Source organism: Bidens hawaiensis, unplaced genomic scaffold, assembly GCF_021521415.1.
Source record: "Bidens hawaiensis isolate Kalapana, Puna unplaced genomic scaffold, B.hawaiensis_p1.1 tig00046822_1, whole genome shotgun sequence".
In the NCBI taxonomy this organism is placed as follows: domain Eukaryota; kingdom Viridiplantae; phylum Streptophyta; class Magnoliopsida; order Asterales; family Asteraceae; genus Bidens; species Bidens hawaiensis.
In genome coordinates, this window is record NW_027498361.1 from 1 (window position 1) to 67,386 (window position 67,386).

General features: G+C 38.6%; 1 protein-coding gene and 3 pseudogenes across 2 annotated transcripts; all 4 read left to right on the forward strand.

Moving 5' to 3' along the window:
- The first annotated feature begins 79 nt into the window (after nt 1–79).
- On the forward strand, nt 80–1,243 carry LOC143596649 (CASP-like protein 5B2 pseudogene; annotated as a pseudogene). Its single transcript, XR_013146749.1, has 2 exons — nt 80–238; nt 856–1,243. The product of XR_013146749.1 is annotated as a CASP-like protein 5B2 pseudogene (transcript).
- A 356-nt stretch (nt 1,244–1,599) lies between these two features.
- Nucleotides 1,600–4,292, forward strand: LOC143596645 (putative pectinesterase/pectinesterase inhibitor 45; annotated as a pseudogene).
- Nucleotides 4,293–26,028: 21,736 nt separating this feature from the next.
- LOC143596646 (DNA repair protein RAD51 homolog) lies at nt 26,029–39,952 on the forward strand. The gene is made up of 9 exons (XM_077075365.1): nt 26,029–26,136; nt 38,395–38,539; nt 38,627–38,737; nt 38,822–38,913; nt 39,006–39,100; nt 39,172–39,285; nt 39,382–39,511; nt 39,581–39,702; nt 39,779–39,952. The coding sequence occupies exons 1-9, from the start codon at nt 26,035–26,037 to the stop codon at nt 39,900–39,902; spliced, it is 1,035 nt and encodes a 344-aa protein (XP_076931480.1). The 5' UTR covers nt 26,029–26,034; the 3' UTR covers nt 39,903–39,952.
- Nucleotides 39,953–60,939: 20,987 nt separating this feature from the next.
- Nucleotides 60,940–63,541, forward strand: LOC143596643 (beta-caryophyllene synthase-like; annotated as a pseudogene).
- The last annotated feature ends 3,845 nt before the right edge of the window (nt 63,542–67,386 follow it).

The window sequence follows — 67,386 nt, forward strand, 5'->3', positions numbered from 1 at the left end:
GATGGGATTTTAGTAATTAATGAGGGCTTGATTTGGTGGTGTTATTAGTAGCGCATTAAATAGGATGCTGCTAATATTTATGGTAATTTTGTTTATTGGATGCAGCTATTTAATTGCTTCAATGGGGCTTCAAGTGTTGTGGAGCTTTGGGTTAGCTTGTCTTGATGTCTATGCTCTTAGGATCAAGAAAGACCTTCAAAATGCCGTCTTGGTTAGCTTGTTTGTCGTTGGCGATTGGGTATGTTGTCGTCTTCGTTTATAGAAAGTTTTATTATCTGCTTATGTCATCATATTAATATAGACCCAATTTTAAGTACAGAATTGTGTAATACAGTTGTACAAGTGTTTATGTTGTTCACACAGCCGGAATAAAAAGGCCCCTTAGGCCCTAATGAGTTATATATTTTTTTTAGAATGGTGAGTTTCTTATATTTAGGCTACCGCATTCTCCAAATTTGGAGAGCCCCGATGCCCCACTCTGGCCAGACTATGTTGTCTTAACCGATGCCCCTAATGAGTTATATAAACTGATTTTTTTAAACAACGATTAACATTATAACAATAAACGTAGCAAAATCATTAGTTTTTAAGTTTTAATGTCTTATATAGAGGGCCCAATAAGGTTTTTGTTTTTATATCATAAAAATTATATATATATAAATTTAGTGCCCCCCCCCCCCCCCCCCCGGGGAAAAAGCATGCCCAGGCCAGGCCTTGTTGAACATCCTCTTGTATCCACAACAATTGTTCAAATGCATTTATGTTGTGCATAATTTTTCTGTGTTTCATGTTTAGATAGTAAACGAGTTATTAGAAGGTTTGAATTATGATTAACTTGAGGTGGTACAAATGTAGGTGACGGCTACACTGTCGCTTGCTGCTGCGTGCTCTTCGGCTGGGATTGTGGTACTCTATGCAAGAGATTTGCATTTCTGCACCAACCCTAAAATGCATTTACCCTGTAGCAGATTTGAGATCTCAATAGCTATGGCTTTCATCACCTGGTTCTTTATAGCCATATCTTCTCATGTTATGTTTTGGTTATTAGCATCCGCTTGATCAACCATTTTCTGCTCAGTTTTCCACGTGTTTGCCTCGAAAGGTTTGCCTAGGTTTTGTGTGTATCTTTGTTGTTGGAGATTATTCAAAATTTTGATCATGTAGCAGTGATGTTATTGATAATGTATTAATGTGATGTGCCATTGGTTTGTATAACTCACTTGCTTAAAAATGAATCTGAGTGCCCCTGTTTGAAACCAGAATGGCTTAATTGGATAAGGTTTAATACAGATTTGAGCTTTCAAAAATTTCAACAAATTTAATAGATATTTGGCCTTTAATACATATTGAGTTCCAGATTTATCATGTAATAATGCTAATCTTTAATCATTTTAGAAAATATAATGACCGGTTTGGTTCGATTATGTTATATAATGGTTCATTTCGGTTTCTAACTATTTTGTTAGGTTCATTCGGTTTAGGGTTTAGGGTAATACAGTTGGCTATCAAAAATATTAAAACCAAACCATCTGTTTAACACTTTAATTATTTGGATTTGGTTGAATCAACACTTGAATATAACAATGGGTGAGAATAAATGGTCCTCAAAATCCTCCTACCCACAACTCCCCAAAATTCGTTACAAGGTTTTCATATGATCAAACAACCAACCAAAAACCCCATAACCAAATTCTGTCAAATTAACAAGAAAATTATATAAAATTGCTTCGAACTTTTGTTTTTTTCGAACAGATTTTGACATCTTGTGGACTCTGCCTTGGATATAACCCAAGGCAGAGATCAAACGAACAAACGTTGATTTCATATTCACAACGTTGAATCATGGCGTTTCAAGATTTCGACTAGATATCAGAACGTCGAAGGCTTGAAAGAAAACAAAAGTTGAGACAGAATCATCATCGGTGTCGTCATAACCATTTTACTTATTTCAGGAGCCGTTGCGGCCTTTTTAATATTCCTCAACAGTTCCCAACCAGATGACACCACCGATGATGGTGCAGATAGCGTCGCGACCAACCCTGACACGGATAAAACTAACAAAGACAACTCGTCTGGTGCGTCTAATGACAAAGGAAACGACAACCAAAAAGTTTTGCAAACTCAAAAGGCGGTTCAAACGATATGCCAAACAACCGATTACAAAGAAACATGCGAGAGCCGTCTTGAGCAATCATTAAGTTCCAAACTGTCGGGACTACCCAGTCCCGATGATCTCATGCAGGCGGCTATATCCGCAGCCTCGGATGAACTTGACAATGCCATTAAGCAAACATCCACGTTCATGAAAGTCGAGACCGCACCCGAAAAAAACAAAAGCCTACATTTGATGTTTGCAAACAAGTTTTAGAGGGCGCACAAAACGACTTCAATCATTCACGAAATGCAGCCGGATCTACTGATTTAGGCAACTGGTTGAGTGGGTGTGATGAGTTATCAGCAAACGTGCATTGATGCGGTTACAGAAGATGCTACCAAGACTAGCATTGAGAAGGCTTTAAAGATCACCAAAGAACTCACAAGCAACTCTTTAGCCATAGCTTCTTCACTTCAGAAGGTAGTTTCTCCACCTACGGCCACCCATCGCCGCCTTCTAAACAGGCAGGCCCGCCCTGCCTGTATGGATTGTCCAAATGTGACCGGAGGCTACTGAAGACTGACGCTACAAGTCTGGTTCCAAATGTGACCGTTGCTAAAGATGGTAAGGGGGATTTTGAGACGATTACTAAGGCGCTTGAAGCGATGCCGGATAAATATGAAGGGCGGTATGTTATTCACATTAAAAAGGGAGTATATGAAGAGAATGTGGTCATCACAAAAGATATGGTGAACATCACTATGTACGGTGATGGCTCACAGAAAACAATTGTCACCGGAGACAAAAACTTTGCAGATGGAGTTCCTACCTTTCTAACAGCAACATTTGGTAAGGCTGTCATGGTCTTTTACTCTTTTTTGTTAGGGTATGCATGGGTCGTTTTTGGGCTAAAAACCGAACCAACAATAGAAAATTCGTTTGGTTTTGGTTTTTCGGTTTCCTGTTTTCAATGGAATGGGTTCTCTTATATCATTTGGGCTTTTGGACCCAAAAAATGACCTAAAATAATGTAATCGGGTCTGAATTTTATTTTATTTTTTTGTTGTTGTTAATTAACAATTAGCTAATTATTACACAATTTGGATATTAAATTTATACCTACTTAATTTTATAATTTCTTCAAAATACTTCAGCTTATTTTCGGATTTTAGTTGATAGCAAAGGCTGAAACCAAACCGAAAGGCCGGTTTAAAAATAAAGAACATAAAACCACATTGTTAGTTTTTAATTTGGTTATGTTACTTTTAAGAAGCAGAAATGCAACACATAAGAAATTGTATATATTGCGTTAATGATTTAGTGAAAGAGAAAAAATAGTTGGACCGTCGGTTATGTAACCTTCTTATGTCTTACAACTAAAACATTACGTACAAATGCATTATGCGATTCATGTAATTAACATATTAGACTGTCCATTTATAAATCTTTGTACCAGCAATTTTGTCTTTGCTAATTAACGAATACGATATGAATAAATGCAGCGGCTATAGGGGAAGGATTCATGGCTCAATCAATCGGTTTCAGAAACACAGCAGGTCCAGAAAAGCATCAAGCCGTCGCTCTGAGGGTGCAATCAGACCGCTCAGTATTCCTAAACTGTCGTATGGAGGGGTACCAACAAACACTATACGCTCAAACACACCGCCAGTTTTACCGTGGATGCTACATAATGGGCACAGTGGACTTCATATTTGGGGACGCCGCAGCAGTGTTCCAAACGTGCGAAATCATTATCAGAAAACTAATGAAGGATCAACAAAACACAGTGACAGCTCAAGGAAGAGTCGACAAACACGAAACAACAGGAATCGTGTTACAAAAATGTAAGATATCCGCAGATGAATCGTTGGGGAAGAAGTCGAAGATCGAGAGTTACCTTGGGCGGCCAGGGAAGGAGTATTCTAGAACGATCGTGATGGAGTCGGAGATTGATGATGTCATTGAACCGGCGGGTTGGTTGGCGGGAGAAGGGGATTTTGGAATCGAAACGGTTTATTATGCGGAGTATAATAATATTGGTGAGGGGTCTCGGGTGAAGGATAGAGTGAAATGGGGAGGTTATCAGAAAGAGTTCAAGAAGGAAGATGCGATGAAGTACACGGCGGGGCAGTTTATACAAGGCGAAAGCTGGTTGAAAAGCACCGGTGTGCCGGTTTGTCTAGGGTCTTACAGCTAGGTAAGGTAAGGTAAGGTAAGGTAAAGGAGATGATGATGATGGTGTACATGCAATGCAAGTAGATGTTATGAACCATATATCAATGGTAGTTGATAGACATGTTTGTTTTTGTTGGTAGAGTTGCTATTTTGTTTCACTATAAATATGGTTGCATAATATGTAGGTCCAATAGGACGTTTTTAGGCCATGTGATGTTCTTATAAAGGAGAGAGAGGGAGAGGATGAGTTATGTGGATTAAGGAAAGAGAGGGAGATGATGTTTTGGAGACTAAAAGGGTAATTTGGACTTGATGATGTTTTCAAAAGTTGTTATTGTGGGTGTTGGAAGTCATTAATTAATCACTAGCTATCAAACACCTTAAGACCAATATAACGTCACCAGCTATCAAACACGTTTGATTAAGCGGTAGCAAACCGTTGAAAACGGCTTTGTCTTTAATTTCAAATTGCAAGATGAAGGCTAGGTTGTCCAAAAAAATGTGTAATTTATGAGTAGAGTTAGAGAGTTTGTGACTTGTGATTTTAAGAAATGTTAATCACAAACTAGCTAATGATTAAAACACATCTAACACTAAACACGTAAAATAACAAATGATAGGGATGGTTTCAGGAAAGAAATAAGATTACTATGAGAAATGAATATGAACCACTAGTTTTGTTTTATGTTTTAAATGCTTAAAGATAAATAAGAAAAGTATTAATGCATGTTCTCTCTTTAATTAATAAATATAATAGTTATCTATTCAATTAATATAACTAATCAAATTATTATAATTGAAAAATAATAAGAATTCATTTATTTTTATAACTTATTTTTTCTCTTTTGAATTTTTATCCTAAACAAGTACAATTTATTTATATATTAAAATTTCTTTCTATCCAAAATCAATTTCTTCCAACTCAATATATTAATATCCATCAACACGTAGCTACATTGTGATAAATAGTACAAAAAACTATCTTACACGTGTTTGCATTAAATATCAACAAAAAAATACACAACCTACACAAAAACATATAACCTACACTTGTTCTAATAATAAGAAAATATATAACCGACACACAAAATTCAGCATCAATAAACTACACATGCATACGAAAACGTATAACCTACACACGAAAAACATATAACCTACACTCGAAAATTTTATCCTACACAAATACAATTTATTCAAATATTAATTTTTTTTCCATCCAAAATCAATTTCTTCCAACTCAATATATCAATATCAACACGTATGTACACTGTGATGAATAATACAAAAAACTATCTTACATATGTTAGCATTAAATGTCAATAAAAAATATACAACCTAAACAAAAACATATAACATACACTTATTCTAAGAATAAGAAAACATATTACCTACACACGAAAAACATATAACCTACACACGGATAGGATATGTGTATCCATAATTAGAGAGCGATTTATTATGGTTATATTAGTTGTATTAATTGAAGAGAGAGAATACATTTATTGTTGCATTTATATTTTTTTTTATTTATTTTTGTATATTTAAAACCTAAAATAAAACTAGTGGCTTATATTCATTCTCACAGTAATCTCATTTCTCTCCTGAACTTAAACATATATATATATATATATATATATATATATATATGGGATGGATCTTGCGAGAAGTGATATTACAACGAGAAGTGAATCTCATCCATTGATTTTGTTTGATCAATGGTCATTACTCAAATGGCACTCTTGTAATTTATTTTCACCATTTTAATTAACTTTAATACCAAAAAGGTTACGTTAGTAATTTTTATGTAGCATCATTAAAAACAAATGTGTAACTCATAATTACTTAACTAGTCAATTAAATCTTCCCATTAAAGCCATAATTAAATCTCTTTTTTGAAAATCATTTAATATTTTTGGTGTACTATCATTTTGAAGGTTTACAAATGCTTCATCTAATCTTATGGATGATGAATATCTTGTTATTTGCAAGAGTACAGTGACAAAACTGGTAAAAACCTCTTGTATCCTTATGAAGTATAGGTACGTACGTACACACATACATACGTAGGTACGTATGTACCTACGTCCCTACGTGCGTACGCCCCTACATACGCACATACACAAATACATACGTAGGTGTGTACCTACCTACGTCCCTATGTGTAACACCGCGAAAATTTCCGACTTAAGTTTGTGCCAAATTTGTCATTTATCAAAGTTCAGGGACTTAAAATAAAAAATCTGGAAAATTTGATTCTTCGCGTGATGCGAAGAAACTGGTTGATACACTTCGCGCTATGCGAAGCGTTGGCACACAATTCAACGTTCTGGCATGTTCGCGCTACGCGAAGATGATGGATAAGGCAACTTCGCGCGGCGCGAAACCACGTTAAGTAATCGGGGACACGTGTTCAACCACGCGTCAACACGTGGCATCACGAGATACGCCACGTGTAAAATGGCGGCTAGAGGCGGTTCGCGCTACGCGCAGATGCTCAGATTTCACCTATAAATAGGTGGTGTCGGGTTTGAAGCATTTCACATCAAAATTCACCTTCACTTTCACACACTTAGTATTGGGAAGCGTGTCCAATTGTCGTGAAGTTTCGTGGTCCTGTTTTCTTGTGATTTGTGCAAGTAGAGGGGCCCTGACACTCTGTAGATCGGTTAAGCGAGTTAGAAGCAATGTTCTGTCAATCAAACAATCATTCTAACTTAGTATTAGCATTCCCGTATAGTCACTAAGGTAGGATCAAAGTTTAAGTTATTCCCAATTATATTATAATAGCTTAAACTCATTCAAGGCTATGGCCTTTAACCTTGAAATGATTTTCAAAGCATTCACAAACAGTTTTCAATAAACATTACTTCAATAAGATGTAATGATATACAAAACTATATTTTGACGGACATGTAGTAACTGGAAGGGGGATATCGTTAGTAGACTCTTCTTGCCTAAGGTAAGTAATTCGTACAAATCCCAATCAATCACGGGACTCGTTTACTTACTTGGAGAAGTTTGCCAACGTGATAGACTCTATTAGGCCCAAGCATGCTATACCAAACGTCACATAAATAAAAATATGATTTCAAACATTTACAAACCTAATCAAGGTTAAAACCAGACTTAAGGTCTGCAGTCTAATCAAGAAACACCATCAAGGTGATCATTCAAACCTATATGTTTATAGGTTAACAATCATTCATAATCAAGAAGGTTTATAAAGCAATCACACTGACGGTACAGGTGAATACGTTAAACCTTTACAAACAGTCAAAACATAATTATACTCTATAAGATAGAAAGGTTGTTTGTCTTATAGAGTCAGTCAAATGTTTACATGAGATTACGTGATCTCTAAAACGTTGTAATACAAATTAGAGAATAAAGCAACTCAGACCGAATGCACATATGTCTGGATCCAAACATAACTGTTCAGCCTATACAATCAAAGGCTATGTGGCGCGGGCTAATGGTCATATATAGTTCTCCAGAATGGGCTACGTGGCTTGGAGACTTGTGTGTGTGTGGGACAGTGTTACATATACCGGGTATAGCAATATATCTGCTGAGCTTGTCAAGAAAACTATATTTGTATTATGATTGTTATTTTAAATGCTTTTAGAGTCATAACGATTCACCAGCACATAGCTGACGTATTTTATTCCCACTTGCAGGTAATTAAGTTTGGTGATAAATAGCAAGGATTAGAGTCGTCGAAGAAGATAGAAGTTCGCACCGCATGATGGCTCAAATTTTGTTATAAAATCCTTGTAATATTAAAAACAATATTTTGTAAAAAATATGCTTGGGGATTTAATTCCCAAGTAAATTTTTAATATAAATTAATATTATATCAAACCTTTAAGTCTTCCGCTAAAAGTTACCCATAAACTCTGATATATTTACAAAACAGGTACCAACTATTGGTCACACTCCTAGGCTCAGTTTTGGGGCGTGACACTATGTGCGGATATACCTACATGACTACGTGCGTACGCACCTACGTGCGTAGGTACCTATGTGCCTACGTATGTACATGCCTATGTAATTATATAAATACATGCATTCATAAAGTGTATGGCGTACGTATGAGTTTCATATATGTGTGTAGTATGTATTTTTTATGTGTTAATTTTTATTTCAAGTATGTTTTGTTTGATGTATGGGACAAACAAGAACATAATCAATAACCTATATCAAATTGATTTTGATATATGGCGTATTCCCAATTCAACCGATGGAATCAAACTCTCAAATAATACGCATACACATTAACCAAAAATTTAAATAAATAAATAAAAAGCTAAGTTAATATAAATTAATATGTAACTCTTCATGAATTATTACGTGTCATATATAAAACAAACCATTTTTTACTAGTATACCCTTATCTATATATAAAAACAATTAATAAAAGAAAATTTGTGATTGATTCAATTGACTTCTCGCACTTCTCGCAATAAGAAACACTTCTGAAATGAACCAAATACTCCTATATATACATACTAGATTTTATCTCCCGTATTACGGGGGTTGTTTTACATTATTCGTTTTTAATATTTATATATGCATATTTGGATTTTAATTTTATTTATTGTAAAAAAAAGTCAATAATTAATATTGTCACACCCTCAAAATCCACTAACGGAGTTTTACCGTCAGAGGGTGTGAACTAACAGGATCAGAATCATCAGTTATAATCAAACCATAAAAATGTTTAAATGAAAATAAGTGCGGAAGCGTAAAACCATAGAAACAATGTTACGTCACGCAGGACGATTTAAAACCAATGATAACAGTTAAAAGTGAGTTTGCATGGTTAAAAGTTTTTCAAGCAATGCATGTTCCTAAACCGCGCGCCCGCCTCGGCTCACTGAGAATAACATACTAAAAGTGTCAACACAAGGTTGGTGAGTTCACAAGTTATATAAAAATAAATCGTTTAGCGTTTTGCGTTACAGCGTTTTGCGTTACAGCGTTTTGCGTTTTGCGTTACCAGATAGTGTTATGTCAATTATATATCGATAGGTAGCTAGTCTATACAACAAGTATTACTAAGTGTTCGACACCGAAGCTGACTCGTTTATTAAGTGCCTTGTCACCAGGTCCTCCAGACCATGGTACGTGTTAGCCAAAATTACACCCGCTCGACCTCCAGTCGAGTTTAGCGTTGGGTGGGGTTTGTCAAACCCAGTAGTACTACTCAACAGTGACTCACTATTCCAAATATTAACCGGTTCGATGTGTAGGAATTCAATTGTTTCGTTGCCACTTAGCCTTTACAAGTGATATATAATTTACTAACAAAATCTTAAATGCGTTTATCGGAGTGTGTTAACTCCCCCAAGTGAAAAGCGTTTAAAACAGTTTAAAAGGGGTAAGTGAAACTCACTGTTTGCAAAGAATTTCCCAAATTAAATCACCAAGATGCGCGTCACTGAAAAACTCTCTCTAGCGTTCTAAAACAACAAAGAGATTTTTCTAAGTGTCGGAATACTATTGAGTCTCTAGACCCGGCACATAATACCTATGCACATAACATGTTTCGTGTTTCGTTTGTGAATCGTGTGTGACTTTAACAAGTGTATTTGTGACACATTACATGTGTAAGCAATCATATACGTGTCATGTATTCATAAAGTACATTACTAGCAATTATTCCCCGTAAGGGCATTTTGGTCAAATCATGACAATTAACTAGCCATTATTCCCCATAAGGGCAATTTGGTCAAATTATGACAATCAATTAGCAGTTATTCCCCGCAAGGGCATTTTAGTCAAAACACGACAATTATCTTGCAATCATTCCCCTCCAGGGCAATTTGGTCAAAACACGATAATCAATTAGCAAGTATCATATTTCATGCATTTTCACAAAACTCAGCAGCTAGTTTCACCGAGACAGAAATCCTACTTGAAAGATTGTACTATTCCACCGATCATCGTATCTCAATTAATTCACCAAAAATCATCACAGAAGCATATATGTCTTAGGTTTCCAGAACATATTTTATTATATTTTTATTTCACATAGTTTTCTCATAATCATCAAATCATTACAGCAAACTCATAACAGTCAAATTCATGCGCAACAGAATGTTATTTGCAATTCCCGTTAAACGAAAAATCCAATAAATGCAAGACCACTTGGGTTAGGTTCCTAACTCAATAAGTCAACTTCCAGAAGTGGAACCAACCCAATTGGTCTCGTAGTTCATGAGATATAACATTTACAAAATAACCTAACAGCAGGTCTAACAGCTCAGCTTTGCACAATGTTTTTGTAAAATCATAAAAGTTAACTTCTACTTGTCCAAAAATTACAAATTTATACTTTATAGAAACTAGACTCAACCTAGTTTACTGTAGTACCAATAATCTCAACCAATTTTCACGTTTACACTTCGTTACAGTCACTTAAACATCATATACACATTCTGTCCAGAAACTGTTTGCATCCAAACTCAATATATTAACAACCTATGAACTATCATGCATTCATATAACCCTCTAGACTCCATAAACACCATCCATGCACATCAATTACACATTACATACATGATTAGGGTTTTTGTTTGAACTCAAATCAAAGATACAACGATTAACGTGTAACAATATCAATACTAGTTATCAAATCATTATCCAATCAACAACAATCCTATTAACTATACACACTCACAAAATCGGCTGCTAGGGTTTGTTATTAACCCAACAAACATCAAAATCAAGTAGTAAAGATGTATAGGATAATCAATTATACCTTCCTAGCACCTAATTCTTCAATCAAGGACTTGATTTGATGGTGTATTTGTGTGTGTATGTCGACGGCAGCCAAGGGAGCAAAGGGAATGGGGGCTGGTCGGTTTTGAGTGGGGAAAGAAAAGAATAGTTAGGGTTTAGTTAATGATGTATTTATAAACATAACATGTTACATTCAAGTCCCTCCACTTCTAAGTATTACTTTTCTAGCCTAACTAACTTGTTTACATCTTGAGTTAACGTTTATAATCATGTTATCACATAACACATAAGTCTAACACATAATTATCACATAATTACTGTTTTGACGTTTTTCGTTTATTCATCAATCGTTTGCGTCACCTCGTTTGCGTTTCGGTGCAACTCCCGAAAGACTACACATGTAGTAAGTGTTAAGCGTCATTTAAACCCTAGTTTAAATGTAATGAGGTGTGCGTTATAGATTCAATGATCTTAAGTTTGAATTGACGGAGTTGAGTTAACGGAGTTAACCGGAAATTGACGATTGTCACAAATATACTTGAGGTTTGATGATAAAATGGTTTCACAAATAAATGATATGTTATAATCCGGTTTAAAAGCTATCTGGGTTTGTTGATACCCATTATCCGTTTATTTTCTTTATTATAAAATTGTTTCTTAATTATAAATAATATTTTTTAAAATAAAATAGGATATTAATTTTTAGTATATCCCTATTTTATAGGATTTTCAGATCAAATATTTTACGAGATTAATTTTTAATATAATGAGATGTTATAACCCGTTTATGAGCTATCTGGGTTTGGTGAGACATTTACCCGTGAATTCAGGCCAAATGCGTGAGAAATCTTCATTTACAAATAAAGCAATCTGATGACTTGTGAGAATGATTGTTTTACATTTTTTGGTTTTTAATATTTATTTTTTGGATTAATTTCCTTTATTGTAAGAAAGTTAATAATATAGTTAGGGGTTGATGATGAAAGTGTTTTTCATAAATAAATGATATGTTGTAACCTATTTAAAAGCTATCTGGATTTGGTGACCCATGATCAACTTATGTTTTTTACTATAAAATTGTTTATTAATTATAAATAATATCTTTTTTTAAAAAAAATTGGATATTAAATTTTAGTATATCCCTATTTTATAGGATTTTCATATCAAATAATTGGTAAGATTAATTTTTAATTTAATAAGAAGTTATAACCCATTTAAGAGCTATCTGGTTTTGGTAAGACTCATACCCATGAATTTGGGTTAAATCAATGAGAGGTCTCTATTTAAAAATCAAGCTATCTGATGGCTTCCATAAAATGGGGGAGCGACCACATCGCGACTCGTAGGATTTTAGGGTTTTCGTTTATATATATTATAGATATATAACTAAACAAAAGTAGTTTATATGAAAAAACATTTTAAATACCTAGTTGACAAGGTGTAGATTTAAGAGTATATTTGGAGGATGTAAAAATTAGCCTTTAAAAAAATTAAAATATCAAGTAATTTAGTTACCCTTGTAGTAGCATAATCACCTGTGGTCACTAAATGTTCTCAGTCCTTCACAGCCATTGTGAGTAACTCACCTTCGCTGCCTTTAGTCGCCTCATATGGCAACTGTTTACTTTCTATTTTGAGTGATTCTCTACCATCTTTATTTTTATCATACATCTTTTATTGGTCTTGAAATAAGATTTAAATCAAGAAGCACTTTGTTGTAACAAGCCACCTAGATATCGCTAGTGGAATGCTTCTAAGTACCAAAGTGATGAAAACGTGAGAAGTATAAGTGATGTTCATTTTAAAACTAATAATATATTGAAAACTAAAAGAATCAACCAACGTATAATACGGTTACACAACAATTACATTTCTTGAAACAACACTTGAAAGCCCGTGAGTCCATCCGCCATCACTTATTTTCGTTCGTCCTTTAATCACGAACAAAAACATGCAATGGCCTAGCCTATATGATAATAGTCGATGAATTGCCATTTAGTTTTGTGGAATGGAAAGGTTCTAGGTATTTCATAAGTCTATGTCAACCATCTTTAAAAGTTCCTTGTAGAACTACAATTACCAAAGACGCATATCATATGTTTCAAGAAGAAAAAACAAAAGTCTGTGATTTTATTAAAAAGAACATTGGTAGGATTTGTTTGACAACAGACACATGGACTTCTAATCAATAGTTTAGTTTCATGTGTATCATCGCTCGCTTCGTAGACAACGAGTGGAAATTATAGAGAAAAGTCTTGACATTTTGTACCCAAGAGAATCATCTTGGTTTAGATATTGGGAAAAATGTTGAAAACTGATTAAATGAATAGGGAATTGAAAACATTTTAACAGTTTCAGTTCATAATGCTAATGCAAATGATGTTGCAATAGACTTTATTGGAAAGGGTATTCCAAAATTTTGATAAGTGCCCTTTAAATGTTAAATAGACACACAATAGGTGTGTTGCACATATTATAAATCTAGTGGTCCAAGAAGGAATCAAACTGGTTAAGAAGTCGGTTGATAAAGTTAGGTGGGCGGTTAGGTGAATCAAGCAATCACCATTAAAGCTTGACAAATTCGACAAGTTTGCTAAGATTGTTAATGTCGATACAACGAAACACCTAGTTTTAGACGTATAAACTAGATGGAATTCCACTTACCTTATGTTGGAAGTTGCACATGCTTACGAGAAAACAATTGAAAGATATAATATTGAGGAGTCTATCTTTAGAACTGAATTTGATAATACAAGTTATGGGGAACTTAGGATTGAAGATTGGCAAAGTTGTAGAGATTTATGTCATTTTTTGAAAACATTTTGTGATATTACTTTGAGGGTCTCAAGTACACACTATGTAACATCAAACTTGTGCATATGATCATTAGAACCAGTGTCAATGATCCATTTGGAATAATATTTTGAAGAATTGCAAGGCATTATACCTCAGAAAGAATTTTGATTGATGGTTGTAGCACTGTTAGCAGCATAAGTAGTTAAAGGTCCAGATTGAACTTTGTTCTGCTGCAATAAAACCATCAAGTCATGATATTGTTGCTGAGTAATACTTTGCTGGTCAAATTGATTTTGATCATTCTTTCCTTGTTCCTCAGCAAGATTAGCAAACTTCTTTCCTTTAGTGAACTTAAAGTCTTTTGGAAAACCAATCAATTTATAGCATTTGTTCACTGAATGCCCATCTCTTTTTCAATGGGTGCACACCAAAGTCCTTTTGTTTTCCCACGTTCCTCCAATGGCAGGTCCTCCACTGCTTGCATTCATAGATGCAGTGGTGGTGTGAATTTCTTTTTTGCTTCTCATCTTGCATGAGAATCCCATAAGCACGATTGATGGAGGAAGGGGCTGCATAATCAGAATATTGCTTCTAATAATGTCATAACTAGGATTTAGATCAATAAGGAACTGAATCAGCCTTTGATCCTCATCTCTTTTAGCAAAAGCATGAGCAGCCCACAAGTGCATGAAGGAATGGTATTGATTACATTCAGCTCGTCCCAGTTCGACTTCATTTTAGCAAAATAAGTAGCAATATCACTACTACCTTGAGTGACTTGGCAAAGGTTCTTTTGTAATTGATAAATTTTAGCACCATTTGCCTGACTATAACGAGAGTTAAGCTTATTCCAAAGAATTTGAGCAGTTTCAGCATACAAAACACCATCACGAATATCATGATTGAGAGTGTTAAGAATCCATGATATGGCCATATAATTGCAGCATTTCCAATTAGAAAGATGTGGTTGATTAATCGGCATGGTTACCATGCTGTTGATGAAACCAAGCTTGTTTTTAGCTGAAAGAGAAATCATCATTGCTCTTTCCAAGCTCCAAAACCATTACCGTTGAAGAATTTGAAAACAAGGATCATACCAGGATGATCAAAAGGATGAAGATAAAGAGGATTTGAGGAATCAATGGTCATGTTTTGAACGAAAGATTTGTTCGGGGCTTCTATTAGAAAAACACAACAAAACGAAGCAAACACACGAAAGAACTTATGCGGCGTATATGTTTATACGGCATATATGTTTATACGCTTGAAAAGAAACTTATGCGCCGTGAATGATATACGGCGTATAAGTATGAGAAAATGACATATGCAGCGTGTAAGAATGATATGCGCTGTGAATGATATACTTATACGCCAGAAAAAGTTATGCGGCGTGTAAGTTTGATCAAAAAGAAAATGACAAAATTTTGAGAAAGAAAGAATGAGAAAAGGTCTGAAACTTTGAGAAAAATTTTAAAAATAAGAACATGACATGTTGAGAAAATTTTATGAAGTTTGAACGGATAAAAACTATGAAATGAAGAAATGAAAGAGAAAAGGAGATGAAAATGAGGATTTGAAGAAAGAAACAAGATCAATATCCGAAGAAACACAGGAACGATGAAAGAGGATGATCAAATGATCAATAAGAAATAGCTGATGAAGAGAGAAAACTGGTGAATTGAGAAAAAAAACGGTTGAAACGAAGAGTAGGACTAACAAAATAATAAATAGGTTTCTTGTTTCTTGTTTTGTAATAATTCATTTTGAAATAATAATATTTTCTTTCTCTTCTTCATTTCTTCTTTTATTCTCGTGTCATCATTTTTAACGATTACATGCTATCAGAGCAAGGTTGTTAGTTCTGCTCTTCGTTTCAACCGTTTTTTTTTCTCAATTCACCAGTTTTCTCTCTTCATCAGCTATTTCTTCTTGATCATTTGATCATCCTCTTTCATCGTTCCTGTGTTTCTTCGGATATTGATCTTGTTTCTTTCTTCAAATCCTCATTTTCATCTCCTTTTCTCTTTCATTTCTTCATTTCATAGTTTTTATCCGTTCAAACTTCATCAAATTTTCTCAACATGTTATGTTCTTATTTTTAAACTTTTTCTTAAAGTTTCAGACCTTTTCTCATTCTTTTTTTCTCAAAATTTTGTCATTTTCTTTTTGATCAAACTTACACGCTGCATAACTTTTTCTGGCGTATAAGTATATCATTCACAGCGCATATCATTCTTACACGCTGCATATGTCATTTTCTCATACTTATACGCCGTATATCATTCACGGCGCATAAGTTTCTTTCCAAACGTATAAACATATACGACGCACAAGTTCTTTCGTGTGTTGGCTTCATTTTACTGTGTTTTCCTAATAGAAGCCCCGAACAGTTCTTTCGTTCAAAACATGACCATTGATTCCTCAAATCCTCTTTATCTTCATCCTTCTGATCATTCTGGTATGATCCTTGTTTTCAAATTCTTCGACGCTAATGGTTTTGGAGCTTGGAAAGAGCAATGGCGATTGCTCTTTCAGCTAAAAACAAGCTTGGTTTCATCAACAGCACGGTAACCATGCCGATTAATCAACCACATCTTTCTAATTGGCAATGCTGCAATTATATGGCCATGTCATGGATTCTTAACACTCTCAATCATGATATTCGTGATGGTGTTTTGTATGCTGAAACTGCTCAAATTCTTTGGAATGAGCTTAACTCTCGTTATAGTCAGGCAAACGGTGCTAAAATTTATCAATTACAATAGAACCTTTGCTAAATCACTCAAGGTAGTAGTGATATTGCTACTAATTTTGCTAAAATGAAGTCGAACTGGGACGAGCTGAATGCATTCAATACCATTCCTTCATGCATTTGTGGGCTGCTCATGCTTTTGCTAAAAGAGATGAGGATCAAAGGCTGATTCAGTTCCTTATTGATCTAAATCCTAGTTATGACATTATCAGAAGCAACATTCTGATTATGCAGCCCCTTCCTCCATCAATCGTGCTTGTGGGATTCTCATGCAAGATGAGAAGCAAAAAGAAATTCACACCATCACTGCATCAATGAATGCAAGCAGTGGAGGACCTGCCATTGGAGGAACGTGGGAAAACAAAAGGACTTTGGTGTGCACCCATTGAAAAAGAGATGGGCATTCAGTGAACAAATGCTATAAATTGATTGGTTTTTCAAAAGACTTTAAGTTCACTATAGGAAAGAAGTTTGCTAATCTTGCTGAGGAACAAGGAAAGAATGATCAAAATCAATTTGACCAGCAAGGTATTACTCAGCAACAATATCATGACTTGATGGTTTTTTTACAACAGAACAAAGTTCAATCTGGACCTTTAACTACTTATGCTGCTAACAGTGCTACAACCATCAATCAAAATTATTTCTGAGGTATAATGCCTTGCAATTCTTCAAAATATTATTCCAAATGGATCATTGACACTGGTTCTAATGATCATATGTGCCATAATCAAAATATGTTTTCAAGTATTTCTTTTCTAAAAAATTCAATCTTCATCACTCTTCCTAATGGCACATCTGTAACTGATCATCAGTATGGGATTATTCTTTAACTGATAAAGTTTCTTTGTTAAAAGTTCTTTTAGTACCACATTTTAGAAATAATCTTCTTTCTGTATCAAGATTATGTTCTGATACTAATGGTATTGTTCTTTTATCTAAAAACACTTGTGTCCTGCAGGCCCTTTCTCTAAAGAGCCCTCAGGTTCTTGGTGACATGCTGAATGGTCTTTATCTTATTGAGGCAACTAAGCATTTTTCTAATACTTCTTTTGTTTCAAATAAAGTTTGTAACTCTGTTGTAAATAGTGAAATTTGGCACAACCGTCTCAGTCGTTTACCAATTTACAAGCTGAAACAATTACCTTTCATTTCTAATGCTTATTTGAAGTCTATTAAGCACTCTAATATTTGTCCTAAGGAATGACAACATAAAGTACCATTTTCTACTAGTACCACTTCAACTAGTAAAATTTTTTAGCTAATTCATATTGATGTTTAGGGGTCTTATCACACAGCTATTTACAATTGCTTTAGATATTTTTTAACCATCGTGGATGATTATAGCAGAACCACATGGACACATTTGCTTTCCACTAAAAGCAATGCCTTCCCATACTTTAGTTCTGCCCATACTGTATTTGCTTCCTAATGATTAGCCTGTTCGAAGATCTTCTAGAACTTTTGTTCCGCCTTCTTACATAAATGACTATGTTTGTAATCACATCCCCATTATTTCCACACTATCACTAATTCGTGCTCCTCTCCTGCTTCTTGCTCTACTTCTCATCTTCTTTCCTCCAGTCAATCTTTCAACAAAGTCATCTCTGATTTACATGAGCCTACTTCATATAAGGAAGCTGCCGACATCCTGATTAGCAAGATGCCATGAAAGCTGAGTTTCAGGCTCTTGAAATACTAATACTTGGGCTGTTGTTGATCTTCCTCTTGGAAAGAAAGCTATTAAATGCAAATGGGTGTTTAAAGTTAAACACAAAGCAGATGGGACGGCTGAGCATTGTAAAGCAAGATTGGTGTTAAGAGGTGATACTAAAAAAGAGGGGATTGATTATACTGAAACTTTTTCTCATGTTATCAAGATGACCACCATTCCAAGTCTTGTATCTGTTGCTATGAAACGTAGTTGGCCTTTTTTCCAACTTAATGTTAACAATGCTTTTCTTCATGGAGATTTAGATGAGGATATCTATATGCTACCACCACCTAGTATGCAACTCCCTAATCATTAGGTGCTTAAGCTTCAAAATCCTTATATGGTTTGAAACAAGCTTCTCGACAATGGTATGGAAAATTGTCATTCGCTTTGAATTCAAGAGGGTATCTGAGTTCTCAGAATGATCATTCTTTGTTTTCAAAATCTATGGGATCATCAGTGGTTTATGTCGCTGTATATGTCGACGGTATTCTAGTTACTGGAAAAAATTTGGAAAAGATCAATAATCTCAAGAATTTTCTAGATTCTTCTTTCAAAATTAAAGATCTGGGACATCTCAATTATTTTTTTGGGAATGAAGGTTTTTTACACTACAAAAGGTGTTATCATGTGCCAAAGCAAGTTTGCTAAGGACATGCTTTCTGAATTTGATACTTCCAATCTTTCTGTCACCAATTCTCCATTGCCTCATCATTTACAACTGAAAGCTCATGAGAGACTCGTTCTTGGCGAACCTTTACGATACAAGAAACTTGTTGGTAAACTTAATTACCTTACTCACACAAGACCTGATATTGCTTTTGTTGTTCAATTTCTGAGTCAATTCATGCAAGATCCAAGGATGTCTCATTGGAATGCCACGCTTAACACTTTTTTATATGTCAAAGGCACTTTATCACAAGAATTATTCTTCAACAACAATCCTTCTTTTGATTTACAGGCATTCTATGATTCGGATTGGGCGACTTGTCCTAATACCTGTTGATCGGTCAGTGGCTTTTATGTTTCACTTGGGGTTCTCCGATTTCTTGGAAGTCTAAGAAACAACATACCGTTTCTTTAAGCTCCGTTGAAGCTGAGTACTGATCTCTTTGACGCATGACTGCCAAATTTGTATGGTTGACAAGACTTCTCTCGGAGTTCAATGTTCCTAACATTACTCCTGTCTCACTTAAATGTGACAGTCAGGCTGCAATCTATATTGCAAAGAATCATGTCTTTCATGAGCGGATTAAGCACATTGAAATCGATTATATTTTGTTCGCGAGAAGTTTCAAGAAAGACTTATGACTTTGGTGCACACCAGCACAAAAGATCAGCTTGCTGACATTTTTACAAAGAGCTTACCAGGGCCTCATTTTCACGAGCTTCTGTGCAAGTTGGGGTTTTCTCAACCTCCAACTTGAAGGGGGGGGTGAACGTATATGTCTAAGAAACAACATATACGCCGCATAACATATGCGTCGTGCATGTTATGTGTGTGTGTGTGTGTGTGTATAGGTTTCTTGTTTTGTAATAATTCATTCTGAGATAATAAATTTTCTCTCTTTTCTTCATTTCTTCTTTTTATTCCTGTGTCATCGTTTTTAACGATTACATCTATAGCATACGTGGCATAATAGATTATAGATGAAGCTATTGGCACTGCTAGTCTATGTCAGATTACAACGGAAATGAAGGCAAAGCTTCTAAAGTATTATTTTAATATACATAAAGTCAGGGACGGATTCACGGGAGGGTCCGGGGGGTCACTAGACCCTCCAGCCGATCAAACTTTTAACATGAGTATTTGACACCATCACCGTTCTTGCATGTTTTGATTCTCACAATTAGGTATAATAGAAAGAAAAAGGAGTTCGGAAACTATTGATTCATATATTTTCTGATCGCCGGAGAAAAGAAGCGGTTCTGTGTTTAACTGTTGAAAAATGTGTGGGGATAGGCTACTGAAGATGATGGGTTGTTTAAAAAAACCTATATTTTATTCATTTGCCTTTTTTCTCTTATCAATAAATTTGGCTGGTAGCAACTAAACACATCTGTAAAAGTCAATAATGAATTTCATTATGGTAAATTTCTAAAAGATATTAACTTACTTGTACGTTTTAATTTTATTAACTGTTTGATTTTAAGTTAGAATATTTACATTTTATTTATTTTATTTGGCACTATTTTTTTATCATATTTTATATTTGATTTAGGGTTTATCATTGTTTAATTTTTTTCACGCGCTCCTTGTTTAAATTTAGGAAGGGTAAAATTGTTCTTATGTTTTGCAGTATGTCGATTCGTTAAAAGAAATAGTTGTTACATATTAGAGAATATAAATTTTTTTATACTGACCCTCTAGTAATAAAACTCTGGTTCCGTCCCTGCATAAAGTTAACTTATTGTCGATTGTTATGGGAAAAAGTTGGCAGATGAGAACATGAAATTTTTTATGGACTATATGCACAAGTTATATAGTGTCACACCCTCAAAATCCACTAACGGAGTTTTACCGTCAGAGGGTGTGAACTGACAGGATCGGAATCATTAGTTATAATCAAACCAAAGAAAAACGTTTAAATGAAAGTAAGTGCGGAAGCGTAAAACCTTAATTCAAAAGTTGCGTCACGCAGGACGACTTAAAACCAAATGTAACTGTTAAAATTAAGTTTGCAGAATAAAGATGTTTTCAATTAATGCATGCTCCTAAACCGCGCGCCCGCCTCGGCTACCTGAGAATAACATACTAAAAGTGTCAACACAAGGTTGGTGAGTTCACAAGTTAAATAAGATAAATCGTTTAGCGTTTTGCGTAACCTCGTTACGCATTTCAGTGTTGCGTAACCTCGTTACGACGTTTAAGTGTTGCGTAACCTCGTTACGACGTTTAAGTGTTGTGTAACCACGTTACAACGTTTAAGTGTTTTGCATTACCAGATAGTGTTATGTCAAATTATATATCGATAGGTAGCTAATCTATACAACAAGTATCGCTAAGTGGTTCGCGACCGAAGCTGACTGTTTATCAAGTGCCCGTCACCAGGTCAATCCAGACCATGGTAAGTGTTAGCCAAAATTACACCCACTCAACCTCCAGTTGAGCTTAACGTCGGGTGGGGTTTGTCAAACCCAGTAGTACTACTCAACAGTGACTCGCTATTCCAAATATTAACCGGTCCGATGTGTGGGACTTCAAATGTTACGTTTGCCGCTTAGCCCTTTACAAGTGATATATAATTTATAACAAAATCTTAAATATGCGTTTATCTCAGAAAATATGTTTATCGGAGTATGTTATCTCCCCCAAGTGAAAAACGTTTGAAAACAGTTCAAAGAGCGGGGTAAGTGAAACTCACTGTTTGCGAAGATTATCCCGATCTAGATCACCAAGTGATGCGCGTCGTAGAAACTCTCTAGCGTTCTAAATAACAAAGAGATTTTCTAAGTATCGGTACGTTTAACGAGTCTCTAGACTCGGCACATAATACCTATGCACGTAACAGATTTCGTGTTTCGTTTGTGAATCGTGTGTGACTTAAACAAGTACAATTGTGATACGATACATGAGTGAGCAATTACTTTCGTGTCACGTACTAATAATGTATATCACTAGCAATTATTCCCGTAAGGGCATTTTGGTCAACAAACAAAGACTAACTAACCATTATTCCCCGTAAGGGCAATTTGGTCAATTCATGGCAATCAACTAACAACTATTCCCCGCAAGGGTATTTTGGTCAAAATACAACAATTTTATAAAAACTATCATACTTCATGCATTCCTATACAACTCAGCAGCTAGTTTCGTTATGACAGAATTTCTACTTGAAAGATTGCACTAGTTCACCGATCATAACGTCTCAATTAATTCACCAAAAATCACCACAGAAACATACATATCTTAGGTTTCCAGAACATATTTTATCTTATTTTTATTCCACATATTTTTCTTATAATGACCAAAACATTACAGCAAACTCATATCAGTCAGATTCATGCGCAACAGAATGTTATTTACAATTCCCGTTAAACGAAAAATCCAATAAATGCAAGACCACTTGGGTTTGGTTCCTAACTCAGTGAGTCAACTTCCAGAAGTGGAACCAACCCAATTGGTCTCGTAGTTCATGAGATATAATATTTACAACATAACCTAACAGCAGGTCTAACAGCTCAGCTTTGCATCACGTTTTTGTAAAATCATAAAAGTATACTTCCACTTATCCAAAAATTACGAATTTATACTTTATAGAAACTAGACTCAACCTAGTTTACTGCAGTACCCACAATCTCAATCAATTTTCACGTTCACACTTCGTTACAGTCAGTTAAACATCGTACATACATTCTGTCCAGAATCTGTTCACATCAAAACTCAACAAAATAACAATCTATGAACTATCATGCATCCATATAACCCTCTAGACACTATAACTACTAACCATGCATATCAATTACACCATACATACAAGATTAGGGTTTTATTTGCACTCACAATTAAGGACACAACAATTAACATGCAATACTATCAAAACTAGTTATCAAATCATCCCTAATACACCATCAAATAAACAAGAATCATATGAACACCATGCATAGGAAAAAGTCGGACCTAGGGTTTGCAAGTTATACCTTCAAAACACCAATACAAGCAAGAGGAAGGTAGGAGATGATTAGAAACGGGTGTAGGATGCTTCAATTGTGAAAACCCAAGATTAAAACCAAGTGTTTGGTGTGTGTTTGTGAGCCGATCGCACGGAGGGGGGGGGGGTCTAGCTGCCGTCGGTTTTTGTGAGGGGAAGGAGATGAGTTAGGGTTTGTGATAATAATATATTTATAGATATACAAGTTACACTCTAGTCCCTAATCTTTCAAGTGTTACATCTATAGCCTAAACTAGTTGGTTCTTGTTTCTTGTTTAACATTCCACATAACATAATCAAGTAACACACATATATCTAACACATAATAATCACATAATTGGTGTTTTGACGTTTGTCGTTTATTTATCAATCGTTCGCGTCAACTCGTTTGCGTTTCGGTGCAAATCCCGAAAGACTACACATGTAGTAAGTGTTAAGCGTCATTTAAACCCTAGTTTAAATGTAATGAAGTGTGCGTTATAGATTCAACGATCTTAAAGTTTGAATTGACGGAGTTGAGTTAACGGGGTTAACCTGAAATTGACGATTGTCACATATAGTGAGCATATTAGATATCATTCCCAAAGTTCTAGTACTACCGAGTTTTTAAAATTCATCATTGTTAGGTAATCGCGATAAACCTGAAGATACAACACCAGACCAACCATTCAGAAACAAACTAAGGGAACAAATGATTACCCAAATAGTTGAACCCGTTGTGTGAGTTGGACAAGTTCTTGAAAGAAAATTTTGAAAAGTATTCGAAGAACTTCAATATTTTAAAATGGTGGAAAGTTAGTAACCCGAGATTCCTGATTCTGTCTTTGATGGCTAGAGACTTATTCGCCATTCCGGTGTCAGCAATTGCTTCTGAATCGGTTTTAGCATAGATGGGAAGGTTTTGGACCCGCATAAGAGTTCTTTGACTCCTAGGATTGTTGAAAGTTTAATATGCACTCAAGACTGGCTTTAGGATAATTCTACTTCAAGCATGCAACTCTTGACTGAGGAAGATTGAAGCACAATTCAACAAATCGATAAACGTATTTTTTTTTATCATTAAATAGTTTTGTATGTCTGTTCATGTTATAATATGCAACTATGGTAATACAAATTTTAATTGTTTTTTATTTAATATGGAAGTAGAAATGGAGGAGCAAAATATATAAAGTTGACAATGCCAAGTTGAAGAATGAAAAGCGAAGATGGAAATGATACTTATTTTAATGCACTGGATTTTTTTTATTTGATTTTGATACATTTTGATTTGGGACATATTATTTCTATTTAGTGATTGCTTGTTACGAATTGATTTTGGTTTTCTTTTATTAAATTTAAATTATTACTCTTGTTGTTTGATATAAGAACTATTGTTGTGTTCGTATAGGATGTGTTATTTAATAAAATTATTTCAATGTAAGTTGTGATGATATAAAAAGGCCACCTTTGAAAAAAAAAATCGTTTTAGCCCTTTAACCTTCACTTAACCCGAAACCTGAATTAAACTGACCCGATGTAAGTTGGCCCAATAACCCGAAAACCGTAAAACCCGAATCTACAATGGTTCGCTTATAAGGTTATATTGCCACATTTGAAAACCCGACTCAATAAGTCCGAAACCCAATAAAAAACATTTTATTTGTTGTTTGTTCAAAATAATAATAATAATAATAATAATAATAATAATAATAATAATAATAATAATAATAATCTACCTATTCTAATAAAGTAAAATAAATATGGACACTTGTCATGTTTTGGTTAATTCTTACAATTTTTTCCCTCCAAACTAATATACCCTAATATATGTAATAAATCAATAATGATTCACTTTCCTTTTACACTATATTTATATAATATCTATATATTTTTTATAAATATAAATATTAACATATTATTTTACTATATATTTCAAAATACTTGGTAAATTTCAAAAATCAACAACAAATCATATTTCTCAAATGAAAATTGTTTCAGGTTTTTTGTGGAACTTAAATTTGATTTTATGGGCCAAAAGTTGGTAAATAGATTGTTTGGTACAAGTTAACTGCATTTAGGTTAAAATTTGTAACGGGTCAAAAATGAAAATTTTAAGTATTTTTAAAAGTTTGAAAATGCAAAATAGATTTATCGTCAAATTTGTTATAAATTTAAAGTGTTGACTTTAAAATGTCAAAAGTATGACAGTTAGAAGTTTAAACATGATTCGGGTTTCAAATTTATTTTTAAGGGCATTTTTTTAAATAATCAAAAGGTTCAGGATTTGGCAAACTGACTATTTTCCATCAACTATTAAAATATAAGAAAACATTGCGAACATTTTCGACGTGCCACCCCCATGCCTATCAATGCTTCTAACATTTATCAAATTCGAAATATTTATGACAACATTAATTTTTCTTTCAATGGTGATCAGAACGTTGTATGGAAAGCATGTCATGCAAAACTATGCTCAAATGAATATTCACAAAATTAAATGGGTTAACATGTTATTTTTTATGTTGTCATTATGACAAAGTCGAGAATCCCTCTAAAACTTATCAAAATCTTTTTCATGGTGTAGCTCAGAAAAACATAGCTCTTGAAAAACATCCATTGTTACAATTTAATATTCTACTTTCCTTTGATTGATGGTAAATTGATAAATATATCAATAAAGGTAACGCTCCTTTTGTATTTAGGCTGAGTGGTTAAAACTACTATCGTATGAGAAGCTTTATCTCCGAAATTGGTTCATAACCAAAAGTCTTTCAATTATACATATATGGCACCGAGAATGAATTTTTCAATGGAAAGAAGCATTCTCGGGTACGTTTTTGCACGGATATTTTTTTTATTAAGTTTATTTAAAAAAATTATTTTGTGATATAAATAAAATCAATTTATGTACACATTATATATATACAAGCATAGATGTAATACATTTTTTTCATATACGCTATATAATTATTTTTTACTTATAATTTTATAATTTGAATTGCTCTAAAACTATTAATAATAATAAAAGTGAAATTGAATCTAGAATTCTTCTTGCGTACGCCTTAAATTAAACCCCAACACCGTTTCTTTGATTTCGAAACCAGTTTCTTCTCTTCTCAAATTAACGATGGAGCAAAGGCAAAGAAACCAGGTTCAAGAACAACAGCAGCAGCAAGATGAACAGTCAGACGATATGCAACATGGCCCATTTCCAGTCGAACAACTTCAGGTTATCTTTACTCAATCTAGGGTTTCTTGATATGGGTTTTCTTTCTATTTCATTAATATTCTTGTTTTCATTTTTTCCCCCAAAATACAATTGGCAAATTAAGGGCTTGTTTATCGAAATTGCGAAGTGGGTTTTTCAATTCAACTCGATAGCTGTTTGATTTTGTAGAACAACTGTCTTAATTTCTATACGCATTCATGGTTTCTTCGTTTCGATTTCTGATTCTAGGGTTTTAGTTATATCATGTGTTTCTTGATGGGTTTTTCTAGATTTGACTCATTTGGTCAACTCAGATTTCTGGGTTTTCAATAAAGATCAAAACCAACAATATTTTGGGTTTTTATTAGTTTGCCTCATTACTGACATTGATGGTGTTTAATGGTGTGCACGGTTTTGTTTGGGTACCGGGTCACCTAGTGTTTCTTCATTGGCGCCATAATCGGTTTAGTTTGCCTCTATAATCTGTACCGGGTCACCTAGTGTTTCTTCATTGGCGCCATCCGTGTATAAAAGCTAGAACTACTTTAGTTTTTTCACAATTTCTGAAGAAATGGTTAACGTTACTCCGGTTCAAAGGCCAGTAACCGACCAAGAAACCCCGGTAACAACCCCAGCAACTGGGGGGAACACCGGCGGTTATAAAATCCTTACGAACACTACCCCGACTACCCAAGCCGGGGCAAGTGGAGTAAATATTCCATTGGGGTTCTCCGATACCCAACTGGAAAAACGAACGAAGGTTCCTCGCCAAACACTAGATCAAGTGAAGGCATGGGCCGAAGCACGGCAAAGAGAATTCCAAGCCGAATTGGACGAACGCTTGCGTTCAGTTCAACAGGCTGACGAATTCGCCAGTACTCGCCAACACCTCAATATGAGCAGTGACTGCGAGTACTCAGACGACGAGTTGGAGTCCGACACCGACGCGAACCCTCGCCATAAGGCGAAAGGGAAGCGTAAGGAAACGGACGTCCAACCAAAAAGGAATTTTGGGGAAGCCTTTAAACCAATCGTGGAGAGAAACCCGCGTGACTTTTCCAAAACCTTTAGACCAACTGCTACAAATGCAGGGAAGTCAAAGTTCGCAAGGGACATTGCGGAAGCAATCGCCCCGAGAAGTGCCAAACAAATGTCCAACATTGGCACTTACGATGGTCTATCCGACCCAGACGACCATTTGAACAGGTTCATTGCGGGGGCTACCGTCAGCAACTGGACGGAACCCACGTGGTGCTACATGTTCCAGATGACTCTGGTCGGAGCGGCCAGGGCATGGTTCGATCGTTTACCGATCCACCACATATATGACTGGGCGGACTTTCAGAACAAGTTCAGCCAGCATTTCAGCCAACAGAGGAAGTACACTGAAGAGCAGTGGACGATCCTTAACTGCTTGAGAGAGGAGGATGAATCTCTACTAGACTTCATCACTCGCTTCAACTCCAAAAAGCTTAGTCTCGGCAACATAAGTGAAGATCTGGTTCGCGCCGCCTTCATCCAAGGCGCCGAATACCCAGAACTTATCCGCACATTGACGGGTAAGGATGGCATGCCATCAACTTGGGATGCCATCATGACGGCGGCAAAGCGCTTTGCCGAGACGGAAAAGCAACTGGGAAGAGATCTTCCCCAGAGTACACACCTCTACACGCAGAGGACCAGAGAGAACAATGTCCGGATCGCCCGGCAGAACAAAAAGAGGAGGCTAGGTATTTGGCAGTCAAGGGTAAACTTTGACACCTCATCCAGCTCTCGCCCTCTTGTTGGCGGAAGGGACAACACACACCCTTCAAACCGAAAACACCGGTGGACGCCACTCACGAAGAGCGTCACGGAGATATTTGCCACGGAAAAATTGCCATGGCCTAAAGCCCCATTGATCCGGCAGAAACCTAATGCGGATCAAAGCAAATCCTGTGATTTCCACGGGACAAAGGGTCATGGTACTGAAGAGTGCACATCCTTGAAGGATATTATTGAGACATTTGTCAAGGACGGAAGGCTTGCACATCTTGTGGCATCGATCAGGAAGGGAGGAAGGAATGACAACCGGTACAGAGGTAACGGACGAAAGCCCGTCGATATCAGCATCAACATGGTTCATGGCAAGGTCAGAGGAAGGAAAAGACGGGTGGCAGAACCATGCGCGTGGAAAGAAGCTGAGGTGCGCTTCCCGCGAGTGCCAGGAGGCCCCAGCAAAGAAGGCCCCATCGTCATCAGAAGCCAGCTGGGGCACTACATCACTTCACGCACTCTTGCTGACAACGGCGCTTCGTCGACAGTGATGTACAGACAGTTCTTTGATAAGCTGGATGATGAAGACAAAGAACGCTTGGAAACGGTCTACGCTTCAATGGAAGGGTTTGACGGAAGTACAGAAACACCCCTGGGTATCCTATCTTTCCCCGTTACTCTTACTGATGGGAATCATTCACGCACAGAAGACGTGGATTTTGTCGTAATGAAAAAACCACATCATACGTACGACATCCTATTCGGAAGAGACGGGATGGCAAGATTCAACGCCGTGGTATCTTCAGTCCATGGCATGATGGGATGGCCAACAGCTGAGGGTGTAGCAATGATCTCTGGCATTCCCCAGGTATGCATTGCATCTGTTTCATCTAAACCCAAACCGAAAAAGGCTAAACCAACCATCACTGAACCAGAAAAATGGGCCTTCAATGGCAAATACCCCGACCAGGCCGTTACCATTGGACCAACAATCGTTGATCCCACCCGCACCTTACTCAAACGCTTACTGCAGAAAAACGCTGACATCTTTGCGTGGGCACCAGCTGACATGACTGGTGTACCCCGAAGTAAGGCGGAGCATAAGCTCAAATGCGACCCGGCTGTTACGCCAATCGTACAAAAGCGCAGAGTAATGGGGCCTGAACAAACTAACGCGTGTAGAACCCAAGTCAAGGAACTCCTTGACGCAGGTATCGTACGCGTTAGTAAATATCAAACATGGGTTGCAAATCCCGTAATGGTACCGAAGAATGACAAACAATGGCGCATGTGCATAGATTTCAAAGATTTGAACAAAGCATGCCCCAAAGATTGTTATCCGTTACCAGAAATTGATCTCAAAGTGGATTCGTTGGCACCATTCCGCCTTAAATGCTTCTTGGATGCGTATAAGGGGTACCACCAAATCCACATGGCCATTGATGACCAGGACAAAACCGCATTTCGGACGCCCGATGGTACATTTTGTTATAAAATGATGCCATTCGGACTTAAGAATGCAGGGTCCACATACCAACGACTAATGGACAAAGAGTTTCACGCCCAAATCGGGAGAAACTTGGAAGTCTATATGGATGATTTGGTCATCAAAAGCCTCGAGCCTGAGGCGATGTTGAAAGACATTGAAGAAACTTTCAACACGCTCCGAAAGATAAACATGAAGCTCAACCCGAGCAAGTGTTCATTTGGGATGGAAGAAGGGAAGTTCTTGGGAGTCATTGTTACTAAAGATGGCTTTAGAGCGAACCCTGAAAAGGTCGAAGCCATTGTTAAAATGGAATCACCTACCACCATCAAACAGGCTCAGACACTGAATGGACGACTAGTCGCACTTAATCGCTTCTTGGCAAACCATGCAGATAAGTCGTTTCCTTTCGTGTCAACGTTGAGAAACTGCTTGAAGAAAACGCACTTCCGCTGGACACCAGAAGCGGAAGCAGCTTTTCAGGAGATTCGGTCACGCCTGATCGAACTCCCAACACTTACAGCACCACAAGCGGGAGAGGAGTTAATCCTATACCTTTCCGCAACAGATAGAGCAACCGGGGCAGTCCTGCTAGTAGAACGAAAGGGCATCCAGATGCCAATCTATTATGTTAGCCGTGTACTAACAGACGTAGAAACCCGGTACTCTACCCTCGAAAAATTAGTCTTAGCACTTATACATGCTTCACGCAGGTTAAGACGATATTTCCAGGGCCACCCAATCACCATTCTCACCAACTTCAAACTCTCAAACGTTCTAGGCAAACCCGAATTATCGGGACGTCTAGCCAAATGGGCAATTGAATTGGGAGAATATGCAATTAAGTACAAGCCAAGACCAGCCATAAAAGGCCAGGTCCTGGCCGATTTTATTGCAGAAGTCCCCGCTTCGCGGGAGAAAGAGTGCCAGGAGGAGGCTCAACCCTCCCCAGCACAGGACGTCAATGATGTCTGGCGACTCTATACTGATGGAGCAGCCAGTAACGAGGGTTCAGGCGCAGGGTTAAAATTAACCAACCCAGCGGGCCAAGAATATACTTACGCTATTCGGCTGGACTTTCCAAGTACGAATAACGAAGCCGAGTATGAAGCATTCTTGGCCGGTTTGAGAATTGCGCGTAAGATGGGAGTGAAAAACTTGGAAGCCCACGTGGATTCCATGCTGGTGGCCAATCAAATAAATGGAACATACACGGCTGTGAACGACACCATGGCCCTGTACCTCGCCCAGGCAAAAACCCTTATGCGTGATTTTAGTGATTGTAAAGTCATACATGTCAAGCGCAGCGAAAACAAATCTGCGAATGCGTTAAGCAAGCTTGCATCACTAGCCTTCACCCACCTGGGAAAGGACATCCGCATTGAACTCCTCGAAGCGCCATCAGTCCCGCACAAGGAAATTTGTGTCATCCAAACCAGTACAGAAACGTGGATGACACCAATAATAAATTACCTTGCAGCAGGAATACTACCAGAGTCAAAAACACAGGCAAGAAAACTACGCTGTAAAGCACTGAATTATCAACTCGTCAATGACATCCTTTACAGACGTAACTTTCTTGGCCCACTCTTGAGATGCGTGGACAACCAAGATGCCAACTACCTCCTAAGGGAAGTACACGAAGGCATCTGTGGGGTACACGCAGGTCCCCGCGCTGTTGTAGCCAAGCTAAACAACGCGGGATACTTTTGGCCGGGGATGCATACGGATGCACTGGCATACATCAGAAAATGCAGGTCTTGCCAGCTTTACGCACCTAACACGCATCGCCCGAAAAACGAACTGGTTCCAGTCACTTCTTCGTGGCCATTTCAGAAGTGGGCCATCGATGTGACAGGCCCATTTCCTACAGCAGCAGGAAATGTTCAGTTCCTAGTGGTAGCCATCGACTACTTCACCAAGTGGATAGAAGCAAAACCTTTAGCCCAAACAACCGCAAAGCATATCAAAAAATTTATTTGGGAATTTATAATTTGTCGTTTTGGACTTCCACAGAATCTGGTGAGCGATAACGGCACCAACTTTGCTGACAAAAAGCTACAACAGTGGCTAAAAGAACTTCAAATCACCCACACCTTTACCTCAGTGGCACACCCGCAAGGAAATGGTGAGGTGGAAAGAGCAAATAAAAGCATCGTCGAAGGCATAAAGAAAAGACTCTTGAAACACAGATCCGGCTGGGTAGACGAGCTTCCGCACGTCCTTTGGGCAAACAGAACGTTGAAGAAGGCCAGTACGGGAGAAACCCCGTTCAGCCTCACTTATGGCACTGAAGCCATGGTCCCGGTCGAAATTGGTCTACCCTCACCAAGGGTCTTGAGTCAGCCAGAAGACAATGATGCGGAAAGACGGTTGGATCTTATGCTAACCGAGGAACGCAGAGACTTAGCCGCAGTGCATGAAGAGAACTACAAGCGACAAATGCAAAAGTACTATAACACGCGGGTAAAACTCTGCAACTTCAAGGAAGGAGACTACATACTGCGTAACAACGAGGCTTCGAACCAAGAACGCCCAGGAAAGTTGGCCCCAGTCTGGGAAGGGCCATACGTTATCAAACAAGTTCTGGGAAAGGGCGCATACCGGCTCGAAGGGCTCGATGGCACTCCCATCCCAAGAACATGGAATGGAGCTCAATTACGCAAATGTTATATGTAGATCAATTCCAAAACTTGTAAAGAAAAGGCCAAGAGCCACTTCTAATGGAAATGATTCTCCTTTCATAATGTGTTTACCTTTATCCTTATGAACTCCCCAATGGTGCCGGTGTTTACCGCATAAACGGGGAGAAGTAAGTCGTTGCGTGTGGAAGGCGGCAAAACCCGCATAAACACAAAAATAAGGGAAACCTACACGCAGGTATGATGTAAGTAAAGTTTAGCCATCTTTGTAAGTGCAAGTGACGGTCTTATCCGCACAATCACAAATAAGGAAGCAAAACTTCAAACTATCATCTACCACGTTCAAAGGTTATCCTAAAAAAAAAAAAAAAAAAAAATACTTAGAAATAAGGATAAGGAAAACCTACACGCAGGTCAGGTATGGGTAAATTTTAGCCATCCTACCAAGTGCAAGTGACGGTTCAACCCGCACAATCACAAAAGAGGAAGCAAAACTTTAACCCACTATCAACCACGTTCAAAGGTTAACTTATCCTAAATACTTAGAAATTTCGAGGAAAAATGAGGAAAACCTACACGCAGGTCAGATGACGGTTAAAGTTTAGCCATCCGACCAAGTGCAAGTGACGGTTCTACCCGCACAATCACGAAGGAGGAAGCGAAACTTTAACCCATCATCAACCACGTTCAACAGGTTAACTTATTCTAAAAAACTTGGAAAATTGCTAACTTAAACTAAGTCATGAGCTTACAAAGCAAGGAATCCAAAGAAGGAAATAACAATCTTATCCGCAAAAAGATTTATATTTCAATGATATATTACAAGAATGGCCGGGTTACTACCCGCCTGAAAGAGTAAATCTATACAAGTCTATCTTAGCAATGGAAAGGGATCTTCAGGATCAAGCTTCAGGGCCGCTTCCACTTGGACCCGCTCCGTTAGAAGAACGGGGTGGTTCGAGGAACGCTTTGAGGACAGCTAACCCATCATCAGCAGCAGCTACTTCGTCCACCTTTTCCACCACTGGATGCGGGAAGGCGGCGTATTGGTTCAATGCTTGGTCATAAATGGCTTCGGTATCCACATCGAACAAAGGGAAGTTGGAAGGCGGGACGCCTTTCTCAACAAACCCTAGACCAAGCAGGAAGCCGGCCTTTTCCCCATCCTCATGAGAAGCGTTGAGGGCTGCGGTCATAGCATCATCGTAAGAGGTCTCTGAAAAGACCCGACGCACAACCTACAAAGAAAAAATACAAGTATTAGAACCTTTTCTTACAAAAGAAAAGCAAGAAGATAAAGCTAAACATACCTGAGGCAACGCTTCTCGAAGAAGCCATTGGAGGGCAGCTTGAGCTTCGTTATGGGCGCGTTCGGCTTCGCTCTTGTTAAGGTTGGCAAGTAAAACTTCCTTTGCGGCAGCCTCTTCGACGCCCTTAAGCTTCCGCTCGGTGTGGTCAAGCACCCCTCTTTGGTCCAAGATTTCCTGGAGTTTCTTGGCATCTTCCATTGCCAAGGCATCATGAGCGCGTTGGAGAGCCTCTAATTTGGCCTTGAGCTCCTCATTCTCCACACGCAAAGGCTCAGCAATGGCTTCAGCCTTGGCAGCCCTCTCGGTTGCGTTTCGCGCAGTCTCCCTGGCCAGCCGAAGCTGTTCATTCACAGCTTGGGCAGCCTTGGAGCGGGCCTCGAGTCGCGCCTGAACTTCAACCTCGAGGGCCTTGAAGGCCTTCTCCTTGTCGGCGGCAGCTGCCGCCAGCTGTTGGTTCTCCTCCCGGAGAGCACGCGCCTCAGATACGTCCTTGGCGCGAGCTGCTTTCAACTTGTCGTTTTCACGACAAAGCAGCTCGACGCGCGGCTGCATCCGGGCTTGGAGAACCCGAAGCTCATTGGTTAGCCTACCCTCCTGGTAGCTAGCCATGGCTTCCCCCAACGCACCATGAGGAGCAGCGTGGCGAGCCCAGTCCACGCACTCCACAGGGGTACGAAGGGTTGTTCCTCGGCGTATGTTCCATCGCGGAACATACACTTCATTGGAATCCGACACTGCAAAAGAAACAAAGGCAGTAAGGAAAAGATGATAAAAAACATAAGGGAAAAAGAAAGGAACCCTACGCACCTGTAGGGTCAATGACAGGCCGATAGCCGCCAAACCCATCACCTGAACCTAAAGGAAATCCATCCAACAGGTCAGGCAGACGGGAAGGGGGCAAAGATCGGCGGGAAGCCCTGCGCGTACCTGATGGTCCGGCCGTAGGTGCCGGTGGCGCGGGCATGGTGGCAGCCGCCGTGGTCGCCGTTGTGGTCGCCGCCGCGGTCGCCGCCTCCTCAGCAGCAGCAGTAACCGCCGGCTCCGTGAAGGATGCTGTAAAAATCGCACCCACGGCCGGCGGTGACGTCATCTCGGCCGGAACAGTTGGCTCAAAGGAACGAGCAACTGGACCAGCGGATGCAGGCGCAGGCGCCTGGGTCGACGCCTCAGGAAGGCTGACCGAGCCTACCGTCATTGGCGGGGAGGTACTCCCCTGCGCTTCACCCCGGAATGCGTCAACATCCACGCCTGCACAAAGAAGAAAGTGTTAGATAAATTTAAGTAATAATTCTGCAAAGACATTATGATTGTACTTACGGGTTTTCTTGACCCTGAACGTACGGACGGGCGGGGAGGAACCCGATGGAGCCGGCCTCTTGGTACCGGTCACCGTCGTCTTCGTTGGTTCTCCGGAGGTAACGGTCGTAGCCTCCGGAACAGTGGTCTTCTCACCACCGGGCTTCCCCGCCACCTCTTCACTATCTGACTCCGAGTCAGATAGAACCACCGGACCAGCCGTGGAGGCCTTCTCCTTCCCTTTCCCGCCGGCAGCAGCTTTCTTCTTCCGCACCAGTAGAGGAGCATCTGAGGATTCCTCAAAAGAAGACAGGTCAAGAATTCCAACAGCGGGTACAGCATTAAGGGGTTGAGGAAAGAATATCGCCTTACCTGGCCGCCGGTGGCTCAGGATCTCGTGGCCCAGCGGATAGACCTCCACAAACCGATCCGCTGTTTGCTCCAGGATGGGCAACTCGCCCTCGTCCAAAGCACGAGTACCCATCCGCGCGGGACCGTCGGCTTCCCGCGGAAACAGAAGCGACTCCAAATCATTTCCCTCTGAAAGAAAAGAAACAGTTAGAAGACAAACTTGTATCAAAAAAGAAAAACAAGACATACCATAGGGAATAGAGTTCAAACCGTATTCGAGGAGGATGGGAACCAGAGACGCATCTTTCCACACCCGGCTCATCCCTAACATGACCATCCCGGACTCCGCAAACCGGTAAACCGGAGATTGGATCCGGGATATCTTCGAAAACCATTCCGCCTCCTGGTAGTTGGGGGCGTGAAGGCTCGGTATCGCTTGGCCATTTTTAAACTTCATGGCAAGGGGGATGGCGCGGGCAGAAATGTAGAAGAATTCCTGCTTCCACGCGCGAAGACTGCGCTCGGTGTCGCAAATCTTCAGACCCTTAATACGGGTCGACAGGGTGTACCACCCTTGGATGCACCTCCAGGTATAGAAGGTCATCAGGCGGTCCACATGGGGCTCGATGCCCAAAATCCGGCACACCCACTCAAAATGGCGAATCTTGGCGATCGCCATGGGGTGCAGCTCGGTCAAATGGACACCGTGCCTCTCAAGGACACGGTAAACAAATTTTGTCAATGGGAATCTAAGATTCCCATAGACAAAAAATGCAGCATAAACCCCGATCTTGCCACTGGGGGCATCGTACACGGTCTGGTGGGATTCAGGAAACTCAGGCTCGAGATGATCGAGCATGAACTTCCTGACAACATACCGGTACTGATCGCTGGGCAGAGCACACTGGCACTCACCAGCAGTACCCCTGTCGTCAGCTATAGCTTCAGCATCGCGAGAGGACATTTTTGCAGAAAGAAGAGTGATTTCGGGAAAATGCTTGCCTGAGAAAGGGGAGTATTTGCCGGAAATCACTAAGAAGAAGAAGAAGAGTGAAAAGTGTGAATTGCAAATAACCCTCTCCCCCTTTATATAGTAATCGCAATTAATGCGGTGAATTTAATGCGGAGGAGAGAGAAATCAAAGGTGCAATGAAACTATGACACGTGGCAAAAAGCAAGCTGGCAACAGCTGTTGAAAGGACGTGTGCCAGTAATTTCGCGGCCACGCGCCCGAAAAATCATGCCCACGCGCCTGAAAAAGCGACTGGAATGACCATGTTCTGTCACGTCACCATAACTTCCTGCACGTCCTGACACAGTCAGAAGAAACCGTCACACGACGTTTCAGATGTTTGGACTGTTCTTATCCTCACCAACCTTTCGAATTTCAAAATTCAAAATTCAAAAAGATTCAAAAGTAAGCGGGAAAATACCCCTTACCTTGGCAACCAAGTAACCATAAGACGGATGCGGGTACAGTGTTAAGGCAAAACCTTCCACATACCTAGCACCCGCAGGGAATTGAAGCCAAGAATACCCCGGCAACAAAGTAACTATAAGACGGGTGCGGATACAGTGTTAAGGCAAAACCCTTCACGTACCTAGCACCTGCAGGGAATTGACGCCAGGAGTACCTTGAAAGTAAAGTAACCGTAAGACGAGCGCGGGTACAGTGTTAAGGCAAAACCCTTCACATACCTAGCGCTCGGCAGGGAATTGAAACCAGGAAGGATCTTCTGGGCAATGCTTGTGGAAACGGAAATAACATCCCCGCATAGCGGGAACGTCGAGAACTACATTGTTTGAGGCTCCAGGATGGAATTGGTGGTTTAAACATAATTGATCACTATGTTCAAAACCACTAAAACCTCAAGGAGAATCCACACAAGTGAGACTCAACGCTCCTGACTTGCGAGAAGGTTACATACCTACCCGCATCATACCCAAAGATCAAGCAAAAAAATCGGGAATTTTTGCAAGTGACATTAGGAAACCCGCGGGAAGAATCCCCACGGAGAACCTTAAAACTAGAAACCCTTTTCAAAACCCCTTGCTCAAAGTCCAAAAGTTCACCTCACTTTATTAAACATTCATGAGAAGAACATTGGACTGGGGGGACTTGAAGAGGTAGGTCCCAGCAGAGACCAGTTGGTCCCGCAAGACTCACCTTGAACAGGGACGTCTGCGCAAAGGCCATCTGCTCCCGCAGGACCCACCATGCTCATAGGATCTTACGCGCAGTACACAAGCTGAACACGCAGGGAAAGCCTCCCAATGGTGAAGTACCCCGCCTGTTCCCGCAGTTGCGGATACAAGCCATCAGGGAAGGCTACCCGCAGACAGCAGGGCTACACGCACAAGACACTAGCTACTTCAGTAGTCACATGAAGGAATGAGCAAGGCGGGAACAATCCCGCCTAAATGAGCCAGTCTGATTCTGAAAGATCTTTTGTACCATACCTACCAAGGTATGGATAGGACAGACGATCTGACCAGAACAACCCATGAGCCAATCACAGGGTGACAGCTCATCGACAACAGGGCGAGGAGGAGCACCCTCTAGTACTGTTTGTCACTATTAGCCGCTGCCTACTCACCAACCCTTACTGAGGAGCATGCGCGGCCTACAGTTGGTGGAATAGTGTTACTGTTGGCCGTAACCTATTCACCAACCAGCATGGCCTGCGTACAATCCACAGTAAGTAGGACGTGCATAATCTACAGTTGGTGGAATAGTGCAGCCGACTTTGTTACTGTTGGCCGTAACCTACCCACCAACCAGTATGGCCTGTGCATAGTCCACTGTTGGTTGAACAGGAATACTATTCAGCCGGCTGTACCTTCTAGGAAACCTACCTTCGGCTATAAATACTCCAATATCTTGGAATGGTAAGATCATCTGCTATCCAGTTATCTAGCAATCTCTTAATATACACTTATATTCAGAGCAACCTAGTCTGATTCTCACGCCGGAGGGTGGTCACAAGGAGGAACTCCCCCCTTCTCAGTGACGAGCTTACGGTGTTTGTTTTGCAGGTCTCCTGAAGAACAGCCTTCTCAGCTAGACCTCATCCGTGGGAAACATTACTTAACCCCCAGATTATCTATAATCTGTACCGGGTCACCTAGTGTTTCTTCAGGTCGGTTTTGGGCTAAAACCGAACCAAAAACAGATCTTTGGCTTTTGAATTTTTGAGAACTTTTTGGTTTTGGTTTTTGCCATTTGAACTTAAATTTACGGGCCGAAACCAAAATAATGATTTTTGGCTAAATCATTTTGTTAATTAATAACAAATTGGCTATTTTACATTTGGGCTAAGATATTTGAGTTACATATTTATTAAATTATTATAAATTACTTAATAATTTGCTTCATTACCAACATTGATGGTATATTGGTATTTCCGAAACTAACTTTAAATTTAATTAAATCCTAAAGGCTTCTGGAATCGCTGCAGTTGACATAAAGAAACTGAAAGATGCTGGCTTATGTACAGTTGAATCTGTAGCGTATTCTCCTCGTAAAGAGCTTCTACAAATTAAAGGAATCAGTGAAGCTAAAGTTGATAAAATTGTTGAAGCAGGTACGTCAAGATGTTAATTTTGTTTATGCGGTGTACTTATAGTGAAATCTTTTAAGTTAATACTTGTTTCGTTTGGCATTTGTACAGCTTCAAAGCTGGTCCCTTTGGGTTTCACTAGTGCAGGCCAGCTTCATGCACAAAGACAAGAAATTATTCAGATATCTTCGGGGTCTAGAGAACTCGACAAGATATTAGATGGTACATATCTTTTAGTGTTATAACGGTCTTAATAAAACACCTTACAGTTAATTATAAGCATTGCATCGTTTGTCTTTTAATTAGGAGGAATTGAAACCGGATCTATAACTGAAGTATATGGCGAGTTCCGCTCCGGGAAGACTCAGCTTTGCCACACTCTATGTGTAACTTGCCAAGTAAGTATAAATATTTTGATTATCATGTATTTAACTTTTACAAAAGATTGCAAATATGCTAACTTTTCTTTTATTTTTTTTTTAATCTTCAGCTTCCACTAGATCAAGGTGGTGGTGAAGGGAAAGCTATGTACATTGATGCTGAAGGTACATTCAGGCCACAAAGACTGATACAGATAGCAGACAGGTAATCAAGATCAGCGTGTTTTTGAACCATTTTTTGTACATTTTTGTTTATATTATGTCTTCATGTTGCAGGTTTGGGTTGAATGGTGATGATGTATTGGAGAATGTAGCATATGCAAGAGCTTACAACACGGATCATCAGTCAAGACTGTTGCTTGAAGCGGCTTCCATGATGGTTGAAGCCAGGTTTGAAACTTTTAATTGTTTCTGAGTGTCATAGTAATGATTGTATTGGTAAAGAATATTATAATCATAGTGGCTAACGTATGTTCTGGTTTGAAGGTTTGCACTAATGATAGTGGACAGTGCAACCGCCCTCTATAGAACTGATTACTCTGGTAGAGGTGAACTCTCGGCGCGCCAAATGCATCTTGCGAAGTTCATGAGGAGCCTTCAGAAGTTAGCCGATGAGGTAATATTAGATAATGCTTTACAAAATGCGTATCTGAACAGCCCCTAAATGTTGACTTTTGTTGGTTAGTTTGGTGTAGCTGTGGTGATCACTAATCAAGTGGTGGCTCAAGTAGACGGCTCTGCCATGTTTGCTGGGCCTCAAATCAAACCAATTGGTGGTAACATCATGGCTCATGCTTCTACAACCAGGTATGTTTATATGCTACGAATGGTGGTTACTTTTAGCCATCAATGTAAATTAAGGTTGGTCCTGTTCTGACAACAGGTTAGCTTTGAGGAAAGGAAGAGGAGAAGAACGAATTTGTAAAGTAATTAGTTCCCCGTGTTTAGCTGAAGCCGAAGCCAGATTTCAGATTTCTACAGAAGGTGTTAATGATGTCAAGGATTGAAAGCAAGCGATATGGTTCTGTTTTAAATTTGAATCTTTTGTGTGATACAATAGTTTTGAGTCAAATAGCTTTTGATTCCTGTCATATCCCTAAAATTGGACATTTTTGCTTGAGAATTACACCAAGAATTTGGATCAAGGTTTAACATCCATTGTGGATTCTACAGTTGACACAATATGGTGTAATTACACAAAGAGGTTAATATGACAGGTTTTTATGTGGACCAAAGGTATAAGCACATGAGTACATGATGTTAAAAATGATAATGGTGCTAAATCAAAAGCACTCCTGTTGGATTAACTGGATTGATGTAAGTATATATGGATCGAACCAACCGTTTTAGATCAACTGGCTTGCTAGTATTTAATAGTCGTGCTTCATCTAAAGTGTTTGAATTTTTATAGTGGTGGCTTGTATGCAACTTTACTTTTGGTCTTGCAAAAAACTATATGACTTGAACAAGAAGCAGGCGTGGACAGAAATTTTAACAAGAGAGTGGGAGGCACCCCTCAAGAAATATTGTTAAAGTGCTGATTATATTTTTTTCTTGTGTTAATTAGTTTTAAAAAAAAAGAAAAGTTAAATCAGTCGATTCGGTGATTCAAATGACTTAAATTTTGTTAATTGGAAATTCAAACACTCGAATTGAAATATTGTTTTGTTGCTTGGATCACCGTTTCGTGATAAGTTTTACATCAGTCGAATCATATTGTTTTCCGATCAAAGTCCCTAAAACATTGGTTTGAAACTCGGAAAAGAACTTAACGGCGTTAAGTGTTTTTTTAACGAGGGTCCATTGAAGCAAAAATAGCTGAAAGTTGGGACTGCTAGTAGTGATTTTTAAAGTTGAGATTATTATCGACTAATACATAAAAGTTGGAATTATTTATTTCTAATTTGCCTTTTTTTTAATAAAATCGGTAAATATGATATTTTAACTATTAACAAATAGTATATATCACATTTTAATTTGAGGTTAGGTAATATAGTTTACAAAAGTTTTAGAGGTATATATGATAACATGTATTCTTTTGTGCTCAAGTTTTTTCTTGTTTATCTCAAAAACTTGTCATGTATGAACTTTAATGTATTTTTACTTCTATACTCTTCAGGTAAAAAAGTAGGCGGTGTTTGTTTTTTTAAGACAAAAACTGTTTGTAATATGATTTCATGTCTGCAGCTGAAGATGTGGTATGAAGGTCTGCAATATGAAAATATAATAGTGTTTGTTTGTAAACTGAATATCCTCTATATAAGTTGAAATTAGTTACATATCATACATATCAAAGTAGATATAATTTATTTAACGTCTATAGACTGCTAAAATAATTGGTTGTGATGTACGAACAGTGGAAGTGGGTGGTGGTGGACGATTGGTGGTGGACGATCGTGGTAGGCGGTGAACGGTGGGTGGTGGTGATGGACAGTTGTGGTGGGTGGTGGACGGTGGTGGTGGTGGTGGTAGTGGATGATGGTGATGGCCGACGGTGGGTGGTGGTGGTGGTGGTGGCAGACGGTGGGTGGTGGTGATGGATGGTTGTGATGGGTGGTGGACGGTGGTGGTGGCCGATGGTGGGTGGTGGTGGTGATGGACGTGGCGGTGGTGGTAGACAGTGGGTGGTGGTGATGGACGGTTGTGATGGGTGGTGGATGGTGGTGGTGGTGGTAGTGCACAGTGGTGGTGGCCAACGGTGGGTGGTGGCGGTGATGGACGGTGGTGGTGGGTGGTGGTGGTGGACGGTGATGGTGGTGGCGCATGGTGGGTGGTAATGGTGTTGGACATTAGGTGTTGATAGGATGTGAAGAAGTATGAATAAGTTGAACAATAGCTTATTTTTTAAGACCGTAAAAACATTTTTTAGATCTTTTTTTCTAAAAACAAATAGTTTTAATGAAGCTTATGTCTGCGCGTCGGCAGGCGTAAACATCTTGCAGACCTTTTAAAGCAAAAACATACAAAACTGATGAAGTCGCTCATGTTAAAACCTTGATTATATTAATGATTTAGATTAAAAGAAACTGATATAAATTAATTTTATACAAAAACTAGTTTTTAACCCGGCGCGTTGCGTCGGGCACACAAGCATTATTGGTCCTAAGTGTTGAGGCGGTAAGTTGACGTGAATTCGGTCAGTTTCTGTTATATGTGTTATTGTACGGAAACTAAAACAAAAAAAAGTTATAAAAATTGAAGATGGAACATTGGGATAGCGTTGGTCGGTGAAACTCGAGTGTTGGTAAAACCCGAGCGTTGTTGGTCCCTGGCGGTGAGTCTATGCAAATTTGGTTGGGTTTTTCACGTTCGCTATAAAACCGAACTAAAAAATAGAATTGTCATTCAGTCAGTTTCGTTACGGTACTATAACTAAAACAACATGCGTTAAGTCTACGCAAATTATGTCAGTTTTTATCACATCCGTTACGGTATATTGGTATTGGAACTAAACTAATAAAAAACAAACATAACAAAGATAGTTAGAAATATAATTATCTAAGTTTAAAACAAAAAAAAAAAAACAAAACAGAACTTGGTCTAATGGAATCTTGACAAATGGAACAAGTCGCCAAACTTCTCTTTTATATATATTAGTAACTAGTTTTAGAACCCGTGTAATATACGAGATGATCCAAAGAAATAAAAATAAAGATTATGTATGTGAAAAATATATTACATCTATATTTTCTATAATTCGTAGTTCCTACAATACACTAATGTATGGATCCAAAAGAAGTTGTATGTCTACATTTTCTTAGTTTTGTTTTAAAGTTCAACCATCTTTGAGGTTAGATGTGAGTTCAGACTAACAACTCTGGACCGACTATGCTCAGTATAGAACTATTTAATTGAGAGAGTATATAGCTATATATGTCATGTCAACCTTATATACTCTGTTTTACATGAGTCTGCTACTATATTCACTTAACCAACATACATGATGTTACAATATTCATTCGTCCACTGTATCATTCCTAAAAAAATGCCATGCCTCAAACATATTTTCATGGTCGAGGAAATTTATTTTCCCCTGGAAACCAATATAAAAAGATTTACTCAACAGTAAGCAACCTAAAACAATTTTGAGAACACATACAAACACATGACACATCTAACATAAAAATTGTTCCTTTGATGAATCAAATGTACATTCACAGCATAAAACGGCCGGCCAACTTATGCATATCATCAATACTTTTTTAACTCTGCGTCAAATAGTAACATAAATCTTTGCATAATACAAATTACATATATGAAACATCCATCAGCTAGCATATACCCATTATATGGAATCTGTGAATCTCCTTGCTTTTTCAAAGTAGCAAAATTGGGTCAGATCTTCCAACATTCAAATAACAATGTAAAATCTTCTCAACACAAAGTGCATGTCTTTTAAGGCCTGCGATACTTCCGAAAGCAAAGACAACCTTGCTTGATCAACTAAAAGCATACTTCCGCCTTTTGTTGTGTCGATTGCCTCCAACATTGTAACTACCTAATCCATCGTGGGACGCTTGTTGGGATTTGCATCCCAATGTTGGTTCACCGCATTAGCAAAAGAAAACTTGGACAACATCTAGGTATCTGGGGCCTTTGACTCTGCACAAGACCCTAAAATGTACATGCTTAAGGTTGTACCTCTCGAACAACAGCATAAGTAACTTCTTTAAAAACTAAGGTCGAGATATGGCATGCCATGACAATATATTTCCTATAAACAAATGCATAAATCTTTACACGTCACATTTTCTATTATACAGGTTAATTCCTATTTAGTGCATTTATAATGTTTAACAAACCACCAAACAAATTAGATTAACAGGTGAGAACTAATAATTCAAAAGTCGCTTTATAGTTAAAAAGTAAAAGATGGACCTCTAGCTGAGCTTGAACACCTTCAGAATTCACCAGGGTCAATAAGATGTCATTTCCGACATTAGCAAGATCAGCAAGTTTCTTCAGCAGCCGTTTGAAAATTAACAATGATCAAATAAAAGAATAATAAGATTCTTGGTTATAACTATAAAAAAAAGTTAAAAAAAAGAGAGATTTGATTTTAAAAATCGTTTGTCTATTATCTTGATTGTTTTGAATACACCTCAGCATCATCATCAAGTAAGACAACTTCCGCACTGCCTACTTGTTTTATAGTATAGTGAGAACCCAACATTGGCAAATATATAATTATATTGAAACCCGATGCTTGGGCCTGGGATAACAACTTTACTTCCATCTTGCTTAAACATATTGATATGCAAGGTTTGATTCTTCACCCTCTCAAATATCACATAACCAATTATCAGGTATACATTTTCACCGCCTCAATCCATCCATGAAATAGACAATATTCAGATCCTAATTTTTTAAAGCTTTACGTCCCAAAGGCAACAATCTTTGGCATATATATGCAATAACATGTTCGTAACTAAATTAACAAATTCTTTTACAACATAAGCACATGGTAAACATTGAAACGAAGTGTAGCAGAATGATATTGGCTTGTGTAAGTAAAACTAGAGTCTTTTTTTACCAAAAATATAACAGCGTTTAATTACTGTTAGAAAAAAAATTAAGATATCAAGTATTATAAAAAAAAACAAAAAAATATACGCCCTAATAGATTTGATCTTCGTATGTTTTTAACGGATTATTTGACAATATGTGACAAACATAAAAAATTATAAAAAAACAACAATATTAGCCCTAATCGATTCTTGTTCATCTGTTGTTAATAGATTATTTGACATATATTAAACAAAACACCAATATAAGCCTAAACGATTTAAAGCTCCTCTGTTGTTAATGGCTTATTAAGTAATTAGATAATGAAAAACATCAAATATTAAACAAAAACACCAAGATCATATATGAAATTAAACCCTAGATGATATAATACCAAATCGATATTGATATTCATATGTTACAGAATAAAGAGAGATGATTACCTGGAAGATGAAATGAAATCGATGAAACCCTAGGAGAAGAGAATGTAATATCAGCATAGAAGACGAACATGATTCTTGAAACCCGAGGAGAAAAAAATCATACCCTGGGATTATAAATTGTCAGCTTTTTTTATTAAACCTTGGCAGGCAAACAGGCAACAATTACCTAAAATTTGATTCCTTACCTGAACAAATTAAGCAAAGAATCATTGGCAGAGAAGGAGGGGAAATACAACATAATTTCCGACGTTGAATACGACCCGGAAAAAATGGGGTTGGATCCAAATGTGGGTTTTACCCGAGAGCTTCTATGGAACCCGAATTGAGAAAAAAAATGGGCGGGATTTTGAGGCAAAAACTCACCCATACATTTTACTTTATTAGAATAGAGAGAGAGTAACGGTAATGATAAAAGAAACTAATTAAAAAGGGCCGTGAACGACTTATCCTATTTTGATCCTTTCACAACCAAAAGTTTCTGTTTCATTTATAAGTGACTTAAGTAGATGAGCCATTTTTCATAATAGTATCACACTAAAATACTACTAGTTTGAACCCGTGTATTATATGGGATTTGTCAAATAATAATAATAAATTAGGTCGTTATTTAAAAGACATGTACAAAATTAAAGATAAAAAGAAAATAAAATATATAGTACAAATAATAAGAAGTTTAGAATCTCAAATTTACAAATTCAAATAAATTTATTTATATACTATACAACATTTGTCAATATTGTTCTAACCCATTACCCATTTATAGCTATGATAATTGAAATGATAGATTAGAGAATTAGAAGGGAATTATAACTCATTTTTCAAAATTGTTTTGACTCATAACCCATGATAGGTAGGATAAATTAGATGAGAAATTAAAGAGTTAGAAAGGAAATTATAATCCATTTACCAAAATTATTTTGACCCATGCCCATGGATAGATTGGATAATAAGATGAGAGATTAAGAAATTGGAGAGGAAATTATAACCCATTTGTCAAAATGCTTTTTGCCCCATAACCCATGGATAGGTAGAATGAATGAGAATAGAGATTAGACCAAGAATGAATGTAAGATTGACACATCATTCTCATTATTTTCTGTTATTAGTATAGTTATATTATATTATATTATATGGGGAAAGTTAACATACAAATGAAATTAACATGTTAATTGTGAGAATCAAGTAGAGTAATTATATATACAAGTAGAGTAATTATGTAATTACACCATAGAGTAATTGCATAATTATATATACAATTAGAGTAATTATGCAATTACACCATAGAGTACTTATTCAATTACTCTATGGTGTAATTACATAATTACTCTACTTGTATATATAATTACTCTACTTGATTCTCACAATTAGCACGTTAATTTCATTTGTATTTGATCCAACCACATGTTAGATTAGATTAGATTTGTCAAAATGATTTTTGCCACATAACCATGGATAGATAAGATGAATAAGAATAGAGATTAGACCAAAAATGAATGTGAAATTTACATATTATTCTTATTATTTTCTTTTATTAGTAGAATAAGAATAGAGATTAGACCAAAAATGAATGTGAAATTTACATATTATTCTTATTATTTCCTTTTATTAGTATAGATTAGATTAGATTAGATTTAAGACTTAGTGTGACAACCGGTAATTTCCCAAACCCATAAGCTAAGTAATCAACCTAATAATTAGGTGATTGTAAATATTAAGCGCGTGCATTTGTTATGTGCGCCCTGCGCGAGCGCGCCATGTTAGTCAGCGCGTGCAGTTGTTATGTGCAACCTGCGCGAGCGCACCATGTTAAGAACCAGCGTGAGCATATGTTATATGCGCCATGCGTGAATGATTTGGCTTTATGTTTTCATGTAACTTAAACGTTATGTTGTCTATGGGTTGACCATCCCGCATGATGCTAAGGCGGGTGCATCCTACATCGTTTATGCGCGTGCGGAAGGGAACTAACCTACCCGCATGGCGGGAACGTTGAGAGCTAGTTTGTCTGAAGCTCCAAGATGGAATTGACTTCAACATGACTGATCACTATGTTGAAATACCAAGACCACCTGGAGAATCTACAAATGAAACTCAAATGTCCCTAACTGCGAGAAGGTTACGCACCTACCCGCAGCAAAGACATGTCCTATACGCAGAAAGCTATGCGCACCAAGTTATACGCGCAGAACACTTGGTCTATTCTCCAGTTAAGGAGATTACTCCCGCCCGAAAGGAAACAGTAGCGTGTTTCAGAGATTTTCCACTTTTTACTGTACACTGACAAAAGTACCTGAAAAAGCACACTGTAACATGAAAAGTCAACTGTCAGCCACCCTATTCTCACCAACCCCAGACCTGCATGTTCCGTCCAAATCAAATCAAAATCTTTTATCCACCACTCCACTCTTAAGTAAATAATAATAACTTCCATACTTTATCATCATTACATTTAGATATGAAAAGATTTCAATCCCCTAAAGCAAGGGATTGTGTTCCCTTGAGTTTGCCTATAAATTTGTAGCCTAAATTATCACCCAAAACACACTTCAAAGAACTACAAACTTGCACTAATCCTTTCCCAAGCATCCGTTGTTTCCAGCTCCGATCCTGTTACTAGGTAAGCCGAGAATATAACCTTGAGACCTACTATCCAACCCTTATATTCTCCTATTTCTTGATCTTAATATATATACTTGTTATTTAATCGTATTCTAGACCTTCGATTCCGAGGCCAACACCAAGAAAACCCGAATCTCGATTAATCCCTTAACAAGAACCACAGGTGAGTCTCACAGCCCCTATTTTCACTGTTTTCACTGTTTTAAACTGCTTTCGGGGCGAGGGACACGTACTTAAATAATGTTTTATCATGGTATACTTACAAGCTATGCAAGCGATTATGTGTTTAAGTTATGTTTCATGATGAGCAATGCAAACGGTTATCTAAGGTTTTCAATGTATGTGCGCTAGAACTCGAGTAAGTGATCACTTTACCATTGGAACTCTAAGGGTAGGGACTGCTGGTTTGATCCGCCCACTCGTAGGGGTCGCACCTCTTTGCATGGACGAGTGCCTGGCATGGGGCAGTACTATGGGGTTGAGCCCGCTCGTAGGGGTCGCGCCTCTTTGCATGGACGAGCGCCTTGTTTTCCGGCACAACGTCTGCGCGTAACCCGCGGGACGGTATCCTTAGCTCGTAGGGGCAATGCCTCTTTGCATGGACGAGCACAGTTTCTCAGAATTGTTCGCGCGTAACCCGCGGGACAGTATCCTTAGCTCGTAGGGGCAATGCCTCTTTGCATAGACGAGCCTAGTTTTCCAGAAACGTCTGCGCGTAACTCGCGGGACGGTTTTACGTTTTTTTAGCTCGTAGTGGCTGCGCCACTTACATAGACGAGCACCGCATCCAGAATTTGTTCACGCGTAACCCGCGGAACGATTTTTATCAGAATATTGTCAGAATTATGTGTTAATACGATTTTACCAAGCAGATGTTAATGAGGTTGCCAGAAATGTTTCAGAATGATTTTATCAAGTTACTAAAACTTGTGAACTCACTCAGTTTATACTGATTCAAATGTTTTTACGTGTCTTTCAGGAGATAACTAGGTAGCGCATGGAGTCACACTTAGAGCACCACACGCTGAACATCTAAAACAAGCTTTTTGGAAGATTTTGGTTTTATCCCCTCGATGCGCACGGTTACCCGCCGCGCAAGGGGATATGGCGAGGAAATCTTCAGTTTTATACTTGGATGTTTCTTTTTGTAATCTTTGAACAATGTAATGTGTTTGTACTAAACTTCTCATGCGCAATAAAAATCTTTGAATGTTTTGCAATGGCCCGTGCTTAATTATCAATCCCCACTCGTGCGCGCCCGGCTGTTTCCGCCGCTCAGGGCCGGGTGTGACAGATTGGTATCAGAGCACTGGTTATAGCGAACTAGGAAAAGAAGTTTTTAACCTAGACTATAACCTTTGGGGAATCGCATGAAATATTTTTCAAAGAATATTTTCAAAAGAATATTTTCAAAAGAAAAATCACACACGCACTTAGGAACACGGGTCACAGTGTCTAGAGATAAGAACATTATGTGCTCTGAGTACATGCGCTAAGTTTGTTATATTTTCTTTTTATGAAAAGAATGCCTCCAACCAGAGCCAAGGGAATTACCATGACACCCGAGGGGCTCGCAGAAATAATCGCGCAGGCGATTGCAACGCATGAGGCCAGCAAGGCCGAATCTAGTCAGGGTCGCCAAGAGAACGAGACCCCAGAACCCGAATCCGGAGCCTTGAACAAAGGATGCTCCTATAAAACATTCATGGCCTGTAGGCCTTGGCCGTTCAAAGGCACCGAAGGAGCCATTGGGCTCTACAATTGGATTGACAAGATGGAGACCGTTCTCTCCATCAGCGGATGTAGTGAAAACCAGAAGGTCCTTTACGCGACCTGCATGTTCCAAGAAGCAGCTTCGTCTTGGTGGAAGCTCCAAGTAAAGGCTTTGGGGCGAGAAGTTGCTCTTCACAAGACCTGGGAAGAATTGAAAGAAATGATGATGAGAAAGTTCTGCTCTCGCGCAGAAATTCAGAGCTTGCAACAAGAATTCTGGAACCACACCATGGTAGGAACGGATATCGATGCCTACACCAATCGTTTCAACGAGCTTTGCCAGCTGGTGCCAGACATGGCAAACACAGAAGAAAAGAAAATCGAGAGGTACATCTTTGGGTTACCTCCTGTCGTTAGAGTCCCGCTCAACGCCGCCGCACCTCCGACCTTTGACGAGGCGGTTGCGCGAGCCATCACCCTTACAAGGGATACGGTTCGTGCGGGTATGTTGACCGCTCGCTTGAACGAGCAGCGAACCTCTGACTCCAAGAGGAAATGGAACTCCCACCGAGGGTCAGACTTCAAGCAGCCACCGCCCAAGAAGCAGGAAAGCACAAGGGTTTACGCGATTCAAGCCGCGGAACCATCAAGGAAAGGATACAGCGGGCCTCGCCCATGGTGCAGCAAATGCAAGTATCACCACGAGGGTGAATGCGCAAAAATCGAATGCGCCAAATGTGGCAGACCAGGACACAAGGCGATGAATTGTCGCATCAGAGAAGCTGGATCGAGCGACAGCTGCTACGCATGCGGGAAGCCTGGACACTTCAGTCGGGATTGCCCACAGAAAGGAAACCAAGCTCGCGGGAGAGCTTTTGTGATCGGCGCGGGTGAAGCAAAGGAAGAGCCGAATGTGGTAACCGGTACGTTTTTGCTTAACGGTCATTATGCATCTGTCTTATTTGATACTGGCGCTGACCTAAGTTTTATATCCCATGAGTTTAAAAACTCCCTGGGCTTAGCGACCAGTAGGCTAGACAAACCTTATACTATAGAACTAGCCAATGGTAGGCAGTTATGCGCGAATGAAAGGACTGAGCAATGTGTATTAGTCATGGGAGGTCATGAGTTCAATATAAACTTGTTGCCAATAGATTTGGGAAGTTTCGATATTGTGGTAGGTATGGATTGGTTGGTCGAGAATCTCGCGGAGATTGTTTGTCATGAGAAGCAGGTTCGGATTCCACTGTTGAACGGAGAAACTTTGATGATTCAAGGGGAAAGAAAGGGAGTTGCGACGAAACTGATTTCGTGCCTAAAGGCGCGCAAGTGCCTAAGGAAAGGGTACTACGCCTTCCTGGCGCATGTAATAGAGAAGGGAGATGAGCGAAGAATTGAAGACTTACCTGTAGTGCGCGAATTTCCAGAAGTTTTTCCTAAAGATCTGCCCGGATTGCCGCCACCGCGACAAATCGAGTTTCGAATTGATTTGGTCCCAGGAGCTGCGCCAGTAGCCCGAGCGCCTTATCGATTAGCTCCATCTGAGATGCAAGAGCTATCCAATCAGTTACAGGAACTTTTGGATAAGGGTTTCATACGCCCAAGCTTTTCACCTTGGGGAGCTCCAGTACTGTTTGTTAAGAAGAAGGATGGTTCGTTCCGGATGTGTATTGACTACAGGGAGCTGAATAAGCTGACAGTCAAAAATCGGTACCCCTTACCGAGGATTGACGACTTATTTGACCAGTTGCAGGGATCCAGTTATTATTCGAAGATAGATCTACGGTCAGGATACCACCAACTTAGGGTCCATGAGGAAGACGCGCCAAAGACAGCCTTCCGAACCAGATATGGCCATTATGAGTTCTTAGTGATGCCTTTCGGGCTAACTAATGCGCCGGCTATATTCATGGATCTGATGAACCGTGTGTGCAAACCATACTTGGACAAGTTTGTGATTGTGTTTATAGATGATATTCTAATTTACTCTCGAACCAAGGCCGAGCATGAGCAACACTTGAGGTTGATTTTGGAATTGTTAAGGAAAGAAAGGTTGTATGCAAAGTTTTCTAAATGTGAGTTTTGGCTTAGAGAGGTTCACTTTCTCGGTCACGTTGTAAACGAGAAAGGAATACACGTCGATCCTTCTAAGGTTAAAGCCATCGAAAACTGGGAAGCGCCAAAAACCCCAACTGAGGTGAGGCAATTCCTTGGACTAGCTGGCTACTATCGACGCTTCATTGAGAACTTCTCCAAGTTAGCTCTACCTCTGACCGCGCTAACTCAGAAAGACAAGGCGTTTATTTGGGGCGAGAATCAGGAAGCGGCATTTCAAATGTTGAAACAGAAGTTATGTAGTGCGCCAATTTTATCTTTACCAGAGGGGACGGATGACATCGTCGTTTACTGCGACGCTTCACACCAGGGACTCGGATGTGTCCTTATGCAGCGAGACAAAGTTATAGCGTATGCATCGCGCCAACTCAAGACCAATGAAAAGAACTACACAACGCATGATTTAGAACTTGGAGCTGTTGTCTTCGCGCTAAAGATTTGGCGCCATTACCTCTACGGTACGAAATGTGTAATCTTTACGGATCATAAGAGCCTCCAACATATATTCAATCAGAAGGATTTAAACATGAGGCAACGAAGATGGGTTGAATTGTTGAATGATTATGATTGCGAGATCAAGTATCATCCGGGGAAAGCGAATGTGGTAGCAGACGCGCTAAGCAGAAAGGAGCGAATAAAAACACTACGGGTCAAGGCCCTAAAGCTAACAATTCACGCAGAGCTCTCTACGCGCATCCGAGACGCTCAGCAAGAAGCCTTGAAACCAGAGTTTGTTAAAACTGAATCCCTTGGGGGTATGATTAAGAATTTGGAACTTAAAGGGAACACTCGATATTTTGCCAACCGCATATGGGTCCCTCTCAAGGGAGGACTGCGCGAGCAGGTATTAAACGAAGCTCACAAGACGCGGTATTCCGTACATCCTGGCGCAGACAAGATGTACCAAGATGTTAAAATGTTGTATTGGTGGCCCAATCTTAAAGGCGCCATCGCGACACATGTCAGTAAGTGCCTGACGTGTTCAAAGGTAAAGGCTGAATACCAGAAGCCGTCGGGGTTACTTCAACAGCCAGAAATTCCCATGTGGAAGTGGGAACAAATCTCCATGGATTTCATCACCAAACTACCAAGGACACCTGGGGGTTACGACACGATATGGGTTATTGTAGATCGGCTAACTAAGTCAGCGCACTTCCTGCCGATTAAAGAAACTGATAAAATGGAAAAGTTAGCCCGACTATATATTCGAGAAGTAGTTTCAAAACATGGAGTCCCAGTGTCCATCATTTCTGATAGAGATAGTCGGTTCACCTCAAGGTTTTGGAGATCATTACAAGAGGGGCTAGGTACTCGACTGGACATGAGTACGGCTTATCACCCCCAAACGGATGGACAAAGCGAACGAACGATCCAGACATTGGAAGATATGCTGCGCGCGTGCGCGATCGATTTTGGAGGTAGTTGGGATACCCACCTTCCGTTGGTTGAATTTTCTTACAATAACAGTTATCACACAAGCCTCAAGGCAGCGCCGTTTGAAGCGTTATATGGGCGCAAGTGTAGATCCCCACTGTGTTGGGCTGAAGTGGGCGACAAGCAAATGACTGGTCCAGAAGTGATCCAAGAAACAACAGACAAGATTTTTCAGATAAGGGATCGCCTTAAGGCAGCACGCGACAGACAGAAAAGTTATGCTGATATGAGAAGGAAACCGTTGGAGTTTCAAGTAGGGGATAAAGTACTTTTGAAAGTCTCTCCATGGAAGGGAGTCCCCCGTTTCGGTAAGCGAGGAAAGCTAAATCCGCGCTACATTGGGCCATTTGAGATCCTGGAGAGGATCGGTCCAGTTGCTTATAAACTCCGTCTACCCGCCGAACTCAGTGGAGTTCATGATACGTTTCATGTATCCAACCTCAAGAAGTGTTTATCTGACGAAACGTTGATTTTACCGTTGGAAGAAATTCATATTGACAAACAGCTGCACTTCGTAGAAGAACCCATAGCAGTAACCGATTGGAAAGAACAAAAGTTACGCAGAAGCAAAATCAAGTTAGTAAAGGTTCAATGGAACTCGAGGCGTGGGCCTGAATTCACTTGGGAAAGAGAAGACCAGATGCGCACAAAATACCCACACCTCTTTCAGAACATGGCTTCTGCCAGCAACGTCTCCTAAATTTCGGGACGAAATTCGTTTAACGAGGGGAGAATGTGACAACCGGTAATTTCCCAAACCCATAAGCTAAGTAATCAACCTAATAATTAGGTGATTGTAAATATTAAGCGCGTGCATTTGTTATGTGCGCCCTGCGCGAGCGCGCCATGTTAGTCAGCGCGTGCAGTTGTTATGTGCAACCTGCGCGAGCGCACCATGTTAAGAACCAGCGTGAGCATATGTTATATGCGCCATGCGTGAATGATTTGGCTTTATGTTTTCATGTAACTTAAACGTTATGTTGTCTATGGGTTGACCATCCCGCATGATGCTAAGGCGGGTGCATCCTACATCGTTTATGCGCGTGCGGAAGGGAACTAACCTACCCGCATGGCGGGAACGTTGAGAGCTAGTTTGTCTGAAGCTCCAAGATGGAATTGACTTCAACATGACTGATCACTATGTTGAAATACCAAGACCACCTGGAGAATCTACAAATGAAACTCAAATGTCCCTAACTGCGAGAAGGTTACGCACCTACCCGCAGCAAAGACATGTCCTATACGCAGAAAGCTATGCGCACCAAGTTATACGCGCAGAACACTTGGTCTATTCTCCAGTTAAGGAGATTACTCCCGCCCGAAAGGAAACAGTAGCGTGTTTCAGAGATTTTCCACTTTTTACTGTACACTGACAAAAGTACCTGAAAAAGCACACTGTAACATGAAAAGTCAACTGTCAGCCACCCTATTCTCACCAACCCCAGACCTGCATGTTCCGTCCAAATCAAATCAAAATCTTTTATCCACCACTCCACTCTTAAGTAAATAATAATAACTTCCATACTTTATCATCATTACATTTAGATATGAAAAGATTTCAATCCCCTAAAGCAAGGGATTGTGTTCCCTTGAGTTTGCCTATAAATTTGTAGCCTAAATTATCACCCAAAACACACTTCAAAGAACTACAAACTTGCACTAATCCTTTCCCAAGCATCCGTTGTTTCCAGCTCCGATCCTGTTACTAGGTAAGCCGAGAATATAACCTTGAGACCTACTATCCAACCCTTATATTCTCCTATTTCTTGATCTTAATATATATACTTGTTATTTAATCGTATTCCAGACCTTCGATTCCGAGGCCAACACCAAGAAAACCCGAATCTCGATTAATCCCTTAACAAGAACCACAGGTGAGTCTCACAGCCCCTATTTTCACTGTTTTCACTGTTTTAAACTGCTTTCGGGGCGAGGGACACGTACTTAAATAATGTTTTATCATGGTATACTTACAAGCTATGCAAGCGATTATGTGTTTAAGTTATGTTTCATGATGAGCAATGCAAACGGTTATCTAAGGTTTTCAATGTATGTGCGCTAGAACTCGAGTAAGTGATCACTTTACCATTGGAACTCTAAGGGTAGGGACTGCTGGTTTGATCCGCCCACTCGTAGGGGTCGCACCTCTTTGCATGGACGAGTGCCTGGCATGGGGCAGTACTATGGGGTTGAGCCCGCTCGTAGGGGTCGCGCCTCTTTGCATGGACGAGCGCCTTGTTTTCCGGCACAACGTCTGCGCGTAACCCGCGGGACGGTATCCTTAGCTCGTAGGGGCAATGCCTCTTTGCATGGACGAGCACAGTTTCTCAGAATTGTTCGCGCGTAACCCGCGGGACAGTATCCTTAGCTCGTAGGGGCAATGCCTCTTTGCATAGACGAGCCTAGTTTTCCAGAAACGTCTGCGCGTAACTCGCGGGACGGTTTTACGTTTTTTTAGCTCGTAGTGGCTGCGCCACTTACATAGACGAGCACCGCATCCAGAATTTGTTCACGCGTAACCCGCGGAACGATTTTTATCAGAATATTGTCAGAATTATGTGTTAATACGATTTTACCAAGCAGATGTTAATGAGGTTGCCAGAAATGTTTCAGAATGATTTTATCAAGTTACTAAAACTTGTGAACTCACTCAGTTTATACTGATTCAAATGTTTTTACGTGTCTTTCAGGAGATAACTAGGTAGCGCATGGAGTCACACTTAGAGCACCACACGCTGAACATCTAAAACAAGCTTTTTGGAAGATTTTGGTTTTATCCCCTCGATGCGCACGGTTACCCGCCGCGCAAGGGGATATGGCGAGGAAATCTTCAGTTTTATACTTGGATGTTTCTTTTTGTAATCTTTGAACAATGTAATGTGTTTGTACTAAACTTCTCATGCGCAATAAAAATCTTTGAATGTTTTGCAATGGCCCGTGCTTAATTATCAATCCCCACTCGTGCGCGCCCGGCTGTTTCCGCCGCTCAGGGCCGGGTGTGACACTTAGCTACACTAAGTAGAATTTGATGAGTCATACTGCCCATTTATGGAAAGGTTAATGTCGTTATTGTCAAGAATAGCAAGATGGAAAAATCAAAAGAAATAAGTAGCATCTCTGGATTAATTTTAGTTGACAATTACCAAAATATACATATACATACTTTACCATCATATTTCCAAAATAGAGAACAACTTTTTAGCCTGAGTTTCTAGATATTTTATTTTTAGGCTAAGTAGACGGTGTCTGATAATGAAATAACATGGTTATGGCAACCATGGAGATGGGTGAGACCTATTCGAATGGCCCAGTAAGAACCGAATTTCAAAATTGCTTGAGTTTTATTTCTTAGGTTATGTTAACAAGGAACCTGGATTCATGGTTATGGAAAGGGTGGAATGGTTCGGTTAAGAGTTTCTTGGTTAAAAACTTGAGATGGAAATTAGATAACTTGAAACATCAACTTGTGGATGGTAACTTTTGGCTTAATTACATCCCGTCAAAGTTAATGGTTATGTAAAGATTACTTTAAAACCGCATTGCTACCTAGGGCCGGCTTAACGATTTTAGAGGCCTAAATCGAAATGAGATTTTGTGGTCATTTCATGGCAATTGTTAAAAATAATAATAATAACAATAAATAAAACGCTTATTACAGGTCTCGAACCCGCGATCTACCACTTAGCAACAACCAAATTTACCACCAAACCAGTACATACCTTAAAGTTTATTTTGCCCACATTAATATATCTATATATAATGGTTGTTTTTTTAGTTTTTTTTTAAGGTTTGAAAGCCTTAATTAAGTGTAGGCTTAAAGCCATTGCCTAATTTCATTGGCCTACGGGCCGACCCTGCTACCAAACTAGCACTTTTGACAAGAGGGTTAAATGTCGGGAACGAGGTCTGTGTGTTGTGTATTATACACTAACTTTTGAGCTCATGTATTACATGGGATTTGTCAAAATAATAAAAATAAATAAAGGTTCATTATTTGAAAGAAATGAACAACATTAAAGGCAAAAAGAAAATAAAAATATAGTACAAACAATAAGAAGTTTAGAATTTCAAATTTACAAATTCGAAAAAATATCTTTATATACGGCATTCGCCAAAATTGTTTTGCCTTATTACACATGGATAGTTATGATGAATAAGATGAGAGACTAGAGAATTAGAAGAGAAATTATAACCTGTGTCAAAATTGTTTTGACATGTGACTCATTGATAAGTAGGATAAATGAGATGAGAAATTAAAGAATTAGAAATGAAATATAATCCATTTGTCAAAATTATTTTGGCTCATGATCCATGTATAGCTAGAATGAATGAGATGGGAGATTAGGGAATTAGAAAGGACATTATAACCCATTTGTCAAAATGGTTTTACCCCATAACCTATGGATATGTAGGATGAATGAAAAGAGAGATTAGATCTAGAATGAATGTGAGATTGCCACATCATCCTCGTTATTTTCTTTTATTAGTATACTTAGATTAGATAAGGAACCGTCGATACATCTTATGGTTCATTGCGAGGTTGCTAAATGGGTGTGGTAGATTATTCATAATTGGTGAAGTTACCGACGTCCACAAATTTTGATATGGGAAATAACATTTTAGATTATCCATCTCTGCACAAGAAGAACAAGTATGAATGCATAGTGATCCAAGCTATATGAGTTGTTACATGTTGGTTAATTTGGAGAATACCGAATGCAAAGATTTTTGAAACAAACCTTTCTCGGTGGGTAATTTGGTAAACGACGTTAAGTCAACTTTCTTCTTTGGATCAAACATAGGAAGAAACGCTTAGGCTTAGAGTGGGAGAGATGGTGCAAATTTAATTTTATCGGTTTTTCTTTTATAAGTTTGTTTCCATATTCTCATTATTTGGTGGTTTATAGTTTGCTTTTCCGTGTACATTCGGACTCCTTACGACTTGCAAGTTGTCCCTTTTTTCTTTATTTATAATATTTGGCCTTTTCAAAAATTAATACATAAATAAAAATTAGAGGGTACCACATCAAACAAGTCGCTAAGGCTTAACCGCCTAAGCTGACTAGTCCAATGCGATTCCTTTTTAAAACCAGTGCTTTTTTTAGCCACGACACAATATTTTTTGTTAAGAAGTTGGAAAACTTTGCTGGGAAGTATGGGGTTTATATAGTCGTTGTTCTGATGTTCTCCTATGCAAAACCATAAGCCCGTCCACAAAGTCGAAGTCCCTCATAGCAACTTCATCTTGAAAGAGGCAACAGTCATTAAAAGCTAATGCCGTAAAAGATTAGACCTAAAGTTGCTACTTATCCATCCAACTTACTAGCTAAATGACAAAAGATTCAAGATTACTGGACAATCTCTAAGATAACCTATGCATTTGATGGGATTTTACAATGGGTTGCACTCCACCCACGCAACTTCTGGTGGGTTTAACTAGTGAGGTATAGGATTGCAATAACTTTGTAACATATGATCCTTTACATAACAAATATTGTCCGTTTTGTCTACAAGAAACTCACGAATTTATTTTTGGTTGTTTTAATATATAGAGATTTCCCAACATTTGTAACGCTCCCACATGAGCATTGTACAGTTCTCATCTCACTCACTACCATTTAGCCCTCCTATAGATAGAACAGAATATGACAGTATGAGATTCGCCTAAAGGGGTTACAAAATAAAACTATGTAATAACAGCAAACAATTTTTATTTTATTTTTATTTTTATATATGTTTGTAAATAATTACATTTTACTCTAAACTAGTCATAGAACTCGCGCTTCGCAGTGGGTTCATACGATTGTGCTTGCGAGGATGTATTTATCTACCTATTCTAGTAAAATAAAATATTGGAGGGCGTACACGTGTCAGTGCATTATTCATTCATGATGGTATTTTCCCGTTCAAACATCTTTGACCTGCAATAACAAAACACCCAGACCCAAATCTAACACGTACTCGGTTTTTTCTTTACGCTCCAAACTCATCGTCAACATCCAAACCCTAACTTCTATTCATTCTACATCAACGTATCACAATAATCTAGCAATCCTTTTTCTAATGTATGTGTAGTTCCTTGATGTGTTTCTGTAATCTATTTAATTATCTATTGATCATTATTTTCATTCATATCTATGATTAAGTGCCGGGAAAATTCCCACTATAACCATTTTTAAGAAAGAGAAAGTGTAAAATGGCCCAAAAATCTTGAATATTCCCAAAATAAACCAAATAATATCGACTGGAGCGACGCATTGACAAAAGATCCTTAATATGACGCGGCCGACCAAAATTTTAAAAATGTTGAGGGAGCAGGTCAACTTTGTGAATAATGTTGATGGACACGGCAAAAAATATGAGAATCTTGAGGGAGCCGTTTATATTTTCTGACTTAATTTTCTTCTCAAAAGCAGTCTTCCTAGACGGTTTTTTTATGTTTCCTACCTGATCCGTACAAATTTTCAAAATCTTGAAAAATGTTCCTTTCTAATTTCATCTTGGGAGACGCATTTGAGAGGAATTTGCTCCAATGAGATGAGATTTATATTTTCTTCTTATAAGTTAGAATCACGTCCACACCGACAAGATTTATTTAAAATCCGTCCACACCGACAATATTTAAGTAGATTTTGTCCGCATCGACAATATTTTTGATTAACTAAGTTTCCTTAATCTTCACATATGTTATGCATTTGTTGCTTAACTTTATTTGTATTTTTATAATTTGAATTATTCTGTGTATTACACGTGCTCTAAAGCTAGTTACTCATATATATCAATGGATTTAGATAGATTATGTATGCTTTAACCTAATCGACGGTAAAAATAAACAAGTCTCATGGTTAACGGAATATGTCTAGAATTAAAAGCCAACTTTAATTATAATAAGTTAAATAAAAAAAGCGACTTTAAGCATATAATTAAATGGTATAAAAAAGATAATAGAAGATACATTTGTTAAAAAAAGAAAATATAAAATTACTAGCATAAATTGAAAAAAATTATCAAAGGGTACGTACTTAAAACTTGGGTAAAACTTATGGGTAAAACTTTATCCAAAAGTTGAATCCTCACTTTAAGACTGTATACTAGTCTTGGGTGACCATTTGTTCGATGCTTCGGGCGAAACATATTCCTAGATTGTGACGGACGGTGTGTACAATTTGTTGGTAACGACTCAGGCGCCGTATGCTAATTATATTAAAGATAAAGAATAAAAAACGTGATTAAAAAGTTAAGAAGCCTATAGCTGATTGCCATGCGGACCACCAATGAATAATCACTATTCACAATTTAAAATACTATTTATAGAATAATGGGAACAAATAAATGAAATTTATACTAGTGGATCTTTGTAAAAAAAGTTCGAATTTCTTTTATCATATTCTCATCTAGATCTGTTAGGTGTGATATTTTATTTATTATTATTATTATTATAAAAATTATTTTGAAATAGGTGTGATACATGTATGACGATCGAACTCTATAAATAGTGTTAACTCTCCTTTATGTCAAGTACCCAAGTAGGCATGTTCAAAACGGTTTGGGACTAGGAACCGGAACCGGTTCCTAACCGGTTCCTATATTCAAAACCCCCTTTTAAACCGGTTCCAGGCTCGAACCGGTTAGGGAACCGAACCGGTTCTCCCACCCTCGGACCCCTAACCTATCTAACCGGTTCTTACCGGTTCCTAACCCGGTTCCTGTACCGTAACCGGTTCCAACCGGTTACAACAAATATGAATATAGAAGAAGAGAAAACAAGAGATTAGAGAACTCAAAACGTTGTAATAGCGTTTTTTTGTATTTTTTTGCGTTCGGGTTTGCGTTTTGAGTGTTGTGATGAACCCATGACACCAAACACCTATTTATACTAGTAGTGGGGTGCTTGGGGGAGCCAAAAAACGGCTATTTTTGACCCCAACGGTCAAAAAACGGCCAAAAAAACGATTTCCAACGGCTATATTAGAACCGGTTAGGAACCGGTTCCGGATGGTTCGGTTCCAGAACCGGTTCCGGTTCGGTTCCGGTTCCTACCCGCCCCCACTCAGAAATGCAAGAACCGGTCACGGATCATCGGGTTGAATCAGATAGGGTCCGGTTCCTACAAAAAACAGGTAGGAACCGGTTCGGGTCCGGTTCGGGTCCACCGGTTCGGTTCCAGAAACCGGTTTCGTTGAACATCTATATACCCAAGCAAAAACATTTCATCATGTCTATCGAACAAGAGGAAGTAATTTGCCCCGATCCTAATTTTCCTCCTAATGTTTGGGGGGATCGGTTTACATCTGTGACAAGGTACAAAATTATTATTAAAACTTAATATAAACAATGATTATGTTTATTTAATAATTAAATTGTTAATAACGTTTGGATGTAGCAATCTGTAGCTCAAGTCAAGGTAGAACAAATAGTGAAAGACTTGACGGAAGACGTGACAAAAGATATCGTGTCAATTTTAGATATTCCTACGGAACACACAAATTTGTTAAAACTCATTGACATGATACAACGTCTTGGTATAGCCTATCTTTTCGAAGAAAATATTGATCAACCCTTGCAACATATTTATGACATGTATGGTGATAATTGGAAGGGTGGAAGCCCTTCTCTTTGGTTTCGTATCCTACGACAACAAAGCTTCTATGTATCATGTGGTGAGTAATTAATTAAGCATGGATTCAATTAATATTAATCGTGAAATAAGAAGCTCATGATCTTTTATGCGAATTGAAACAGACATTTTTAAAGAATACAAAGACCAAATCGGGTCTTTTAAGGAATCGTTAACCAATGACGTCCATAACTTGCTTGAGTTGTATGAAGCGGCATATTTAAGAGTGCATGGTGAAGTTGTACTAGAAGTCAGATGCTCTTGTTTTACAACAACCCATCTTAACAAAATAGCAAAGGATCTTAATGAGACCAACACTACATTGTCTACCCATATACAAGAGGCACTAAAGCAACCTATACGAAAAAGATTGCCAAGACTAGAAGCTGTGCGTTACATTCCTTTCTACGAGCAACAATACTTTCATAACAGGGCTTTACTTGAACTGGCCAAGTTGGCGTTCAACTTGCGTCAATCACTGCACAGGGAGACGCTCAGCCAACTTTCCAGGTATACACGCAGACTTGCCCACACATCTTATCGATCGTTCTACTTCCTTTCGTGAATATATATCACATTAACTACCTTGAATATATATTCTAGGCACCTTCCATTTCCTTTAAAACTATTATTGAAGATTTAAAAAAGAAAAAAGAAACATATACAGGCTTGTTCATGCATCATCATCATGTGTGCTAATTTATTATAGATGGTGGAAACGTCTTGATGTCCAAAACAATATACCTTATACAAGAGATATATTAGTTGAATGTTACTTTTGGGCACTTGCTTTGTACTTTGAGCCAAAATACTCGCATATGTAAGAATTTTTTTAGCAAAAATAACCTCGATGGCAACGATTCTTGACGGTACATATGATGTTTATGGTACTTACGAAGAACTTAAAATCTTTACTGAAGCTATTCAAAGGTATTCGTGTGCACTACATATCTGCATTATGTATAAAAACATGAAGTTCGACTATTGAAACTAATCATGCCACTTTCCAAGTGGTCAATAACATGCATAGATATGCTTCCGAAATACATGAAACTGATATACCAAGAACTTCTTGATGTTTACAAAGAAATGGAAGAAATCAATTTTTTTTTGGGATCGTCTTAACTACGCCAAAGAATCCGTTAGTTTTTTGTATTTCATTTGTGGATCATACACACTGAAAGAACTGAAATTAAAAACAAGTGATATTGGTGAATAATATTTTCTTGTACCAGATAACTGAAAACATATGGCGTTATAAATTGAGATTACCCTAAAATTGATAGCGATAACCAACTAATGATATTAATAAAAAATTAGTAACCATCATATTCTCAAACAAGAAATAGAATAATGACTAACAATCATTCATAAAGATAGAATAATAATAAAATAGTTATAAGTAATTACGAGAAAACATTTGGTACATGTGAGCCACTACATATACAAAAGAAAGAGTTTATTAGAAGCTTTATGATGGAAGCTAAATGGGCTTATGAGGGGTATGCACCAACATCAGAGGAGCACATGTCACTAAAAATAGTGACAAGCGGATGTTAAATGCTCATAGCAACATGTTTTGTTGGGATGGGTGATATGGTTACGGATGCGTAACTCAAATGGGTTCTCATACATCCTCCTATTGTCAAAGTTTCAGGTGTAATCGGTAGGCTCATGGATGATCTTTGCTCCCGAAAGGTCCATTTATCGAACTTCTTCTTTCACAATATGTACTAACCAATTTGTTTGTTGCTGGTTAATGTCGTTTTTACAAATAAAAATATTGGAATATAGTAAATCGGGCCGTGGGCTCGATACTAAAACCTTCAATACAATATTCCAATAATAAATTGTCGTGGCTTTTATGAAATCTAGCACTTTTGGAATAGTGGTGGGTCTAGATATCTTTCTTAATCGATTTATGGATACTCGTTTTGGTGTTCATACATCTATCGTGTTTGTCTGAGAAGCAAGCTATTTATTACTTTACTAAAAGTGCAGGAAGAGAAAGAAAGAAACCGTTGATTGTTACATGAAGCACTATAATGTCACAGAGGAGTATGCTTGCAGCGTGCTTACAAATCAAATTGAAGATCACGCACGGAAAGATTTCACCCAAGAAACCTTCATGTGTAAAAATGTTCCAATGCCTCTAAAATTTATGTCATCAACTTGGGACGGATTACCTATGTTTATATAAAACTATAAAAGTAAAGATACCTTTTCGCTTACGAGAGAAGAAATAACGGGCCACATCAAATCTTTGCTTCTTCATGGACTTTAGCCAGTCTCTGTCATCTTGGTCGATAACGGTTTAGGTTTGGCAATCTCAATAATGAGCAACGTCATCTCAAGTTGTTTACTTTTCTATTTTTGTAAAACTTCTTGTCATTACAAATAATTTGTCAATTAAGCTAATGTTGGAACTCTTAAAAGAATATGCGAACATAAATAATAATAAAGTAGTTGATTTGGTTTATTTATTTTTTATTTTTTTGTTTATATAAAATCTTTTAATTGTGACTTTATTGTAGATGTTACAACTTTGTATGTTTCATCTTTAAATTAAATCTTTTTGTAAATTCTATATATGCTTCAACTTTGTATTCATTCCTTGAGTTATGACTTGAAGGATATTTCAATTTTGATTCACTATAAATACAAAGGTATTTGTTCCTAGACACACAAAAATATGCCGTTAACATCTACGTGAACTCCTTCATCATTCTCTAAAAATTCTAGCAATCATTCTCTCTACTACAAGATAAAACTTCGGGTTTAGAGTCCTCCCCGACTGTACACACAACTTCGGCCGTTGTATCCTGGGAAACATTCGAGTTCTCTTGGGAGACTCGAAATTTGTTTTAAGGGACCCGTGTCAAACACGAAGCCTCGATCATAAATAATTTGTAATCTTATTTCATGATTATCTCAAATGTAATCACCAAAGGTATATATGTGAATGCAAAACAATAAATAAGGAAAATATATTAAATTATTTCATTCTATACTCCCCCGCAAGTTAGAGCATGGAGATCACAAATGCCTAACTTGTCCAGTAGAAACCGCAACTGTTTAGCACCAAGAGACTTCGTGAGCAAGTCAGCAATCTGTTCTTTAGTATCAATGTATAATGGCTCAATATCCTTCGACTCCACACATTCTCTAACGAAATAACAATCCATTTCAACATGCTTCGTGCGTTCATGAAAAACTGGGTTATTTGTTATATGTTTGACAGCTGCATTATCACAAAATAATTGTGTCGGGCCGGTTTGGGAGACATCCAAATATTTCAAGAGCCATCGAACCCATAAAACTTCACTGACTGTTGATGCCATAGCCCGGTATTCAGCTTCAGCGTAAGACCTGGATACAGCAGATTGCCTTTTCGATTTACAAGAAATAAGAGCCCCTCCTAGAAGTAAAACATAACCGGTTCGTGATCGTCTTGTATCTTGACAACCGAGCCAATCTGAATCGGTATACCCAATGAGATTCACCCCACCACTATTTGGAAGTAAAATACCTTGACAAGGAGTGGACTTCAAGTATCTGAGAACTCTTGTAGCTGCTTTCATATGATTCTGTCGAGGATCAGCAACGAATTAACTAAGAACGTTGACAGAATAAGTGATGTCAGGTCTGGTGGCTTATAAATAAAGAAGTCGACCCACTAACCGTCGATACTGGCCGGCATCAACACGCACTTCTTCATCGTCTTTACCAAGTTTGGTGTCGTGTGCCATAGGAAAAGCACTTGGTTTACAACCCAACATACCACTATCTTCCAAAATGTCCATCACATACTTTCTCTGACTAAGGACAAGACCATCTTTGGTTCGTGCTTCTTCAATTCCTAGAAAATATTTCAGAACACCCAAGTCTTTGATGCTGAATTTTCTGTCAAGAAAACTCTTTGTTTCTTTAATTTTCTTTGAGTTGTTACCCACTAAAATAACATCATCTACATAAATAAGAGCTGCCACAAATGTACTTGATGTTTTAAAAATAAAAAATGAATGATCAGGCTTAGATTGTTCAAAGCCAAACTCGAGTAGAGCCGATGTAAACTTTTGATACCAATTCCTGGATGCCTGTTTTAGCCCATACAGAGATTTCTTTAGCTTGCAAACCTTTGTTTCTTTCCCTTTGTCAAAACCTTGTGGAATCTTCATGTAAATTTCTTCGTCCAAGTCACCGTGCAAAAATGCATTATTGACATCCAATTGATGTATTATCCAGTTCTTCTTTACTGCAACTGTCAAAAGTGTACGAATGGTGACAAGGTATGCCACTGGGGTAAAGGTTTCATGAAAGTCAATTCCTTCCATTTGAGTAAAACCTTTTGCTACCAACCTTGCTTTATATCTTTCTATCTCCCCGTTTGGTTTGTATTTTAATTTGTACACCCACTTTGAATCTATTGCTCATTTTCCTTCCGATAGATCCTCAAGGGTCCACGTACCATTAGTCTCAAGTGCCTTTATTTCTTTCTTCATTGCATATATCCAATTTTTATCCTGAACTGCTTGCTTAAAAGTCTTTGGCTCATCATTTAAACTGATGGCCGTTAAAAAAGCTTTATGCGAATCAGAGAATTTATCATAAGAAATAAAATTGGCAATAGGGTATACCGTCGAGAACTGCTGGCTAGACTCGGGTGAAGTTTGATCAATAGATGGTGGGAGATTCACAACATAGTCTTTGAGTCGAGCTGGGCGAGTTCTTGTTCATTTTTCTCTGGTGGGCTCTTCATGTTCTGTTTCTGATTGGGTGTGGGTTCGGTCACATTGGTTTGCCCACTGTTTTCATTTTCGACCGTGGGTTCTGCCACTTGGGTTGACCCTTCGTTTTGTGACATATTGTCATAGTTTGTATCACTTTGCATGATAACATCATCTTCATGCATATTCTCGTTCATGTCATTATTTAGTCTATCGGTTTCTGGCCCATTTTCTTCATGTATGTTGCTCGTGTTTTCGTGTGGAATTTGATCATCATAATACCATGTTGGAAACGCAAAAATTTCGGGTTCATCTTCCTCTTGATCAATTTGTGGGTCGTGAGGAAATGTGTTTTCAACAAACCTCACGTCTCTAGACACAATTATCTTGTCATTCTTTACATCATAAATCTTATAACCCTTGGTACCCCGTGGATAACCCAAAAATATTCCTGGACTCCCCCGTTCCTCAAACTTGTCACCTCTCGTTTCAATATTACGGTAATATGCAAGGCACCCAAAAACCTTTAAATTTTCATAATCTGGTTTTTGTCCATAAACGATCTCATAAGGGGTCTTGTTTTCAATGGCTTCTGAAGGAAGCCGATTCATAACGTAGGCTGCCGTCATGATGCATTCTCCCCAAAAACGTGTGGGCAACTTAGCTTCAAATCTCATAGCCCTTGCCGTTTCGAGGAGATGACGGAGTTTACGCTCCACCACTCCATTTTGTTGTGGGGTATGTGGGCAGGTGGTCTCTAGAAGAATACCATGCTCGGTGTAAAATTTGAGCATTCTGTTCGAGGTAAATTCACCTCCGTTGTCACTTGTAATTCTCTTAACAACCTTATTAAACTGTGTGTTGATCATTTTGTGAAAACCAATTAAACAATCACTCACTTCAGACTTGTGTTTTAAAAGGAATACCCACACAGACCGACTAAAATCATCAACTATGGTTAAGAAATAGTTAGCACCTGTAAGTGAAGGAGTTCTATACCTTCTCCAAATATCACAATGTAAAAACTCAAAACAACTTTCCGTCTTTATTGAACTTATTGGAAAAGGTAATCTGGTAAATTTGGCTCTATTGCAAGAATCACAAAGCGTACCGTTTGTTCCGAAAGAGTCTTTTTTAACAAAATTCAAAAGACAAAGTTTTCCTTGCGAAGCATGTCCAAGACGCTTATGCCATAAATCACTAACAATCGTCATTGCTTTTCAGTCACTTCCCACCATGCTCATTTGATAGAGTCCTTGCTTGCATTTACCTACCCCAATCAACCTCTTCGAGTTCAAGGTATGCATAACACAAAATT

What these genes read in the sequence shown, in the direction of transcription:
- LOC143596646 (XM_077075365.1), top strand. Translation starts at nt 26,035, where the DNA reads ATGGAGCAAAGGCAAAGAAACCAGGTTCAAGAACAACAGCAGCAGCAA. An exon ending in TTCAGAAGTTAGCCGATGAG is followed by an intron (nt 39,512 to 39,580) that starts GTAATATTAGAT and finishes TTTGTTGGTTAG; the next exon opens with TTTGGTGTAGCTGTGGTGAT. An exon ending in GCTCATGCTTCTACAACCAG is followed by an intron (nt 39,703 to 39,778) that starts GTATGTTTATAT and finishes TTCTGACAACAG; the next exon opens with GTTAGCTTTGAGGAAAGGAA.